The 72,089-nt window shown below is 43.9% G+C and overlaps 1 long non-coding RNA gene across 2 annotated transcripts; it reads right to left on the reverse strand.

Moving 5' to 3' along the window:
- Nucleotides 1-15,929: 15,929 nt before the first annotated feature.
- Nucleotides 15,930-39,547, reverse strand: LOC128352901 (uncharacterized). Of its 2 annotated transcripts, none has more exons than XR_008320694.1 (4): nt 39,491-39,547; nt 28,587-28,723; nt 17,996-18,138; nt 15,930-17,032 (listed from the first exon to the last, which is right to left on the reverse strand). It is a non-coding gene; the product is annotated as an uncharacterized LOC128352901 (long non-coding RNA). The 2 variants fall into 2 exon arrangements; XR_008320695.1 differs by having other exon boundaries at nt 39,399-39,547.
- Nucleotides 39,548-72,089: the final 32,542 nt, after the last annotated feature.

Consider the following 72,089-nt stretch of genomic DNA (forward strand, 5'->3'; position numbering starts at 1 on the left):
GGGCTGAGAGAGAGAGAGACTCCTGCCTGTAAACTTGAAGAAGCTGCTGCCAGTCTGCAGACAATACTGAGCTAGATGGACCAGAAGGGATGGGCCCGGACATTGAAAAGGCCTCCAGACCGGTCCGGACCTGGGTGGTTTGGATTGTGGGTGGGGGGGACGCTTTAAGAGCGGCGGGAGGGTTTACTTACCCCTCCCACCGCTTTCCCACTTGCCGCCGTAAACATACGAGTAATTGGGGCAGCAGGATACCTCCCTGCCACCCCTTCCCTGACGTTACTTGCAAAACCTCCCAGGAGTGCATTGCGCGCACACACGTCACAGAGATGAGCGCGCGCTTCACGTCGCTGTGACATGCGCGCAGGCACGCAATGCACTCCTGGGAGGTTTTGCAAGTAACGTTGGGGAAGGGGCAGCAGGGAGGTATCCTGCCACCCCAATTACTCATATGTTTACGGCGGCAAGCAGCGGGAGGGGTAAGTAAACCCTCCTGCTGCTCTTAAAGCGGCCCCACCACCCCAGTGCTGGACCGCAGTTGGCGGTTCCGTGCACACCCCTATGGACCAGTGGTCTGACTCAGTATATGGCTCTTCTATGTTCCTATGTTCCTACATGTACAATCTGTATACCATATTCACATGTACAGATTTGTATGCTTGTGCAGTTATTCACACGTTGAATGCAGTGCTTGTTCAGTAGTATACTTCCTATCTGCACCCTGCACTTGAGGAAGTCTGTACCCAGATTCATTTTTTAAATGAACACGTGTACTGTTGTTTACACAAAAAGTGTACCAACAAATGTATCAACACTTGTACACACATAAAATAACATGTCTGAAGAGGGCTAAAGGTTGACATCCAGAGCAATGGATGGAGGATGGGGCAGGAACTGTGTTGTCACAGCCAAAGGCTTTCTGAGAAGCAGAGTGTGTGCATATGGAGAAGAGGGGAGCCATTTTTGCTGATCAAATCTGCCTCCAGAAGGACTCTGTGCTCTAGAAATATGATCCTGAGGGACATTTTGGGAAGGCACCGTGTAGTGCCCTTCTGGAGATAGAACAGGAAAAAAAAACATTTTCCCCTCCTTGTGTTCAGGAAGCCTCTGGCTGTCTTAAGAGCAGCCTCCAGCAAATGCTGCGTCCTCAGTCCATTGCTCTGGATATATTACATATATACATATGTATGTATGCTAACTGAGCAAAGGGGTACCTTTTAAAAGTGGTGATTCTCTTTATTTAGCAGGGAGAGAGCAACTGGCTCTATCCATCCCCAGCACAGCATTCCTCCAATGGCTATTGCTGGTGTCTATCTTATGTTTCTTTTTTAGATTGTGAGCCCTTTGGGGAGAGGGGATCTATCTATCTTTATGTAAACCACTTTGGAAACATTTGTTGAAAAGAGGTATATAAATATTTGTCATATCGAATCATACATACAGCTAGTTCACATGATTAGAATTATGATAGGACAAGTATCCCGCCCTAGTTCAGGAGCTGTGTGTGCTTCTGTTTTGTGATAGGGTGTGAGGGAAACAGCAAGGTTGGAGGGGGAGGAAGTGATAATCTGGGATAGAAGTGGTGGTGGGTTGGGTGGCAATTTCTCCTACCTTGGTAAAGTGCTGGTTACGAGAGCTGGGTAGGACAGCACCATCCAACCCAGCTCCTCTCTCCCAGACAATCACTCCCCCAACTCCTACCTTGTATGACTAAAGCACACAGTCATAAAATGGGAGCATGCACAACTCCCAAACACTATTCCCTCTAACAGGGATTTCCGGATGTTACTGACACAACTCCCAGAAACCCCAGCTGAGGCTTTTGGCTGAGGTTTGTTTGTTTGTTTAGCAAATGTATTGATCACCTGTCTCCCTTAGACTTGCGGTGGTTTACATAAATTAAAACAACAACAAAGACAAGAGAAGAAGAGGGGAAAGCGGTGGGGGTGGGGAGAAAGAAAAGCGGGGGGAACCCCCACACACGTTAAAAACTAAAAGCCTGGCAAAATGGATAGGTTTTGGGAGTTGTAGTCAACAACATCTGGGAATCCCTGTTAGAGGGAACACTGCTCCCAACTAGGACAAGACACTTGTCCTGCCCTAATTCTAATAATGTGAACTGCCTTATACAGTTCTTGGATTGGTTATTTAGCCTCAGTTGCTGCATTTAATCTTAAGAGTCTCCAGCTGTTTGAGGTAGAACATTGACAATGACATTTTAACACTGAAACATGTTTGCTTGAGTTTATAAGATCTTTGTTTTTATTTGTTTTATCTATGCATTAAAAGAGGCCTTAAATAATGTCTGGAGTAGGGGACTGTGCGTATATCATTGCCACTATATTGTCTTATTTTTCCTTATACAATACTATTGTGATTGTTTTTAATGAAAGACTGTATATAAACTTAACAATAAATAAATAAATAAAATCACTTTCCAGTGAGAAGGTTTCAAGGCAATTTACATATAAAGAAGAAAGAAGAAAGAAGAAAGAAGATGGTTCATGGATGTCAGCCAGTAACTCTGCTGCTGAGTCTCAGAGCATTTCATTCCTGATTATACCGTTATCACTGCACTCCTTCCAACCAATTTTGTCTCATGTGCCTCTATGCCACATTTCTGGCTTCCTTCCTATCACTTTAAGGAGAGTTCTGAGATGGAACTTAAATTGCTCAAGGTTACCCTGAGGTCACTTTCAAAAGCACCCATCCAAGATCCCTTTGCTTATTCTCCTCTGCGCTTCCCTTTTCTTTGCCTTTCCAGCAACATCTTGCTACTTCTCTGGCAGAGGGCACCAGCACATCAGCTAAGCCACCAGCAGACTAACACTGGGCTTCTCAATTTTCAGCTGCTTAGGCTTTCATGGATTGCCGCTTTTGCTATCAAAGTCCTTTGAGGCCTTTGTTGTATCTGGCAGGAGAAAGCAGATGTTGCAATCAGCAGGCAACCATACTCTGAAATTATGCATTTAATAGTCAAGTCACTGAAATGTGTCCCAGTTGAGATATGATTGCATTTCCCTGCAACCTTCCAGAGAATTAAGACTCTGAGCTGGGGTGTAGCAAGCTGGGCAGCAGTGTAGAATCCAAGCGAAAGAATTGTGGTATGCAAGATCAAGGCAGTGGAATGGAATCAGGAAGATTAATAGTTTAATGAAGGAGATATTGTGTACAGACCGCTTTTTCAATGCTCTTGCTGCTGACAGTTTGTTAGCCCCACCTCTCCTCCAGGACTGGAATACAAGTAACTAAGGCCCCATTCAAAAGCTGGCCTGGATCAAGGAATGGATTAACCAAAAACACCACAGGCAGCAGCCCAGGGGACAGGCTGCTGCTGGTACCTCATTTCTCTCCCTGCCGCCCCAGCCACCGGGGCAATGTTCCTCCCATTGCTGCCACTATGTTCCTCCCTCCAGTCACAGAGGCTGGTGCAGAGGTCCACACTGGTCACACTCCACCCCACTTCGTCTTCATGGCCAGTGCTGGGGAGGAAAACCTGGCAGCCCCGTCATACTCTTCAGCCTGCGAAGCACTTGCTTCACACTGGCTGGATGAAAGGAAGCATCCACACCAGCACGAAGCAAGCCCTCCACAGGTTGGAGAGGGCGAGGGGGCTGCTGGGCTTTCCTTCCCTGCACGCCCAGCCTCTGCAATGGGAGGGAAGTGTGGTAGGGGAGGAACAAGGCAGCAGCCTGGGGGGGGATATATTGCCACGGCTGCAGCAGGGGGGCAAGAGAAATGAGGTCAATGGAGCGGGGTGGCGAGGGCCACTTGTGGGTTGAGGGCATCCCTTGGTGCCCTCCCCAGCTCCCCAGCCCAGGGACACTCATCCCCCCTTGTTCCATTGTCCCTATGCATCTGTTCTGAGTCATGAGAGAACATTGGTGGATTTTGCTGATAATGCATACATATCTAAAGAATACTGCAGGCGGGGGGTTTGTTTAAATTGCCCCTCCCTAAGAGACCCAATTAAATCATTGATTTAAGTAAAAACATTTCTGTATTGGGTATATGTTTATTACTATCATTTATATCTCAGCTTTCTACAATAGAATTGTATCTCAATATCTACATGTAGTGTGGTGCTTCCTGAAGACACATGCATTATAACGAGTTGCTATAACCATCAGAACATGTTGATTTAAACTCACGGCTCTAGGCAGTTGACAACAAGATAAAAAGAGAAAGTAACACAGTTAAAAACACAAACAAGAAATTTAAAACACAACAATTTTAAAATTTTAAAACAATATTCTAAAACAGCATTAAAACAATTAAAACCATATTAATTAAAAGCCTGGGTGAATAGATGCGCCCCACATAGAGCGCATTGCAGTAGTCAAGTCTGGAGATGACTACTGTTCTGAGGTCATTTATCTCAAGAAATGGACGCAACTGGCGTATCGGATGAAGCTGATCGAATGCACCTCTGGTCACTGCCTCAGCCTCGGATACCTGGGAGAGGCTTGGATCCAGAAGCAACCCTAGACTGCGTATCTGTTCCTTCTGGGGAAGTGTGACCCCATCCAGAACAGGCAGATCAAAATTGTCTCTTGAGTTTCGACCCCACACAATGAATACCTCCATCTTATCTGGATTCAGTCTCAGTTTGTTATCCCTCACTCAGCCCATCACTGACTCCAGGCAGGCATTTAGGGAGGTTATGCCCTCTCCTGATGATGCTGACATGGAGAAATAGATTTGGGTGTCTTTGCTTACTGATAGCACCCTGCACCAAATCTCCTGATTATCTCTCCCAGTGGTTTCATGTAGATGTTAAACAACACCGGAGATAATACGGAGCCTTGAAGGACACCATACAAAAGTTCAGATTTTGAAGAAAAGCAGTCTTGAAGGGACACCATCTGGAACCTGCCCAAGAGGTAGGAGTGCAACCACCACAATGCAGTGCCCCCCACTCCCAACCCCCTCAGACACTCCAGAAGGATGATAGTATTGAAAGCCGCTAAGAGGTCCAAAAGGACCAACAGAGTCACACTTCATTCCCAATTGGAGATCATCCATGAGGCTGACCAAGGCAGTCTCCACCCCATAGCCAGCCCTAAAGCCAGTTTGAAATGGGTCAAGATAATCAGTTTCTTCCAATACTGTCTGGAGCTGGGAGGCCACCACCCTCTCAATTACCTTGCCCAGCCATGGAAGGTTGGAGACAGGCCTGCAGTTATTCAGCTCTGAGGGATCCAAGGTAGGCTTCTTCAGAAGCGGTCTAATAATCACCTCCTTAAGGTGCGGAGGCATCCTACCTTCCCTCAGAGAAGCATTTATAATCTCTACCAGGCCTTCTACAACAACCCCCCTGCCAGATAGTATAAGCCATGTTGGGCAAGGGTCAAGAGAACAGGTGGTAGGCTGCACCATTCCATTCAGCTTGTCCACATCCTCAGGAGTCACAAACTGGAACTGATCCAACCTAACCACACAAGAGGAGTCGCTGGACACCTCCACATTAGACACTGAAGTAATTGTGGAGATGGAATCTAAGTCAGCCCGAATATGAGAGATTTCTCCCACAAAGAATTTGTTAAACACATCACAGCGGGTAATCGATGGTTCCAGATTCTGATTCAAGGGAGGAGGGGCACATACTAGCCCTCTCACAACCCTGGACAACTCCACCGGACGTGAACTTGCGGAAGCAATATGGGCAGAAAAGAACTGCTTCTTTGCTGCACATATTGCAGCATAGGTCTTCAAATGAGCTCTATGTTGCAATCTGTCAGATTCAAGCTGAGTCTTTCTCCACTTCCGCTCCAGTTGTCTACCTCATTGCTTCAGCTCCTGTAGTTCTTCCGTATACCAATGGGCCAGTTTTGAAGCGGGTCGGAGAGGACTCTTAGGAGCAATCATGTCTACTGCCCTGGTGAGTTTGCTGTTAGAAGGGGAAAAATGTTTCTTATCTTGTATTTGTATTGTTTTTAATTCGTCCTTACTATAAATTGTCTTGGAATGTCCTTTTACAGAAGATTGATCTATGCACTTTACATATAAACATTATTGCCTTAAAATTAATCAGCAGTAGTAAGTTGTTGGCCGCATGCCCTGGCATCCATCTGAAAGATGAATAAACAAAACTTAGAAAAGTACAGGGCAAGTCCTTAAACAGGTATGGCTAAGATTTCCAGCAAATAACAATTCTCTGTCTATATAACCATTTGAAGCACTTCTGCACAATCAGAGTAAAAATATGGAGACAGACCTCAACCAGGGAAACCTGGATTCATAGTCATGCTCAGACTTTAACCTCACTAGATAGACATGAACCACTCAGTGTCCCTTAATGTAACTTATCCTAAAGGGCTTTTGTTATGATAAAATAGAATTGCTTGGTCTTGTGTGCCAGCTTTCATTCTTAGAGTGAATTAATTGTGATATGACATATTTTCAGACATCACCACCCTGCCCCCACAGCTGCTTTCAGACAATCACCATTTCCCACTCCCCCCGCCAGCTGCTGTGACTCTACTTATGTGTAGGTAAAGCATTTCCACATCACCTGTAGTTGCTATAGTCTTTGCCAGACTACACACACACACACACACACACACACACCAGCATATGCAATGACCCTCAGACAGAGTATGTGCTTTGCATGCAGAAGGTCCCCGGTTCACCTCCTGGCATGATTGGGAAAGACTTCTGCTTGAAACATTGGCAAGCCACTGTAATTCAGTGTAGACAATACTGAGCTAGATGAATCAATGGTCTGACTCGGTAGATGGCAGATTCCTCTGTTCCTGTATTTCTGCTGTGTTAGAGATCAGCAACTGGAGGGATCTTTGCCAAATATGATGCTCTAAAGCAGGCCTGCTCAACTTGGGCCCTCCTGCAGATGTTGGCCTACAATTCCCATAATCCCTGGCTATTGGCTGCTGTGGCTGAGAATTATGGGAGTTGTAGTCCAAAAACAGCTGGGGGGCCTAAGTTGAGCAGGCCTGCTCTAAAGGTACTGTCTGGCCCCTCCAGTTGCCAATCCAAAGGTCAGAGAGGGTGTGAAGGGAGAGGCATCTGCATCAACAGGGGTTTCCAGCAGACTAATTTGAGATATGGAAGTTGGTCCTTGGTCCTCTGCCACTAACTCCAACCATAAAACATTCCTCCAAGAAACTGAGTTACTGATCAGGATACAATGTATTTATTAGCACAACACTCACAGATTGCATAGTTAGGATCACTTTTCACATCACTGCATTTCATGCAGTTTTGACCTTTGAAGAGAACTGGTCTTGTGGTAGCAAGCATGACTTGTCCCCTTAGCTAAGCATGGTCCACCCTGGCTGCATATGAATGGGAGACTAGAAGTGTGAGCACTGCAAGATATTCCCCTCAGGGGATGGAGCCACTCTGGGAAGAGCATCTGAAGGTTCCCAGTTCCCTCTCTGGCATCTCCAAGATAGGGCTGAGAGAGATTCCTGCCTGCAACCTTGGAGAAGCCACTGTGTGTATGTGAAAACAATACTGAGCTAGATAGACCAATGGTCTGACTTAGTATATGGTACCTTCCTATGTTCCTAACTCTTGCTGCTCAGGCGTGCTGCAATGTGCATACAGTTCAAGCTGAGGTCTTTGCCAAGGCAGGGATCTAGGGAAGGAAACAGAACTTGGACAGCTCCAAGGGGGAAAGGAGTCCAGGACCTCAGATAGCTCCATGTAGGAACATATGAGAGCTGGATATTGTTGGAAATTCTCTGTGGTGAGAGAATCCCTTTCTCATTATAGCAGAGTGCACAGAGGCACAACACAGCGGATTTAGTTAGGCATGCGTGTATGCTGAGAGTAAAGTAACTTGGAGCCAATTCATAGTTTCAAATCAATATATAAGGCATTTATTAAGGAACTCCATTCTAGATAGGAAAGTGAGGAGTTAGGATCTCTAATCTATCTATCTAGCTGGATGCAGATGGATTCTGCATCTTCTCTGCACACATGGTGCAGGGAGAGAGGCTTGCCATGTTGCAAGGTAGAAGGGCAGGTAGGGAAGAGAGAGAGAGAGGAAGGAAGTTAATCCCTGAGAATAGCAATCTACATCTCCAAAGGGATAGTGTCAGAGCAGTGGAGAAGGGGTGACCAATGTCTTGACCCTCTAACCCTCTGACCCACTAGTCTGTCCTCCACTGTCTGAGACAAGAGACAGCACAAAGTCCTTTAACTTCAAACAGATATAACAGCCTATGAGAGAGAGTGGTCCAGGTGCTGCTTGCTGCAGAATTCCAGTCTTTATTGCTGCTGCATCGGGAGAAGGAATTTGTCCTTTTCTTTCCTGGGGGAGGCTGTTGTTTAAAGGGACCTTGCTCAGCTTGCCACCTGAAGAGCTCCACAGCAGGGAAACACATTGTAAGACCTTAATAAAATGACATATTACATGTGTCATAATATTAACAGAAGTTTATTAGAATTGGTTGATTGATTGATTGAATTTTTATACCACCTTTGTGCCTTGACCAAGGTGCCCAAAGTAGTTTTACAATATTACAAATACACAAAGTGCATAAAATGGTTACTTCAAGCCGTTGAAGGTCTTTTCAGGAGCAGAGGACACAAGTCTCCTGGCCTGGGCACTTCCTTTCTTGCTCTCCTATAAGGGCACGCAGGTCTTGCAGTACCTCTGGAACGATGGGAGAGGGGGGTGCCCCAAATACTGTAATGTATTACATTTATTTATGTGATATATTTGTATGCCACATTTCTTAGCAAGTTGTTTCTAGAATTCATGGGTAGCATCGAGACTAAGTTAGTCATCACTAAGTCTCATTGAAATTAAGTTAGTCATGATTAATTACCAACTTGTCTCATTGATTCCCGAGGTGTTTCTTGGGAATAACTTAGTCTTAATGCTGCCCCCATAATAACCAACAAAAACAGTGTTGTCTGCTGACAAAGACTGCTTTCTAGACGCCTTCAAAGTGATGCCATCTTCCTGTCATTGGGCATGCTGTCCAGTGCAGTCAGTGGCCCTGGCCTAACTCCAAGGCCAAAAAAAAGAGAACAAACTGTGCTTCTTATTAACTGGAAATAGAACACGATTTGCTGATGACACCCAAATCTATTTCTCCATGTCAACATCATTGGGAGAAGGCATGACTTCCCTAAATGCCTGCCTGGAGGCAGTGATGGGCTGGATGAGAGGTAACAAGCTGAGACTGAATCCAGATAAGATGGAGGTATTTATTGTGCGGGGTCGGAACTCGGGAGATGATTTTGATCTGTCTATTCTGGATGGGGTCACACTTCCCCAGAAGGAACAGGTACACAGTCTGGGGATGCTTCTGGACACCAAATTCTCCCTGGTGTCCCAGGTTGAGGCAGTGGCCAGAGGTGCCTTTTATCAGCTTCGGCTGATATGCCAGCTGCGTCCATTTCTTGAGAGAAATGACCGGCACTGTATGTGGGGCTGCCTTTGTACGTAGTCCAGAAACGGCAGTTAGTTCAGAATGCAGCAGCCAGGTTGGTCTCTGGGTCATTTAGGAGAGACCATATCACTCCTATCTTAAAAGATCTACACTGGCTGCCGACACGTTTCTGGGCAAAGTACAAGGTTTTGGTTATAACCTATAAAGCCCTAAACAGCTTGGGACCTGGATATTTAAGAGAACATCTTCTTTGCTATGAATCACACCGCCCATTGAGATAATCTATAGAGGTTTGTCTGCAGTTGCCACCGGCTCATCCGGTGGCTACTCAGGGTTGGGCCTTCTCCATTGCTGCTCCCCAACCCTGCCCCGAGGCTTTGGAACACACTTCCTGCTGAAATAAGAGCTTCCCCATCTCTTACAACTTTTAAAAAGTCAGTCAAGATGCATTTGTTCACCCAGGCTTTTAATTAGATACTGTTTTAATTGTGTTTTAATCGTTTTAACTTTTTAAATTGTAATTGTTGAAGTGTTCTAATCTTTTTATTGGTTGTTTTCTCGCCCAGAGAACTTGCATTTTGGGCGGTATAAAATATGTTAAATAAATAAATAAATAAATAAATAACAAACACTAGATTTTAATCCTAGATAAAGAACAGTTCTTTGAAGCAGAGAACAGGTGGCAAGCCTAGACCTTGCCCAGTTTTCTAAGCACTGGCTCCAGTGGTGCTGGGGGACTTCTATTAGGGCTGGCAGGCCCTCCGGGGACTGCTCCAAGTCAGAGGATGAAGGCAGGGTTGTGTCCTCATATTGTGGTGAAACTGTTGGCTCAGGTTCCTCTGGTTCTTCTGGTGTGGGTCTCCCAGTGGTGCAGAGTCACTCGTCTAGATCATAGGGTCTTCCTACCCTGTCTTGTCTCCTGAACTAACTGCCTCATTCCGCAACTGGGGTGATCTCAGATTCAGGGCCATGACAGTGTGCTCCTGAGTGCCCCCCCCCATATGGTAGGTACCGTTAAAAACTGGCTGCGACTTCAGAGTATTTCATCAAGGGTTTTGTCCTGGTGGAACCAGATGAAGCCATTCACTGAACTCTGTTTCATCTGCTCCTTCTGTGCATGATTCACGTCCTCCTTGCAATGCATTCATGGGGCATGTTGAAAGTATCTGTGCAACAGGCTGGCACAGTGAAAGTGAGATCAATGAGCTCCTTGAGAATGAAAATTCAAAAGCTGGCTCTTGAAGCATATTACTCAAGTGGCTCCTGCAAATCCATCTTTATCCTTCATTATTTTGAAGAATATATCGAAAAAAAACCTCTCGAGAATAATGACTTTGATACTATACAGGCGCTTCCCTTCCTTTGTTGCGCTCAGTGAAGTCGTTCATATCACAGGGCGGGTGGGGAGGATGGCTGGAAAATTCACCTCCCCCCCCAGAAAAGTGTTTCACTCTTTCTGGGAGCATGGGCCACGCTCCCAGACAATCCATGCTGCATGGTGCAGCGCAGAGATCTGGAGGCCAGGACACATCTTCCTGGCCTCCGGATATCCCACAATGAACCTGCAACATGCATGATTCCCCCAAAAGACAGGCACTCTCGAAGCCCATCTCTGTGTCTGCTGCAGTTAAACGTAGCCTGAGTGAACACACAATCCCGGAGCCTGGGTTAAGGGCTTGCTCGATCCCTTAACCCGGGCTAAGAGCCGGGTTTCAACACCAGGCTAGGCAGTGCTGCCCTACTGGGATCAGGCCCGATCCCGGCAGTTTTCACATGCAGCTTAACCAACGTGAGAACAGCCTCAGTGGTTCCCTGCCTCTACTCCACTTCAGGGGCTTCTGTTTGCAGGAGGAAGGGAAATGTAGAACAGAATAATGTCATCACACTTTTAAACTAAATATTACAAAGGAGATGTGAGAGGAAAAACAGGCTGGCAGCAGCCAGCCATCCCTTATAACACAGCTGTACAACTTTGCTCCCCGCCCCAGCTCTTGTTGGACTACAGCTCCCATAATTTCTAGCTGCAGTGGCCAATAGCCAGGGATGATGGGAGTTGTAGTCCAACACGTGCAGGAGGGTTGAAGCTGTGTAGCCGTGCCTAATAAGGTATAGTTTGGGCCCCGGCAATTGTGAAATGGGCTAGCATGTGTAAAATCAGATAAAAGACATAAAACCAAAAATATGTCTTTGTTAGTAAGGATTGGCCAATAAGCACATGTATGCATGATGAGACTGAAAAAAGACTTACAAATTGGCAAAGGTTGGATGAAAAGATGGTAGGGCAGTGACTATGGAATGTTGAAATATGTATCTGAGTGACCATTGGTGTAAGGAAAACTGGAGCCTTGAAATAAAAGATCAAGGTCAACATCCAGACTAATAAAGAGCATGTGCAGCAAAAGAAGCATGCTGCATTACTGACTAAACAGCACAAGAACTTGCATGGAGGGGAGGCAGTTTTCACTGCTCTCTCCTTCCTTCTGAAGCCCACTGTGCCACCTAAAGAATGCATCCCTTTGGGTCATGCAGCTTTAAAGGGAAGGGGAGAGCAGCAGAAATCACCCCCCCACACCCATGCTGCCTGAGTCTGTAACACAGCACACTGCATGTACACTCCCTATGCTGCATGTGTGCTTTGGAGGTCAGCCATTATAATGGAAGTGGCATCAAGAATAAAGAAGCATGAATTAAGGCACACATTGGTTTTCCTCAAAAGAAGGCCCTTTGTTCTCTGCCAAGAAGCAATTTGGGGTAACAAGAGTCCATTTATCCTTATCCATTGTATGGCTTTGCATATTATTTATTTCTTTATTATTTATTATTTATTTTATAAATGTAATAAATAAATAATAAATAATAAAGAAATAGATAATATGCAAAGCCATACAGCCCTATCCAGAGGGATAGGATACAGCCCTATCCAGAGGCTCTAGGCAGTGTACAACAACTTTTAAAAAGACATACAAACACACAATTCAAAACAAAGTGCTAAAAACAATATAAAAACAATTCAAAAACAATTAAAACCATTCAAAACCAATTAAAATACTTTTTAAAAACAACAACACTTTACAAGCCTTGTAAGGCCAGGCTAAACAAATAAGTTTTTAGGGCTCTCTTAAAGGCTGACAGCAAGTCTATGTGGGAAATATGTGGGAAATGGTAAGGCATCAACACTCAGCCCTGACTATATCCTAATGAATAGCCTAGGTATCAACTCTTCCCTTCCCTTCTACTCATTTCCACTTCCTGTATGTCTACTCACCCTCATCCATCCTGCCTCCTCTATCGGGGTGTGCTAGCCCAAGCAGTTTCCTGTGGTCCTTCTTGGTGCTGTTTTCCCCAAAGACCACTCCATGTGCCTTCAAAGAGATGGCTACTTAAGAGAAGTAGCATTCTAGCAAAATACAATCAATAGCTTTGTATCATGCTCCACCAACATTGTCTTGAGATACACTGGCTGATATGCTCAAGGCTCCATCAGCTTCAAAATGGAGCATTTGCACAGTTGTGCAAGACAACACAATGGCAAAAAATGCAGTTGTGCAATAGAGGGTCTTTGGAACTGATAGTCCTCTGTTGTGCAGCTGCATTTGTGAAATTGCATGGTCTTGTGCAAGAACACTTTGTGCAACTGTGCAAATGGTTGATTTCTAGGCTGACAGAGGCTTGTGCATTATGCTGGAATTTTTTGCCTTAATCCTGCTCTCCAGTAACTCATTATAATCATGAAAGGATCTCTCTCTCTCTCTCTCTCTCTCTCTCTCTCTCTCTCTCCATCCAGCCTGATAAAGTATTCTGGGAAAATCTAGCTGCACCCAACTTTCAGTCAGTTTGGTGAGTCCTAATAAAAGCATTACTGGTCTGTGGCTTTCCCCACAAGGCATGATTTGTGAACCCACATGGCCAGCTATGAGTTTTCTATTGTAGGAAATCATACATAGGAACGGAAGGAGAACCCTCCTGAATCCGACCCACTGTTGCCACTGTAGAATGGGGAAGAGAAGAAAGGCATATCAAGCAGGGTGTGCTCCCATTTTGCAATCATATGTTGGATTTTTTTAAAAGTAGGAGGTGGAGAGCTTGATTGTCTATTAGGCCCTGGCTGGGTAGGAAGATTTCCCCACTGACTCATTCAGAAGCAAGGGATGGAAGCCAAGTGGGGCACGCTCATCCTACCCAGCTGGGGTTTGACAGACGATCAATCTCCCCAGTTGTTTTTATCTAACACACAATAGTGAAAGAGGGAGGCTGTTCTCACATGCAGCCTAACCAAGGCTAGGGAAGCCCAGCCTGGGCTAGGCTGCAGGTGAGAACTGCCAGGATCAGGCCCAATCCCAGTGGGGCAGCACAGCCTAGCCTGGCTTTTGAGTCCAGCTGTTACCTGAAGTTAAGGGTGTGAGCACTCCCTTAATCCGGGCTACTGGATCGTGTGTTCGTTGGGGCTATGTTTAGCTCCAGCAGACACAGATACTGGGGCCTAGAGCGCCAGTCTTCTGAGGGAATATCCCAATGTATTGCACATGTTGCACAGTGCATTGTGGGATTCCCAGAGGCCAGGATGCATCATCCTGGCCTTCGGAGCTGCGCACTGCACCAGGCAGCTCCCAGAGACCTGTAGTCACTTGACTGGGGAGAAATTGAGTGTAACCAGCCCCCGCCCCCATCATGTGAACAATCTCAGGAACGTGTCCAGCTCCCAAAACTGAGTTTATGGTTGTGTAAACTGCCCTGGTATGTTAAACTAAATGTTATGGAGCAGGGGTAGAAGCCAGGCACTGGGTAGATTCTGGCAGCAATCTTCTGTTCCATGCAGTGTCTACTCCCACCTTTAACTATCTTCTTAATGCCTCCCCAAGTGCCAATGACAACTAGCCTCATTTGTTTGTATGTCCAATGTTCAAACAGATGCTCCTTTTACTGGCAGTGATCTAGGTTAATAACATTGAGTGTAACTGCACAGGAAACTAGAAAGCTCTGTCCATATGGTTTGGCGCTTTCATTTTTAGTTATCCTAATTAAGGAGCTGTTAGCAATCCCCACTGGAACTGTCCCTGCCAAATGCTCTCTATTTGTCTGCCATCCTCTGTGCCACTTTCCTCCATGGAGGGGGAAAAAAAGCCTTAACAAGTTATCTGTGGAATCTGCATCAGTTGTGGGCAGGGGTGGGTGGGTGGTGGTGGTATCCCAAGCTGGTATTCCCAGGTGCAGGTTGTCAGAGTTAGTTATATTGAACAGGAACTTGGGAATAATACATTACATTGAATGTAACATCAGTTGCCAGAGCTATAGTCAAAGGCAGCACAGTACAGGAAATAATCCGAACCTTGTTAAAAAATAAAATAAAAATAATATCTTTACCCGAATAGAAGATGGCTCTGAATTTAAGATGACCCCCTTAAAAAAATACAGGTTAAATACAGGTTATACTGTATTAACCTGAAAGGAAGAGGGCTCTGAATTTAAGACAACCCGCTGATTTCTAACAGCAAAGAACTGGTGGGGGGAACTTTTTCATAAGTTATTTGTATTTTGCTAAGGAAGGAGTTTCCCACAAGCCCCACCCCCTTGGCCCCCCTACTTTAGCCAAACCATGATAAGTGCTTAAGGGGGGATGTCACTAAAAATGCAGGGGCTTGGCCCCCTCTGCCCGCTTCCCCAATAATTTGAGCACAGACTGCTATGCAGAGCACTGGAGTTCTGTGACACCCTCTGCCTCCCAGAATGCTTCTTCATTAAGTCTTCCAGTATCTGAAATTTTATCAGGTTCATGATGTGGCAACTTTGCTGAAGTTATGCAGATGTGGGTCTGATCGGGGCCTGGATGGGAGCATGGCCATAATCCCTCAGTTTATATAGAGGAAAGAAAGTAGAGGAAAAATTGAGGAAAGTTGAGGAAAGAAAGTAGAATGCAGCTGTACTCAACAAGCACCTGCGAATCCCTGGAGTTACATCAAGTAAGTGGAAGGCTATGGAATGGGCAGATCTTGACTGGTTGTGAGGAACACAACCCCCAGCCTTTAACAGGGTCTTACCATGGGATTAAGAGGGGTGAAATACTGTGAGTTATGGGGCGTATTGGATATTCAAATTTACAAAACAATAACAACAAAATGACACAATTCCTTTTACCCCGGACATAAATTGGGCTAAGCTCCAATGCGCAATGAAAAACCCAAATCGTGTACAGAGTGCTCCCCAATAGCTTGCAGGGACTTCGACGTAAATCTGGATGATATGTGAACACACACCTGCCCTTCCTGCGGTGAAGCAAAATAAAATTGTCTTCAGGGAACAGCCCAGGCCCTCCAGAAGAAAAAGGGGGCTGTCTCCTGCAATGCTGTGGCTGACAAAGGATGCCAGAGAAGGAGAAGCCCAAGTCCCCCGGAAGGGAGGCTTAAGGGAGGCTTGCCATAGAAAATAAAATTGTATCAGCCTGGAAGGGAAAAGGCAGAAGAAAGAAGGGAGAGAAGGACATGCAGAGTGGAATTATCTGAGCACACTATATTGCCTCTGCAGGGAGAATTGATACACCAGCGATGTAATGCACTAATCGTAACACTCTTCAGAAGACCCTTTATTGCGCAAAAATAAAAGTTGGTACACATCAATAAAAGCATTTCGGCACACACACCATCATCAGTTAAATAAACAAGCACAGAAAAAGACTTCTTCTGTTCCCCAGCTGTTAAATTCTTTAACCAGATAACACTCTGTTCCGTGACTGGAGGAGAGATAATGAGGGAGGGAGGGAGGAGAAGGGAATCACCTGGTTATTCTCACAAGCTAATGCAGGGAGAGGTTGGTGTGAGGAAATGATAACCTCCTGAAGTTGAGGGAGAAGTAACCACTCAAGTGGGAAGAGATACAGAAAGAAGGGTGTCTTGCTTGCTACAATAAAGTTACAGACTTATGGCAGTGAGTAGTAAGTTGGTAATTCTTGCCACATGGCACCCAGCTAGGTTCCCAGCCTCTAGGACGTGGAGTTGCCACAGGGGGCAGGGGAGGCAAACACGATAGGGAGGCTCCACATGGGAGGCGCTCTCTGCCAGCCTGGAGTGCCATCATGGAAAAAAGATTGCCAGAAACATCCTTGAAATAAATTCTGGATTGGCTAGACCAGCTATAAATATTCTGGAATCCTGGCCCTCTCTGTATGGTATATCAACAGAAATGCATTTTTTATTTATTGCGGGGTGTTGGGGGGGGGGGATGAGACCATTGATTGATTGATTGATTTCTATACCACCCTTCCAAAAATGGCTCCGGGCGGTTTACACAGAGGAATAAGCAAACAAACAAACAAGATGGATCCCTGTCCCAAAAGGGCTCACAATTTAAAAAGAAACATAAGATAGACACCAGCAACAGTCACTGGAGGTACTGTCCTGGGGGTGGATAGGGCCAGTTACTCTCCCCCTGCTAAATAAAGAGATTATTTCACAAAAAAAGTGAAATTCACTTTTCACAGAAAAGTGAAATTTACTTTCATAAAAAAGTGAAATTCACCATTCTTCCACAAAAAAAGTCCCAGGGCAGCACATACCACATTTTTAAAAATAATAATACAATTTTCTTTCTTTCTTTCTTTCTTTCTTTCTTTCTTTCTTTCTTTCTTTCTTTCTTTCTTTCTTTCTTTCTTTCTATATCACCCAAAACTTGCATCTCTGGGTGGTTTACAATTAAAATCATTTAAAACATCAAGTCAATTAATAATTAAAAATCATTGAAAACATTAAAACATTTAAAACTAAAAATCTAATTAAAAGCCTGGGTGAATAAATGTGTCTTCTGTGCCTTTTAAGAAGTTGTCAGAGATGAGGAAGCTCTTATTTCAATAGGGAGAGCATTCCAAAGTCCAGGGACAGCAACCGAGAAGGCACGGTCCTGGGCAGCCACCAAATGAGTTGGTGGCAACTGGAGACGAACCTCTCCAGATGATCTTAACTGGAGATGGGACTCATGGTGAAAAAGATGTTCTCTTAAATATCCAGGGTCTAAGCTGTTTAGGGCTTTATATGTAATAATAACCAGCACCTTGGAACAACATCAAAAAATTATTAAAATCCTGAAAGGACTGGCCAACCTCTGGATAGCACAGTGCATGGCCCCTCAGGAACCTAATTTGGTGATGCACAGCGGGCTTTAGAGGGAAGGGGGAGATCAACTAAAATTGCCCCTACCCCACTCAAGTAACCACACAGTGATAGTTTGAAACTCGCACTATTGCACATGCAGAGTGCTGGCCCAGGTGTTGGCCAGTGATCAAAAACACAAAGACATAATCTCAAAAAAAAATTGAGTCTGAAGATAAAACCCAAACAGTCAAGCCACCATGTTTTGTCTGATTAATACCATTTCCACAAGTCAGCTAAAACAAAGAAGGGAGGGGGCCAACCTCCTTAAGTAGGGTGTTGCATCCAGAAAGGATCACCACTGGGGTGCGGCAGATACCCTACCGCAAGTGGCCACCAAACAAACCTAACCTATAGGTGGCACATTCGGGAGGCCCTCTCTGTTTGATCTTACAGGTCTGGCAAATTCATGTGGAAGAAGACAGTTTCTGAGGTTTTTTACTTGTGGCTGATATCCAGTCTAATGCTTTACTAGTGCAATGCACAAAGATGCACCTGTGCATGAAGGGGGGTTTCTCCAGCCCCCTGCTCCAGAATCTTAGGACCCTGAGCTGGAGAACATAGCCTCTAAGTCTGGGTTCAAGTCCAGTCACTCACACTCCAGCCTCACCCGGACAATTACGCTTCTTCCTGGTACTCTGGAAAGAAAAAAGGGAAGCTGTTTGGTCATTTAAAAGTGCCAACATGTTGGATGTTAGCTATTTATTTATTTGTTTGTTTACTATTAAATTTTTTATACCGCCCTTCCAAAAGGCTCAGGGCAGTTTACATTAAAACACCATTAAAATCAATTAACAATTAAAACAGAAATTATAAAACTGCATAAAATAATAATTAACAATTAAAACATCATAAAACACCAATTAAATAACCAAAACAATTTAAAAACAAGTTTTAAAAAGCTGAGAAAGCTTGGTTGAAGAGATGTGTTTTCTATTTAGAAAAGTTAAACAGTAAACTAATTAGAAGGATGTATTTTTATTCAGCAGCATTAATTTTGTTACATCTCACACTCTTGTGAGACACTTTAAAAGGACTCTTAGTTGGTAAGCAGACAAGGCAGACAGACAGACATAGACAATAAGCAATCAGAGCCAGACCGACTCAGCCTGGTACGGGGCATGCTCCATCATCTCAATGGCTTTCCAATTCAATAGATCCTGTGACTCAGATCCATTAATAAAGAATGGGCAGTTTGTGTCATCCTAATGAATAAACACAGAGATGTATTACTGCTTGCTTATTGTTCTGTCCCTGGAGTCAGGGAGCTCTTTCGATTAATGTACTAGGGCACAATAGTAAAGTCATTAACCATCAGCTTTGTAAAGTAGGTGCAAGATTTCCTCTTCAGAAAATGGTCAGAGAGCATGCAGGGTTGTTGGAGTCTTCAAGCTAAGCAGGGCAGAGCTCAGTCAATGCTTTAGAGCCTCATGTAAGCCATGCGGAGCATACTTACATGTGCGTGTGCACGGAGGGGAAGTGGTATATGAGGGCACTAAAATAAGAATTCAAATGTCCCTTATTGGACCTAATTCACAGTGCAACAGGGCATTCATTAGGTACCTGTAGTAATTTGCACAGATAGCCACTTGCTTGTGCATATAGAACATGGGACAATTTCTTTCAGGAAGGACAAATATGAGTCTGTGTAATGGAAAATTATCTTACCCAAATATTATGTTAATATTTTCAGGATATTTATTAAAATTATTTAAGACAATGCAGATATTACAACAGCAAATTCTTTTCTAAATTTACGTCTTTACAGTTTTTGTGCCAAGAGATGAAGAGCATCCACTTCTCAACTGAAGTTACTACCAGTGAATTCTGATTGTCATAAGTGTCCATTTTGGCCACATCTAATGCTCTGTCTAAGCAATGACCAGGATTGTTGGTGATTTCCAATGTCTGGAAGGGATTTTGTTTTTTAAGGATAATTCAGAAGTACACAATGTTACAGTATGTGGGTGTGTGTAGGGCCCACTTACTAGCTAGTCTCTGGCTTGCTTCCTTCTCCCCTCTCAGCCCACTCTGCCCTAACCCCTTCACTGCACTCTGTTACTGCTGAATCTGCTCAGGCGGGAGCCTCCATACGGCTTTTCAAGTGCCCAAACGCAAAACAGGAAGTAAGTGATTCATGCGGCAATTGGCTTGGTTTGGCTTGGCTTGGCTGTGGATGGGCCTGGTTGGTCCTCATAGCTTTTAAAAGCTGTCTCTCAGGGAGACAGAGCAGTTTCTTGGCCCTGAGGACTGCAGGTCCTGCCCTGCAGATGAGAGGGAGGCAGAACCAATAGAGAAGGGTGGGTGTTGGGTAAGCTTCAAGCTCCTCATCTCTTTTCCCTCTCCCAGTGAATCCCCAAACTAGCACAGGCGAGTCATTTGCTGGTCATCTGCATGGGCTGGCCATTCAACCCAGAGAATGAGCAGTCTGTATGACTCACATTAAAGCCAGGGCTCCACTCTTCTTGGCTGGGGTGGGGTGCTAACAAAGCCTAGATCACTCATTTTACATTACTCAATTTTATAAATCACTTTTTACACCATCTGACATGATACAACTTTTGCATGACTTGTTTTTTGAACTGCACAAAACTTCTTTTAAAACTGCACTTGCATCTATCTATCGATCTATCTAGGAACGACACATTTTCTGTCTGGTTATACATTTTTAAAAGCCCTGATGTCTGGCACAGACAATCCTTGTGGCTATTAATAAGTTTGAAATGAGCAACTTTCTTTGAATTAACTCTTAAACAAGATAACTTGCCACAAGTGACTCTTAAATGGATATTCTTAACCTTGCTATATGGAGCAAAATTATCTTCATCCACTGCCAGAAAATCCTTCTGATACAAAGGAATTCTCAAGTAACGCAGTCAGTGACTGGCATCCAGACTAACACTGCACCAGTATAAACATGTTGCACTAATGCAAGGATGTCACACTAGTTAGTTCCACTAAGTCACCTTGTGCAGTGCATTGATTTGTTTCCCTGGCCTCCAGATGGCCATGCCACCCGCTACAGCACAAATCATGTGGGCGTGAGAGTGGTGCGGCTGCAGGGAAACTGCACTTGTGTGTGTGGAAAGTAAAACCAATCCTGCCTTTCCCCTACCCCTTGGTCCTGGGACCAACAGTCGTGTGAATGATCTTATAGTATTTTTTTCCAGGTATTGCAAGAGAGCATGTCTCTTTGGAGGCCCAGATGTTGTCATGGTTCACACAAATGCACCATGACCCTGTCTTCTGCATTGAAACTTGCAACCTTGGTATTCTGCACTTGCTTTACCTCTTGTCTGCTGGACCCTTCAAAAGCTTTGATTGTCAATAGGGATTTGCAAATTTCTCTGATTGGCTTTGGTACTTATTGAAACTTGTTTCCCCCAAGCAAGTGTGTTGAAACTTACCAAGACTTTTCCCATGAGCAGCCAAGACTGGTCTAGGGCAGCCAAGCCAGAGTTTGGCTGCCCATGAGAACTGCCCAGTGGCACCTCAGCAGCAAACCCGCCTAGGGAGTCTGCCTCTTAAATGAGGTTAAGGAGCAGTGCTCCCTTAACACCATTTACCTGACTGTGTGTGGCTCTGGCTGTTTTCAGCCAGCATTGCAACACTGATGGGCACCTGCCCGTCACTGGGGGGATCCCCACAATGCATTGTGCACTGGTGAAGTGTATTGTGGGATTTCCAGGAGCCGGGATGATGCATCCCATGTTGCTTCAGCACGTGCAATCCATGTTCCACCACCAACAGAATGATTATCTGCAGGATAGAGAAGCTTTCCAAGGCTTCCTCCCTGCTAGCCCCACCCCCGCTCCCTCATGCTTGATTGTGAGAAATGCCCCACCTTGTGAAACTCACTGGCAGCCTCAGTGGTCCAATCTTCCCTGAGAAATGTCACTAGTCTTATTTTTCACTTATCTCAAAAAAAATATTTGGATGCTTCACCCAAACAGGGACCGCCAATTTTGTCTTAAGATTTCACAAGGTGAAATTCTGTAGCAACCCTAGATGTCTGCCATCTTCAGCTTCTGGTTAATGTTAGCTCTTCTGGGGTTGCTGAGCTGTGTGTGCTCCAGGCCACCCATCCCCCATGCCACCCTTGAGAAGGGCTCTGGATACTACACACACGCACACACACACACACAGTAACCAGATCATCTGAATTCTATTAAATACCAGAGCCGACATAAATTATTCAAATTGTGAGAATTTGCATGATTTGTCTTATTTTGTATATTGCGCCTGCAGTATTTGTCACTGTATTCAGTGTCCAGAATCATAGCATGGAAACTGAAGTCCTACACCCCAGCCACTGAAATCTTATTCTTTCCATTCTCTGGCTTCTGAGATATCAGCAGCTGTTGCCCATGAACTTTCAAGCATATTTTCAGAGCTAAAAACTTGCTTCTCAGAAAGAAAAGAAAAGAAAAGAAAAAAGAAAAGAAAAGAAAAGAAAGAAAGGGAGAGGGAGAATCATGAATTATGTGTCAGATGTGACATTCTGAGTTATTTCTACATTCTTGAGGAACTGAAGCATACATATGGTGCAGCCTATGAGTTTCACTGTGAGTCTTTTTCTGGAGCAGATCTGAGCTATGACAATTTCCCAGCTGCCCTCTCTCAGCCTCAAATCCCCATCTGAGAATAATATCAGTCCTCCTCTTAGGCATATGATGAGAACAAACACATTATCGATTTTAAAACAGACCCCCTCACATTCTAAATCCTAGGAGCTGCTACACATCATGTGCATCATGCTACGCATTAGTCCTTCCACAGAGCCATGTGTATAGTTTCTGCTTACCCTTGCTCATATTAGCTCTCATGTTTATACCAACTTTCTGCAGCCTAAAAAGGGAGAGCTTAGAATAGGAATAAATTACACACAATAAATAGTCTTGAAGTTTGTGCAGAGAGGAAACATTTATATTTGACTTAGCACATTCCATACTTTCAAAACATCCTTCTAGCCAGTGGCTGACATGCAGAACAAGGAACCATTGGTACAGCAAGGAAGCATTGGTGTAGCATCACAGCAGGCCAGTGGCTGCAGCGATGGTTGGAGGCAGTGAAATGGATGGGTGGGATTGGGAGCACCTGCTTGATCTCCCACTCACCCACTCACTCTGACAATGGGAGGTACACCTATCCGCAGGGACAGGGGGTGACAGCACTGGCAGCACACGACCCAGACCATTGGCACCCCCCACCACTTGGCACCCTAGGTAACCACTTAGTTTGCCTAGTGGGTGGTCCAGTCCTGTCTGAATGTATTTTGCTTTGCCTAGTCTTGCTGCTCAGTCCTTATGGACAGTTAATATAATTTACTATTTTTTTCTTCTACGCCATGGTAAAAGTAAAGACAATCTGTTTTTGAATTCATAAATGTAAAGCAGTAATGATTCTGCTTTTAACACTTAATGAACCATCTGTGATTAGTTATGAAGTGAACACTTAACAAATCACCTACACAGTGCAGTCATGCTGCCTGAAAGCATCTGTGAAAAATCCAATTCCCATTTGATCTAAAAAAAACCCTCAGCAAATAACAACTGAGACAAATGGCCAGTTGTATCTAGAAGACAAATTTCTCAGCAACAGCTTGATAACTTCTACCAGGGGAGAAACAGGAAATTTAATGTGTCAGTCACTCCATAGGCTGATGTCTCAGAGGTTTAAAGGCCAGTCAAAACCAAGATTTCAATTGTATAAACTATGTTTAAAATTTAATCTCAGCATTCAAAAACTAACAAAAGTTCTGTATGTTTTGACTCTGTGATTATGAATGGTCAACATATCCAGTTTTATTGTTGACACATCCATTTTTATTAAAATGATGCTGTTAACAATGAAGAATGTTGAGCCTGATTGGTTTTTTTTTTTTTTAGAAACTATGCATGTATATGTTATTTTTTAAAACAGACCATAATAAGTTGTCAAGTGAAACCTACATTTGCTCTGAAGGATCCTTCTAGCATTTGTAGTTAAAAGTCTGCATTTCCTTATGAGGTTGATGATTATTACAATAATTTGAGGCATATTTGTGATTCACAGAATCAGTAATGCAACAATGTGGGCACTGCCCGCAGCTAGATTTTTTGGTAGCTCCTGCTCCCCCTCTGCTGCTGTTGGCCTCCACAGCCTCCATTCTTTAGCAGTGCCAGCAAAGAACTGGAATGCATAGGGCCAGGGCCAGGTGGAGGGGAGTTGCCACCCATCTTTCGCTCACTCACCAGCCTGCCTCTTTTCCTTGCACATGGGCTAATGGATTCATCACATTACCATCTGATGTGTGTCTTCGGTTGGTAATATCATTAGCCTATGTACAAAGGCAGAGGGAGAGGGACCAGAGGACAGGTGAGCAAGGGGCCGGTGAACTAATGAGTGACTACCCTGACCCTGGCCCCATATGTGCCAGCTATTTGCCGGCACTGTTGAGAGAGGGAAGCAGGTGGATGAATGGCTGTGGAGGTCAGTGCTGGCAGCCTTGACCCCATTGGGTGGCCTGTGTTCACTGAATACAGTTGCCCAATGGTAGTTCAGCTGCTGCATAGAATCAAAGAATCATAGAGTGGGAATCATAGAGTTGGGACCTTGCAGGCCATTTAGTACAAGCCCCTACTTGATGCAGGAACTCCAGAGCTAGAGCTTACTCAACAGATGGGTGTCCAGACTGCCTGAAAACCTCCAGTAAGGTAGAGCTCACTATCCTCCTAGGCTATCAGTTCCTTTGTTGATTCCTTTGCAATAGGCCTGTGCATTTCGATTCAGCCACAAAACATTTTGTGCCCGAAAATGGCATTTTCAGACATTTTGTACACAAATCAAAATGAGAAAATTAAAACCAATTTTTTTGGTAATCGAATCGAAATGACCCTATTTCGGACCCAAATGTTTTGTTCTTCGGAAAACCTTGGACATCCGTTTCAGCATTGCATGAAAATTGTCCTTTTGGTCTCTCCACTCCAGCAACTGAGGGTTTGTAAAAAGGATTAGCAGAAGATAAGATATGCAAAAAGCGCACACAGCTTCCCTGAGGCCAGTTTCCTTTGGCATGAATGATTTAGTTAAGAATGTGTTGTATTGTAATGCAATTGACTCTGTGCTGCTTGTTCTGATAATGTCGAAGAAGTTGCAAGGGTTGGGGGGGGTTGAAGGAAGGAGTTTGGTTCAATTCATTCAACAAGTTAGTTAGTTACTCAGTCGCCATTCTCTGCCTTTCTGCCTCATTCAAGAGAGGGAGAGAAAGAACTAGTTTGCATTGCATGTCTCAACTAAAGATTCCATAATGCCATGATGCCTTGTTGCCAGGCTGAGCCCAGCCTCCTATGGCTGGCTATGCCAGCCTGGGAAAATGGATTCATCTGCAGCATTGCATTGATTGATTGATTGATTGATTGTTGAATTTCTATACCACCTTTCATTAAAAACAACCCCAAGGCGGTTTACAAAAGTTAAAAACATACAATAAAAATGACAATTAAAATATTAAACTAAAAAATAAAACAAATCTAATTTAAAAACTATAAAATACAAGCATAAAAACTATAAATGAGTAAAAACACATCGAAGCAGCAGTAGAAACAGTCATATAAAAGCCTGGGTAAAAAGCCAAGATTTAAGAAGCTTTCTAAAAACTGTGATGGAGTCTGAGGAGCGAATGGCCACTGGGAGAGCATTCCAAAGTCTGGGGGCAGCAACAGAGAAGGCCCTGTCCTGAGTGCACAACAGATGAGCCTCCTTCATCATAGGCACCCAGAGCAGAGCCCCCTCAGATGACCTTGTCAAGCGGACAGCAACCCTTGGGAGCAGGCAATCCCTCAGATACCCCGGGCCCAAACCGTTAAGGGCTTTAAAGGTCAAAACCAGCACCTTGAATTGGACCCTGAAACACACTGGCAGCCAGTGCAGCTCTTTCAGGATGGGTGTGATCCTGTGCAACCCCATCCAGAACCGGTAAAATCTCCTCATCCCGATTGGCTCTCCTATTGACCAACAGTACCTTCATCTTGTCCAGATTCAATTTCAGTTTATTAGCCCACATCCAACCCATCACGGCCTCCAGCCCCCGATTCAGGAAATCCACCACCTCCCTAGGATCAGATGACAAGGAGAGATAGAGCTGAGTGTCATCCACATATTGCTGACAACTCAGTCCAAGTCCCCAGATGACCTCTCCCAGCGGTTTCATGTAGATGTTAAACAGCATGGGGGACAAGACCAAACCCTGTGGGACCCCACAGACCAGCGGCCATGGAGCCAAGCAGTAGTCCCCCAGCTCCACCTTCTGGGCCCTCCCTCCAAGAAAGGACTGGAACCACTGCAACGCAGTACCTCCGATTCCCATACTTGAGAGGCGGCCCAGAAGGATACCATGGTCGATGGTATCGAAAGCCGCCGAGAGGTCCAGCAGAACCAACAGGGATGCACTCCCCCTGTCTAGTTCCTGGCGTAGGTCATCCACTAGAGCGACCAAGGCAGTCTCAGTCCCATACCCGGGGCAGAAGCCAGATTGAAAAGGGTCCAGATAATTCGTATCATCCAAGACCCTCTGCAGCTGGGACTCCACCACACGCTCTATCACCTTGCCCAAAAGGGGCAGGTTAGAGACCAGTCTATAATTGTCCAGGTTGGCGGGATCAAGGGAGGGCTTTTTTAGTAGTGGTCTTACCACCGCCTCCTTGAGGCACGGTGGCATCCTGCCCTCCCTTAATGAGGCATTAATAGTCACCTCCAATCATCTACCTGTACCGTCCCTGGCAGCTTTTATTAGCCATGAAGGGCAAGGGTCAAGAGCACACGATGCCCAGGATCTTGCCCACACTGCATACTGCCCAGGATCTTGTCCACAGGCCACACCAACTGAAAAGAATCCAAAACAATGAGACCAGATGGGACCAGAGGCACGTCTGCCGGAACTGCCAAAACTCTGGAGTCCAAATTGGCATGGATGCAAGCAACTTTATCTGCAAAGTGGCAAGCAAACTGATCGCAGCGAACTCTGGATGATTCCTCCCACATTACCTGGGGGGATGTGTGGAGCACATGAAACAGCTCTGTTTGTCTGCACTGAGCAGGTGCAATGGAGGTGGAGAAAAAATGTTTCTTCACCGCCCCCACTGCCATGGCATAGTCCCTAAAATGGGCTCTAGCCTGTTTCTTTTATGTTCCAGAAAGATTTTTTTTTAACCCCCTTGCTGCCTGACTGTGCCTGCTGTGTGTCTGTGCCAGCCACCAGTGCCCTAGACTGACTGAGTGGGGAGGTTTGGGGTTGCAATTGAATTTAAAAAGTTGTGTGTTGTTGTTTAGTTTAGAAGAAGTTCAAACAGGGGTTCTGTGGGGAGGAATCCCCTTCCCCATACTAGTAGGTGGTTAAGGGTAGCCTTGTGATTTTAGGTGGCTAAGGGTAGGTGGTTAATGCATTCATTCATGCCAAAATGATTTTAAAAAAACATTTCTGTCTTTCCACCTAGTTAATTGTATCTATTCTGTTCAATTCATACCGTAGTTATATTGTGTCTCTCTGCTGCTCCCTATTTAGTATCTATCTATCTATCTATCTATCTATCTATCCAAATGCCTGCCTATGATGGTTTGCTGTTGTGCTGAATTTTGGGACCTCATGGATGGACATCCTGGTGTGTGTGTGTAGACTTCTTCTTTGCAATGAAGATTGGGTCATATTGTAACTTCTAGCATCATCATCATTTTTATTCCAACTAGATTGAATAGGTTGTGTGGTGGCACAGGCTCCACTTATTTGCAGAAAAGTCAAAGAATGCACCAAAAGAATGTGTGCAATTGTTGTCAGGATCATCACTCTTCTACTTGGGTAGGTGGGAGGCGGGCCAAACCTGGCTGTTCCACTGGCAGAATGTTGCTGTTGTTTTCACCCTTCCTTACTTAACCCACTTTTATGGCCGGGTGCCACAGATGTAGCTGTGTCTCTGTTGCTTGTGGACAAAAAATGCTTGTGGGAGGGACGGCAGGGCACTGTTGTTGGCCCTAGGGCCTAGTCCACTGCATCTGTGTGATCTTGCTTCGGAAACCTGGTTTCCAGCAAAGCTCTGCTGCTGTTGTTGATGATGTGTGCTGTTATGTTCTTTGGGGCAGATTTGAGGCAGAAAGGGGGCTCTGGGGGTGGAAGAGTGGGTCAGGTGGTAGTACCCCCATGGGTTCCTGCCACCACTGATTTCAAAGGCATTGGGTAAAGGGCTGATTTTTTTGTGATTTGTTGAAGTTTGAGGGTCTTTAAGCTTTTCCCCTATAGGGAATAATGGTGGTTTCAGCAGCCCCATAACTGCACTTGGGGGGCACTGGAGTGGCCCAGAGCAAGTGGTGGTGTAGTGCACAGAGGGTGCCAATCACCCCCGTGGGTTGCTAACCCATTGGGGTACTGGGTATTGTTGTTTCTGAGGTGTTGAGTGTAGATTCTCTGGTAGCATATGAGATTTTCAATGACAAACCATGAATCCACTCTCATATGCTACCAGAGAATCTACACCCAGAACACCTCCAGAACAAAACCCTGTACTTCATGGGTTGGCACCCCATGTGCACTACACTACCACTCGCTCTGGGCCACCCCAGTGCCCCCCCCCCCGTGCAGTTATGAGGCTGCTGAAACCTCCATTATTCCCTAAGGGAAAAATCTTAAACTTCAAAAATTCACTCAAAATCAGCCCTTTGCCCAATTCCTCTGAAATTTGGGTGGTAGCTTCCACCAATTGGGCACTACTGCCCCCACCCACTAGTTTCATACTGGGGCTGTTTTTTTAAAATCCAAAAAATTTTGGATTCAGATTTTGCAATTTCAAACAAAGAACAAAATTGGGGTGTTTCAGTTTGGCTGATTTTGAACAAAGAATGAAATGTGGGTGTTTCAGATTTGGGCCACAAACAAACAAACAAAACACCAAAATGCACAACCCTACTTTGCAATATGTGGATACTGGAGCTTTTGTATAAAACTTCATGATGTGTAAAGCTGCCCCCCAAAGTTACCAGTTTCCAATTTTGAGTCAAGCCTGGTGATTTTAACAAACTATATTTTTTTCTTGAAAAATACTTTTGTGTGAATATTCACTTTTTCTCAGTGATTGCATCGTGATTTTTTCTCGACTGCTTTTGTTTCCCCCTTCTTGGATTAGTCCAATGGGTGATCCCTTCTGACCAGGAATGATGCCACAATGCTGCTTCTGATGTGAAGGTATCACCAGACTTCTGTAAATAAAATCATGTAGGTCAACACAAACAATCAGATTTGGTGACATGATGATGGCTCTGGGGGCAAGTGAGGGCAAATGAAAGTGAGGGCAACCAAGAATGAAGGCAAGTAAAAGCAATTGAGATGAATAAATGGACTTGTTCACAGGGAGTGCCAAAATCACTTGAACAGACAGGTACTGTTACACATGTTTTTCTTTTTTTAAAAAAACTCCAAAACTCTATAAGTTGTTTTGGCTCAGCAGTACTTATGGGAATGGGCTCTCAGAAAGGATATTTTTCCTTCAGGGTAGAAAAGCACTCAGGGAGAAAAATAAAGCTGATGAGTTTATACTAATTAGATTGCTCCAAGCAACAGAAGAAGGATCCCATTAGGTACATTTGCTGTGAATTTATATTTGAGCTACATACACGAGCTATGACTACTGCTACTATTATTATTTATATACCACTTTTCGACAAAGTTTCAAAAGTGGTTTACATAGAAAAATAAAGGATAAACCAACAAACCTTTTGGGTTCCCTGTCCCCAAAGGATTCACAATTTTAAAAAGAAGTATTATATAGCAGCATGATGACTGAAACAATCTCTCCCCCCCCACAAAAAAAATATGAATTCAACATTGTTGTTTTTTTCATGGCAAGTGACTGAACCGAAAAAGATCCCAGGATGGATTGAAACTGACAGTTTATATAAATTTGGCAAGGGTTGAAACACAGCCCTGAGTTTCAGCACAAGAAAACCCCCAAAACAAACCTAATTGAAATGTCAGTCAATGCTTTAGCTGAGCCCAGCTGTATCATCATGCCACAGGGCTTCACCCTTCCACTGCCATCCTAAAGTGGATGGAGAGCCTAAAGTGGATGGAGAGAGAGAGCTACAGTGAAAATCTTCCACTACCAGGAGAGTGCTCTCATATTAGACGATGGAGTAGGTAATGCACAGCAGGAATGCAATGTGGGACTGACCTTCTGCAACTACTACTCCCCACCTACTCTTATCACCCTGGCCTTTCCCTTCAGCTGCCAAGCTTTATATATTTACTTTGATTTTGATTCCAGTGCTATGGGTGCCAAAACAGGGAAGTCCTATGACTTATTTGGAAGATACTCAAGCTTGAGCTTTGATGAACCAGAGCCAGCATGGCATAATGGTTAGAGTACTGGGGTACTACTGAGAAGAGTTGAGTTCAGAACCCATTCAGCCATGAAACTCACTGGGTGACTCTGGGCCAGACACTTATCCCTCCGTCTAACCTACCTCATAAGAACATAAGAACAGGCCTACTGGATTGGGCTCAAGGCCCATCTAGTCCGTTTCACACAGTGGCCCACCATATGCCTTCAAGAAGCCCACAGGTAGGGGGGTGAGGGCTTGCCCCCACTCCTGCCGTTGCTCCCCTGAACTGGTATTTAGCGGCATCTTGCCTCTGAGGCTGGAGGTGGCAGGGTTGTTGTGAGGATAAACATCATAATGTACACTAGGGCTGTGCATGATCGCAGATTCTGCATTGGATCCATATCCAATCCAGAACCATAGATAATAGTTTCAGATCCCTTGGAGTCTTCAGAATTCTGGTCTCGAAACTGGTATCAGATTTCCTTCCATAAATCCAATAATTTTTAGAGAAAATCTCCATAGAGGTCTATGGGGGGCGGGGTGTTGTCAAAAAATTGGTTAAACATGGAGCTCTGAAGGCTTGCACACAAGTAGGTGAGGATGGCAGGACTCTGTGCATTTAATTACAAGTAAGTCTGACCATGTTGTTTTTAAATTATTATTTTTTAAGTAACCCAGGAATTGTACTTGTATCAGAGAATCGTGGAAGAAAAGTGATGCCACATTCTAGAATCACAGCGGGGGATGTGATGTAACTTCTGAGAATATACTGCTTCATTTTACATTGGTAAGCAAATAATTGGATAAATAAAGAAATAAATGCATGGGTGGGCAGGCAGGCAGGCAGATAGATGACAGAAGATGGCTTTTCCCCCTCCAGCTTTTTTCTCGAGGGGAAAATATGCAGACTTCATTTTGTGTTTCTGCCACCATTTAGGACTCTGGAATGCGGATAATTTCCCCAAAATCCTCTGAAAATCCCCAAGACCATATTGGATAATCCCAGAATGAAATAGGCTCCCCTAGTTTGGATCAGAATAATCAACTATATCCTCCAAAAAGACTGATATCGGGCCATTTCTAGAATTCCGGATCCAATATTGTCCAGCCCTAACTTACACTGCTCTGAGGTCTTTGGAGGAAGAGCAATATAAATAAAACAAATATATAAAGCAAAACAGCCACAAGGAATGTGAGTGCATCCATATGGCACCATCCTGCATTCCTGTTTTGCATTCTAGCACACAGCAAAGCATTTCTATCAGGAAGAAAATTAAATAGTCATTATCTAACAGGGTGACAATCATAGTCAAATACTATTGAACATCTGTAACAGACATTTTGGATTCAAATACTGTTTGAATCAGATACTATTTGAATTCTGTACAGGATTATTTGGAATATTCTGAGTAAGGAGTTGGATTGGAAGACCTCCAAAGTCCCAACTCTAAAATTCTAAGATGCTATTATCCGGACATGTTGTAAAGCATGCAACAAAGGAACTAGATAACTTGCACACATTTAAAAAATGAGATACATTCAAAGCAACTAATTATCTAGCCCAGAGGGAAAAGGATACAGCTTGAAGCACACGGCTTTGAAAATAAGTGACAATTAATTTAACAGAGTAACATGAGGAGGGCATGATGAAAAACAAATCCAATTAGTACTCTTTTAGTACCCTCACAAATGAATGCTGCTCAAGTCACACAGCTGGAACAAGAAATGCAGTAACAGCAGCTGCCATAGGACCTCAGGAACAGATTAAGGAGTCAAAGGACACTCTGCTTTGTTTCTAGCTCTCTCGAATCTCCTTCTCCCTTGGATTCATCCTAATAACCCTAGAAGGACTAGAAACAGCTTTTTGCTTGTTTGCTTATTGATGATTTAGACCTATAGCTTACCCTGTAGCTCGCTCTAGCCCTTTCCAGACAACAAGATCATTCTCACAACCAAACAGGGTGGGGGAGCAGAAGGGAAGGCAGGCTCTTATCTTCCTGCTCCCACACGACATGAGCCTCTTCTGGGCTCTGCCACTTGTGTGTCCACATGAGCAACATGGCAGTGAGCTCCAGAACTTTTGATAGGAGGGGACAATTTCACACTGGGTTCTCCAGGATCCCACAGTACAATGCATGAGCACTGGGGCTGCTACTTTCAGCATTGCAGCCTCTCCACTCTGCCTGGCCCCATCCCCTCCTCCCCCCACCCCTGCCGACTCTTTCATAAGCATGGTCACCAGCCACCGGAAAGCAGGGCTGGAAGAGGCAGCGGTACAGCCAACCTGGAAGTGAGGTAAAAGGCGTTTGTTCTCCTCCTACCTTACTTTTAACCTGGGTAGCCAATCTGAGTTACCCAGGGATGGAGCTTCCGCTGGCTGCAGACAAGAGCTACCTGGGTAGAAGAGGGTTAACTCGGGTAGTTCTGGTTATGAGAATGACCTTATTGTGCTGTACAAATGTACAGATGGCCAGTTACTTCCCCCCTGCTAAATAAAGAGAATCACCACGTTAAAAGGTGCCTCTTTGCCAAGTTAACAAGTTAGCACTGCACACTCCTCAATGAGTGTGCAGTGGGGGCAGACACAGCACAGAGCTGGGCAGCAGTGCAGGCTGGCAGACAGCAGTGCAGTGGTCTTACGGATTAAAGGGCCTTCCCTTTCACCGCACTGTACTCAGCTATAGCAGGGCAATTTTATAATGTCTGAATGAGGCTAATGTGTGAATAGGGCTCCTATCTCAAAGCTCAAAGTGGGTAACAAAAGCAAAAAATAAACAAAAAGCCTTCCAGAGGGGCAGAATAATAATTAATCACATTCAGTGACATGTCCTCACCCTTTCCCAAATCAACTCTGTGCCCCAAATAGATCCTGCCATGCTCAGGCATACAGCCTAGCAAGACTCTAATGGGATGGAGTTCAGTAATTCTGGGGCACCCACCAATACTGCCTTCCCATACATCCTTGCTCTCTGAAGCAGACACTTGGAGGGTTAGGGGTGTGCGGAACTGGTTCAAATGGAAACTGGTTCCATTTGAACTAGCCTGGTTCAACCAGTTCGAGCCTGAACCAGACTAGCCCCCAAAAGAGTGGGCTGGTCCGAGTTTGAACAAAACTGGGCCCAGTTCAGATTGAACTGGTTCAGCCTGATTTGACCAGTTCACGTGCTCTGCTTGTAAAGGGGAATTGGGTAAGGATTCCCCTTTACAAGCAGAGGGTGGGATGCCCTAAGTATCTAAACGGGTTCGGGGGGCAGGCATGAGGGGACCTTACCCTTTTTGGTGGCGGCGGCGGCAGCTCCCCAGCGGCCCCTCTCAGCCCTGCAGGCACTCCCCCCTGCCTCCACGCACCCAGCCTCCGCACATGTGCAAATCACGTGGTTCCATGCAATGGTCAAATTTGGTTTGAATTTGAACCAAAGAGATGGGTTCATAAGAACATAAGAACAGCCCTGCTGAATCAGGCCCAAGACCCATCTAGTCAGCATCTTGTTTCACAAGTGGCCCACCAGGTGCCAGTGGGAAGCCCACAGGCAGGAGCTGAGAGCATGCCCTCTCTCCTGCTGTTACTCCCCTGCAACTGGTATTCAGAGTCATCATGCCTTTGAGGCCGGAGGTGGTCTATAGCCCTCAGACAAATAGCTGTTGATAGACCTCTCCTCCATGACTTTATCCAGTCCCCTATTAAAGCCATCCAGGTTGTTGAACCGGTTCTAAAACCCAAAGTCCAGTTCAAATCAGAACTAAATTGCAGAAACGAGTTCCATGCACACCACTACTTTGTGATGAGTTTTATGAAAGACGGTATATAAATTGAACCCCCTGGTTTGGTTCAAATTAGAACCCAACTTGAATCAGTTCTAAAAGGCAAAAAGCATCCACAAACAGTTCACAGGTCACAGCAAGTTCACAGTGTGTGGATGCTTCGTCTCAATGGGATCCATTCATTGAGAGAAGAGAAAACTGTCAAACAGGAAAAAACTAAAAAATTCCTTTAAAAACATGAACCCCACTGGCTTGGGGCTTGAGGGGGGAGTTGTGGCCCAACATTTCTTGCCCCCAAACCCACTTTGGGGTGCCTAGGCACCCTAAAGGGGGCAGATGAGGCCAGCTCAACGAACCAGTCAATCAATTTTATGACAGCCATAGGCCATACAGAAAACATACAAGAAAGCTTAAACAAGATTAAAAACACAATGTACCAACAGTTATATAACACATAAAAACAGGATAAAACTGTAAGCTCCTATGAATTAAACCTTAGACAAGATCTTAATCTAATAGCAACATAAAAGAATTTCACCACACCTTTGTAACCTCATTATTTTGATCCTTTAGACAGAAATTATTGTAACCTCATTATTTTGATCCTTTAGACAGAAATTCAAATAAAAACAGTCGGCTCTTCCTGGAAATTGCTCTAGCAGAGGGAATATAAATTCTTTCCTAGTATCATAGTAAAAAGAGCAATATAACAACATATGTGAAACAGTTTCAGGGAGGCCTGCACCACAAGGGCATAAGTCAGAGTCTGACAATCCCTTATCAAATATTTTTTCCAAAAGGGCTGAGGGCAACACATTCATACAGGCCCTAGTAAATGCTATCCTAAACTTTAAAAAGTGTAGGGAAGCTAGATATTTAGCACCTCTATTCCCCAAAGGGGGTGTGATACCAAAGAATAGAGGAGAGCAGGTCCTATTTCCCCTAGAAACTAGATCCTGATGCTCAGTGTCATGAAGACATTGTATGAGTATACCCTTCGCCTTCTCAGTTCCCATGAATAAAATTTCAGAAGGAAATAGACTCATTTGCAGCATTTTACTGTTGACATATGACAGCCAAGGGCTAGGAAAAGAATCCCTCCATAAATACCAAAAATAGGAGGGCTCCCGAATTTCCAAGCAAAGTTTGATCCATCTGATAAAAGTAAGCTCCCATGCTTTAAAGAAAATAGTAAGGGATCCAGATTCCAAACATAACGCTGAATAAGGTACACATCTGGGTACCCCCCAAATAGCCCTAAGGAATATTGATTGAACCCTTTCCATCTCAGATGTTACTCCCTGAATCCAAAGTGGGACCCCATAAAGTAATTGAGCTACAATCTTTGCTGGAAAAACCTGGAGAGCCATAGGTATATACTGGCATCCTTTGGAGTAGTAAAATCGCAAGAGAGCATTGAGAGTTTTACGTGCAATGGAGATAGAATACAATCTTTGAGATTTCCAGTTAAGATTATATTGGAAATGTATACCAAGATATAGATGGGGCTACCTCAAATCCCCATTATTTCCTATGGGGGAAATGCAAAAATTGGAAAAATCTTCAGAAAATCATTAAAAATTGCAGGAGTGTCTGATTGCTTTGGGGGTTGGGTGGGTGGTAGACACCCATGGGTGCCTACCACCCACCCTAGTTTTGCACTTCAGCAGGCCACAATCACAGGCCACAATCACAGGCAGTGACACAACTAAAAAAACCAACCAGCTCCAAACCCCAAAACGACCACAGAGACAGACCTGCCTGCACAACTGCAAAACCAAGAACACCAAACCAAACACCTCTACAGCCACAAACAAACACATAGCAAGATACTACAATGCAAGGCAGCAAAACCAACCCGGCATCAAACTGCAAAGAATGAAGGCGAGGCAAAAACACACCACATTGAATGAGCTCTGCTCTTCATGCATGCACATACAATAAAGGAAAACCACCTCAGACTGGCAGGTCCACCACATCTTTGCTAGAGGCCACACAGGCCCTAGACACGTGGTGGCACCAGACCACTCACTCATCATTGGCGGTACATGGGAAATACCTATATCAGCAGCAGTGGGAAATACCTATATCAGCAGCAGTGATATAGGAAGGTGCTGAATGGCATCATCTCACTCTGCATAGGAGGAGGCAATGGTAAACCCCTCCTGTATTCGACCAAATAAAACCACAGGGTTCTGTGGTCGCCAGGAGTTAACACCGACTCCACGGCACAACGTTATTTTATATACACATACTCATCTATACAGCTGTAGTATTTACACACCAACTATCTACACAAACCAAAGCTTCCAAAACACTATCTACACAAAAGAAAAAACCTCTGGTCTTCACTACACCCACCCACACAAAGATGACAAAAGATGATGTGGCCATCACCTCCCCTATGAGGCGGGTGAGGAGACGTGGGGCCACATGACCAGGATGCTTCTTGCCCGCAGTTCGCCCTGCTTCAGCGTTGGAGCCTTCGCATGGCCCTTGTCAGCGTGAGTCGCAGGCACTCTGGACGCACTAGTGCTATCAGTGCAGGCAACGAGATCTGGGTGATGCCACCTCATGTGTCGCCACATGGAGGTCACCCCCAGATGTTTGGCATCCTTCCTCTGACTGACCTGTGCCTTGCAGTGAACACAGCAAGCAGTGGCTGCGGCATTTTGACAGATTTCAAAATGCCACCAAACTTTGCTGCTCTGGCTTGCCTCCAAAGTCCTGCATGCTGTCTTGGGCCATTTTGGGAAAGGCAGCTCTACTGGGGCTGCTGGTGGTCGCCCACCCCATCACCCACCCCCTTCCACCCTGCGTGTCAGAAGAAGGGCCCGGATTTGGCTGAGGGGGCGCCTCTGCCTCAGCAGCAGACCCTCCCTTCTCAGAGTCAGACTGGGCCCCAGAACTGGACTTTGCCACGACCTGGGCATCTCCCCACTGAGTGGTGAGAGGAGCATTGGGGGGGCACAAGAGAGAGGGACAGTCTGGCTGCACTCCCAGCAATCAAGCCCCTCTTCTCCACCCTGCCATGGAAGCAGTTTCCCTGGCAGGAGAGTCCCCCACACTCACAGGCTCCACACAGGGCGGCAGCACTGGTAGTGTACCTGAAACTGGCTCAGTGGCAGCAGGGTAGTCTGGATAGGAGAGCCTTCGTGCCACCTCACCAGGGGCAAAGAATTCACCAATGGGGACCTGTGAGACCCCGTGCTGTCCTCTTCCCCCCCCCCCCGCCCTTCCACACCAGCTGGGAGACTCCTCCCACCTCTGCCTGCCACCCTGCTACAAGCCTTGCTTGCAAGACAGCGTTCAGACATCTTCCCAATCCCCAGAGGCTTTTAGAAATATTTTTTTTAAATGCCCCCCCCCCAAACCCTAACCAAAAAAAACCTTAACCCAAACACTTCTGGTTGGACTGCCAGCGTAGCTGTTTGCTTCTCTGCAAAAAGAAGACCGAGCAGGAGAAATAAGAGGGTTTTGAGGCTTCAAAACCCTCCTACGTCATCCTGGATTAAAGGATTGACTCAAGATAAACCACGACTTCTCATATGCCAGTCACTTGATACAGGGATTGGGCTGAAGAGCCCGGTTTTTGTCTTTTGTTTTAATAATTATGTTAAAATGGGAACTCAGTGAAAAATGATTTGCAAAGATGGTCTAAAATGAATCTATCTTTAATGGGAAGAATCTCAGTGGTGAAGAGGAATGTTTTATCTAAAATGTTACTTCTCTTTCAGACTATTCCTATAATTAATAATTTGACTTGGGCAAATGGCAGAAGGATATAACTAAGTTTGTTTGGCAGGGGAAAAGACCAAGAATAAACTTTAAGAATTTAATAGATGTAAAGGAAAGAGGTGGTCTTACCTTGCCAGAGCTAAGGCTGTATTTTGATGCTGTTTGTTTGATATGGTTAAAGGAATGGATAACATTGAGAAACCCCAGAGTTCTTGATCTGGAGAGAGTTGACAGAAGGTTTGGAAGAAAGACTTTAAAGTTGGATTTGAGGATTAGATTTTGAATTTTGAGAAGGAATTATGCCAAGATGATGAAAAATTAATTTCTAAAATGTATAAAATGTTACTTTTGGAGGAGACAAGAGAGGAAGTAGTTAAAATAACTATGATGGGGTGGGCTCAGGATGTTGGACATAATATAGAAATGGCAGCCTGGGAAAAGTTATGGAAGAGTGATTTAAAATTTACTGCTTGTTATGCTTTGAAGGAAAATTATTACAAAATGATGTACAGATGGTATCTGACATCAAAAAACTGACATTAATGTATAAAAATGTTTCAAACAAATGTTGGAAGTGTGGGCATACTGAAGGTACTTTTTTTTTTTCTTATGTGGTGGACATGTGGGAAGGCTAAGGCCTATTGGGACATGATATATAATGAATTAAAGAAAATATTTAAAGTGACATTTCCTAAGAAGCCAGAAACATTCCTGCTAGGAATAACTTTGGAATATGCAGAGATGGCAAAACTTACAACATTGATAAGAGACTAAAGCTTAGAGCGTTTCAAGGAAGATTGGAGATCTTTTTTGTTGTATTTAAAGAATTATTTTCCTACTATTGATCTTACAGCAGGATTTGAAATTTGAAATGCAGGTTAGGTAGATTAGTGGTTCTTTTTTTTATTTTAAAGGTTTAAATTTGTGTTTTTAATTAATATTATAATAAGGGTAAACTTTATAGTTGTTATTTCACAAAAGGAGGTGCGCGGGAAGTCCATTTGTGTTTATTATGATTGTTAATGGTTATTATTGTTAAAAATTAATAAAATTTGAATTAATAAAATTAATAAAAATTAATTGAATTTGAAAAAAAAATGCCCCCCCCTAAAAAACCCTAACCAAAAAAACCTTAACCCAAACACCTACTCATCCACTCCACCCACAACAACAATGCAATAAAATGGGGGGGGCAACTAAGGGGAATCTGCAAAAACAAGAAACAAACTGTTAAAAAAAAGAGCACAGAAAAAATACCTCCCCCAAACTCAACCAAGGAGGACCTCTTTAATTTAAAAAAACCTAAGGACAAAGGGGGCAGCAAAAAGCAATAACTTACTCCCTCATTGTCCTAATGTTTTCTGCCCCAGCTGCAGCACACACACAGAGGCCGGGGAGGGGGGGAAACCTGGCCAGTGGCAGCAGCATAATCACCTGCGGGGGCGGGGGGGGGGGCAGATGGCCACTCAAACAAACAAACAAACAAACAGATTAAAATAAATACTGAGTGAAATAAAATAAAATAAAACATTGAGGGAAAAACTTGGGAAACTGCTGGGGAAAAGGTGAGAGAGAGAAAAGTGGGTGGGAGGAGGCTAGGCCTGTGGTTCAGGCAGAGGCAGCCGCTGGCCACTGCTGGAGCAAGCGATAGGGTTGGTGTGGGGGAGGAGCACCTGTTCCAAAGAGAAACAGCAAAAAGACACCACCCCCCATCCTCAAAATCCAAAATAGCACGAAGGGAAGGGACTGAGGCTGGGGACAGAGTCAACCCAGCCCCCCCCAAACAAAAGCCAGTCAGTCAGCAAAAAGGAAGGGAGGATGATAAAAAAAAATAAAATGAGGCAGAGGCCTGTATCCACCCCACCAGCAGTGAGAAGCTGGGCAGAGCAGGAGGAGACACTCACTCACTGCAGAAAGAAAACTCCAAAAGGGAAAGCAGACAGCAGCCACACACAGCCAGGAAAAATTATTTTAAAAAAAGAAGGGGAGTGAAGCAAAAACAACAACAACAACAACAAAGACCAAGCAGCAGTGCAGGCAGGAAAGACCTCACCAACACAGAAGCAGCAAAGACCAGACCAGAGAGACAGAACCTCCACAGCCAAAAAAGCAGCAGCAGCTGCTAGGCTGCTCTCTCTCACACACCTCAGCAATACAGAGTGATTTCAAGGCCACAGGGCTTGCCTTTATACAGAAGTTGAATCTCCCTCCTTGGAGCCCACCCACCCTTGCCCTCCCCCAGGGCCAATAGGGTACCAGTTCTCCAGGACTGGCACCACTTAAAAGCCTACCAGAGGGCCAGACACATCTGGCCAATCAGGGAAGCAGGAGCTCAGCAAATCAAAGCAAGTGTCACAAAATGGCCACCAGAACCTAAAATGGAGGGTCAAGTTTTCGAGCCTCTTCGAACCGGTTCAAATAGAACTAGGCTCTGCTTGGTTCAAACTCGGACCGGCATTGACAATTCAATGCCTTGCTTGGTCCATGTTTGAACCTTCAAATCAGTTCAAATTCAAGCCGGTTTGAATTCAAACTAATTTGCACATCCCTTAGGCATGCTATCACTAATGAAGTCCCATACCAAAATTTTGGAGTTTGGAGTATAGATTTTGCCTCCATTCAGCACACCTGGCTCATCTAGTTTGCAGATTATTCTCACCATAAATAGCTGAAGAAGAAAAAATGTGCTAAATAACTGCAAATGGTCAAGCAGTAGCATATCATGCAAATTTATTTGTAGATTTTCCAAAATATTTTCATCAAACCAACAATTTTCTGTGGTCACGTCCTGCATAAAAAGTATCCATAGCTGATTTTGCTCCTCTTCTATGGAAGGAGAAGATCCTAAAAATAGAAAAGAGGATTAGATAGGGAGAGGAGAGGTGTATGGAACATGTCATTTCAAAACATAAAGTCCATTTATATTTGACTGCTTGCTCACTTCTGCAAATCATAGCTCATCAGGGGAGTCTTTTTGCTTCAGCAGTAGAAATGTGCTTTTTTTCATGGGGGGGCATCCCCACCCCCCTCCATCCCCACCCCCCTCCATCCCCATCCCCACCCTGCCCAGGTATTCACATCTCTACATGGAAACCAACATGCAGAGTCTGGAATAGATAACATTTTCTCTAGGGTGATCCAAACCATAACATAGGCCAAGAGTGCACATCTTCGGCCCTCCAGCTATTGATAGACTAGAGCTCCCATAACCCCCAGGCACAGAGCCAATAGTCAGGTATGATGGGAGTTGCAGTCTAACACAGCTGGAGAGCCAAAGTGGTGCATCCCTGGCATAGGCCTCCGGTTACAACTTTCAGCTTCAGTCAGGCTTGAGAACCGACCCCTACACTGGTGGGAATGTCACCCCGGATCTCTTTTTAGTGCTTTCCCTACATGAATATCCTATGAAATGTCTTCTAGATTTTCCTGGATATTCCTCAAGTGAATGAATACTATTTTCAAAGCAGTGTATATATTCTGCTGTTCCATATGGCCAAAGGAGAATCACAGGATGATGCTGTTCCTGGAGAATCCAGGCTAGTTCCAGAGGGTTGGCAGGCCTAAAACAAACTTTCCATTGGTCAGGAGGCTGCAGTGCCCTGCATAGACCATGACTGACTGTCTCAGTGACTGAAAGATGGAAACTAAATTACGCAAGATAAAAGAAATAGAGGGAGCAGATCCAGCTCTTATTGATGCAGGACGTAAGTTATTGATTAATGCCCAGTACAACCACAGCTCAGTTATTTCCATGCGTGGCCCCTGGATCACTGGCAGATTGCCTTGAATAACCATTGAAGACAACAAGCGGCATTCAAGTACCTTAGCGTGGATCCACAAAGCACAGGGCGCACTTAGAGAAGCAGCACTTCTTTGTCCCTTTGCAATGAGAATCATTGTTACACTCATTTTGTCCAGTCTTTTGACATTTTGTAAGGTCTCTAGGGCAGCTCTTCGGTTTTTCTGTGGAAATGAAAGTTAGTCATATAATCACAATGCATTTTAATGAAAGGGCCCATCAATGGTCTTGTGTTTCTGAATATGCATTATGAAGATTCTCACACAGGGATCACATCGTCAGGGTCATAGCCTAGTGAGGTTCCTCGGACAGTGTCCGCATAAGCCTCAGAGCTATGTATGTATGCAAAACAAAATAGGGGTATGTACAAGTGGGCCCTGCAATTGCTGGTAGCATGAAGCATCTGAAAACACTCTGAAGAAAACACTCAGCCCACTTGGTTGTCTGCTGGGAAATGAACTGAGGAGAACCACACGGGTTCAGAATTCTGGTGTGTATGTTAGCCAGACTGCATACATGTAACATTATCATGTTTTGTATTTCAATGGAAAGTGAGTATAAGTGCCATACAGGAATGTTTAGTAAAGTATCTGGCTCTGGTGTCAGACATTCCTTCCCACAAGTACCCCGGCAACATTTTTCTGCCATTGGACGGTTCCCATAATTTTGGAAAACATCTGGGGAATCGAGCATTCGGCACTCAAACTCAGGTGTGGGACAGGCGCTGTGTTTTGCTACAAAAGCAAGATGGACATTGGTTAAATAGAGATGTGTTGCAAAGATGCAGTCTGGTTGGAATTTGGCCACCTTGTGGCTGGCAAGGAAAAGCTAAAGCTGCCTTCTGTGAGAGGAAACTATAAACCACCCTCCACGGCTGCCTAAGAATTTTGCTGTCTTTGGAGGTGATCACTGGATACGTGGCAGGCCTGGAGTGGAGTCAGCTGTTCCAAGATGACAGTCACACTACCCTTAAAATGCTGAGAAGTACAGCAGAGTCTAGAATACAACTGGTGGTATACTGTAAATTAAGAGGATCTGGTTCTACAATAAGCCCTGCGGGATCAGGCCAAGCATCCTGTTTCACACAGTGGCCAACCAGATGCCTCTAGGATGCCCACAGGCAAGAGCTGAGGGCATGCCCTCTCTCCTGCTGTTGCTCCCCCGCAACTGGTATTTAGAGGCACCTTGCCTCTGAGGCTGAAGGTGACCTATAGCCCTCAGTCTAGTAGCCATTGATGGGCATGTCCTCCATGAATTTATCTTAGCCCTTCTTAAAGCCATCCAGGCTGATAGCTGTCACCACATCCTGTGGCAGAGAATTCCATAGGTTAATTATGTGTTGTGTGAAATAATACTTCCTTTTGTTGGTCCTAAACTTTATGGCAAGCAGTTTCATGAGATGACCCCTCATTCTAGTGTTATGCGAGAAGGAGAAAAATTTATCTCTTTCCACTGTCTCTACTCCATGCATAGTTTTATACAGCTTCTCCAGTTCTGTAATGCCCTTTTTGAGGTCTAGTGACCAAAACTGTACAGAGATGGCCTTACCATAGATTTGTATAATGGCATTATAATATTAACAGGTTTATTTTCAACCCCCTTCCTAATGAGTCCAAGCAAGGAACTGACATTTTTCACAGCTGCCACACATTGAGTTGACACTTGCAATGAGCTGTCCAACATGACTCCAAGATCTCTCTCCTGGTCAGTCAATGACACCTCAGACTCCATCAGCATATATGTGAAGTTGGGGTGTTTTTTTCTGCCCTGCTTTATACTTGTTTTCATGGAATCACATTTGCCATTTTGTTACCTATTCCCCCAGTTTGGAGTGATCCTTTTGGAGCTCCTCACAATCTGTTTTGGATTTCACTTCCCTAAATAGTTTGGTGTCATCTGCAAATTTAGCCACCTCACTATTTACCCCAACTTCTAGATCATTTATGAACAAGTTAAAGAGCACTGGTTCCAGTACAGATCCCTTGGGGACCCCACTTCTTACTTCCCTCCATTGTGCAAACTTTCCATTTATATCTGTCCTCTGTTTCCTGTCCTTCAACCAGTTACCAGTCTGCACTCTAACCTGTCTCCTTATCTAAGGACTGCTAAGTTTTCTCAAGAGTCTTTGATCTGGAACTTTGTTGAAAGCTTTTTGAAAGTCCTACTATTTTGACTGGATCACTCATATCCACATGCCTGTTGACACTCTCAAAGAACTCCAAAAGGTTGGTGAGGCAAGATTTACCTTTGCAGAAGCCATGCTGGTTCTCTTTCAGCAGAGCCAGTTCTATATTCTTAAAAATTTTATCATTGAGAATGCTTTCCCTCAGTTTGTGTGGCACAGAAGTTAAGATAACTTTCCTGTAATTTCCCAGATACCCCTTGAATCTCTTTTTGAAAATCAGTGTTACATTGGCGACTTTCCAGTCCTCTGGAACAGGGCCTGATTGTATGGATAAGTTACACATTTTTTGCAAGGAGGTCGGCAATTTCACATTTAAGTTCTTTAAGGACTCTTGTGTAGATGCCATCTGGCCATAGCGATGTGTTAACTTTTAATTTTTTCAGACAGTTTAGAATGTCATCTCTCGTCATCTCTATCTGACTCAGTTCTTTAGCTTCTGTCCCTGAGAAACCCGGTTCAGGGTAGGCACTCGTATATAAATACACTCCGCCATGAAGACATATGCATATCAACTTTAATAATTCCTTTCACTTCATCATCTAATGGTCCAACCGCTTCTCTGGCAGGTTTCCTGCTTATGATGCCTCCGCATCTCTGGAAACTTTTAAAAAGGCACTGAAGATATATTTATTCACCCAGGCTTTTAATTAGATTTGTATTTTTAATACTATTAATGTTGGCTTTTAAATGACTTTAAAGTTAATGGTTTTAATCTTTAAATGATTGTAATTGTTTAATTGATTTTAATGTTTAAATGATTTTAATAGTAAACCACCCAGAGATGTAGGTTTGGGGCCGTATAGGACTATGTTAAATAAACAAATAACTAAAATGCCCTTCAAATGCCCTTTGTTTCAAGCTCAAAACAAAATGATCCCATTTTGAGACAAAATGTTTTGAGTGTTTCAAGTGCTATTTTCGGGGGTTGGGGGGGAAAAGTGTTTGCCCACCTCATGTGGTGGGCAGATCAGGCCTCCGCCCAGGACTTAGCATGTCGGTGCACTTTGGTGGACTGACTGGTCTATCTGCCAACCGCAATTGGTGGACGAGCTCTCCCCAGCTGTTCTACCAGCTCACCCTGAAAAATGGTACCTGAAACACTTGAAACACTCAAAACGTTTTGAGTTTGTTTCACTGAAACAGCCAGCTTGGCTGTTTTGAGCACGTTGCATTTCTTTTTGAGCCCAAAATGAAATGGAAAACCAGCGTGGTGTAGTGGTTAGAGTGCTGGACTAGGACCAGGGAGACCTGAGTTCAAATCCCCATTCAGCCATGATACTTGCTGGGTGACTCTGGGCCAGTCACTTCTCTCTCAGCCTAGCCTACTTGGCAGGGTTGTTGTGAGGAGAAACTTAAGTATGTAATACACTACTCTGAGCTCCTTGGAGGAAGAGTGGGATATAAAATGTAAAATAATAATAATAATAAATAATTATTATTTAAGCACTTAAAATGGTCAATAATGAGAAATTATTCAACACCAATGAAACAAAGCAGGCCTACAAGAAAGAACAAGTCAAGAACCGAGCAGAAAAATGGAAAAATAAGAAAGAACAAGTCAAGAACCGAGCAGAAAAATGAAAAAAAAACCCACTGCATGGTCAATATTTGCACCATATAAGTGGAAAATCAGACATCACCAAGACCTGGCAATGGCTTAAGAATGGCAACTTGAAGAAAGAAACAGAGGGTTTAATACTGGCTGCACAAGAACAGCCACTAAGAACAAATGCAATAAGAGCAAAAGTCGAAAAATCCACAATAAACAGCAAGTGCCACCTTTGTAAAGAAGCAGATGAAACCATGGACCACCTAATCAGCTGTTGTAAAAAGATCGCACAGATTGACTACAAACAAAGGCATGACAAAGTAGCAGGGATGATACACTGGAACATCTGCAAAAATGCAAGCTACCTGTAGCCAAATATTGGTGGGACCATAAAACTGAAAAAGTTGAAGAAAATGAAGATGTAAAAATATTATGGGACTTCCGACTACAAACAGACAAACATTGGTCACACAATACACCAGATATAACTGTAGTCGAGAAGAAAGAAAAACAAGTCAAAATAATCGACATAGCAATACCAGGGGATAGCAGAACAGAAGAAAAAGAAATAGAAAAAACAACAAAATACAAAGACCTACAAACTGAAATTGAAAGGCTGTGGCAGAAAAAGACCAAAATAATCCCAGTGGTAACTGGCGCCCTAGGTGCAATTCCAAAACAACTTGAAGAGCCCTTCAACACCATAGGGGCCACAGAAATCACCATCAGCCAATTACAAAAAGCAACTTTATTGGGAACAACCTATATGCTACGACAATATCTATCTATAATAACATCAACAACATTGATAATAAAATTCAGCCATCCCAGTTCCTTGGGAAGGACTCGCTGTCTGTATAAAACAAACCAGTCAATAACACCTGTCTGACTGTGTAAATAAATTAATAATAATAATAATAATAATAATAATATGGTGAGACGTAACTTTAATAAATCTATACCGGATCGGTCGTTGCCTGGGTCAACAAGGACCACGCCAGGTGCTGGAGTCCCTGGACATCTGGTGGCAAGTGGGCAACAGGACTCAGGATCTTCAGTTGAGCAGCCAGGGCTAAAGACAGCAAAGTCACTGGAAGAAACGTCACTTAAACAAAAATTCAAATTATTAACTGGAATAATAGCAGATGAAGTGATGCAACACTTATTAACTAACAAACAGCTTCCAGTTGAACAGAAAGGAAATTGCCCGAACACCAGAGGAACAAAAGACCAGCTGCTGATTGACAAAATGATTTTAGAAAATTGCAAGAGAAGAAAAACCAATCTAAGTGTTGCATGGATTGACTACAAGAAAACCTTCGATTCATTGCCTCACACATGGATACTAAAATGTTTAGAAACAACTGGTGTCAGCAAAAACATTCAGATATTTATAAAAAAAGCAATGAGCATGTGGAGTACACAGTTAACAATCAATGGCGAGACACTTGGACAGGTTAGCATTAGAAGAGGCATTTTCCAAGAGGACTCACTATCCCCTCTGTAGTTTGTAATCGCCATGACCCCACATTCACAAACACTCAAGAAAACAGGCCTCGGATACCAAACATCTAAAACATCAAGTCAAATAAACCATCTGCTGTACATGGACGATCTGAAGTTGTATGGAAAGTCCCAGTCAGAAATCGAATCACTGCCAAACACTGTCCGTATATTCAGTAGCGATATAGCAATGGAGTTTGGACTAGACAAGTGTGCTGCATTAATAATGGACAGAGGGAAAATAAGAAAAACAGAAGGAATAGAACTGCCCAATGGAAGCAAGATCAAGAACCTGGAAGAGAAAGAACCTTACAAATACTTGGGCATTCTCCAAGCTGATAACATTGCACACACTGAAGTTAAAAGAAAAATTGGAAGTGAATACATCAGGAGAGTTAGAAAAATCCTCAAGTCCAAACTCAATGGTGGGAACACCATACAAGCCATAAACACCTGGGCTAAACCTATTATCAGATACAGTGCAGGAATAATAGACTGGATCCAGGCAGAGCTAGAGACGCTAGATCGTAAGACCAGGAAAATAATGACCATCAATCATGCTCTGCACCCCCGCTGTGATGTAGATAGGCTCTACCTTCCTCGCAGCTCAGGTGGAAGAGGAATGCTGCAAGTCCATCAAACAGTAGAGGAGGAGAAAAGAGGCCTTGAAGAATATATCAAGGACAGTGAAGAAGATGCACTTCAAATGGTCAGTAATGCGAAACTATTCAACACCAATGAAACAAAGCAGGCCTACAAGAAAGAACAAGTCAAGAACCGAGCAGAACAATGGAAAAATAAGCCACTGCATGGTCAATATTTACACAATATAAGTGGAAAATCAGACATCACCAAGACCTGGCAATGGCTTAAGAATGGCAACTTGAAGAAAGAAAGAGAGGGTTTAATACTGGCTGCACAAGAACAGGCACTAAGAACAAATACAATAAGAGCAAAAGTCGAAAAATCCACAACAAACAGCAAGTGCCGCCTTTGTAAAGAAGCAGATGAAACCATGGACCACCTAATCAGCTGTTGTAAAAAGATCGCACAGATTGACTACAAACAAAGGCATGACAAGGTAGCAGGGATGATACACTGGAACATCTGCAAAAAAAACCCCACAAGCTTCCTGTAGCCAAAAATTGATGGGACCATAACATTGAAAAAGTTGAAGAAAATGAAGATGTAAAAATATTATGGGACTTCCTACTACAAACAGACAAACATCTGCCACACAATACACCAGATATAACTGTAGTCGAGAAGAAAGAAAAACAAGTCAAAATAATCGACATAGCAATACCAGGGTATAGCATAGAAATAACAAAATACAAAGACCTACAAATTGAAATTGAAAGGCTGTGGCAGAAAAAGACCCAAATAATCCCAGTAGTAATTGGCACCCTGGGTGCAGTTCCAAAAGACCTTGAAGAGCACCTCAACACCATAGGGGCCACAGAAATCACCATCAGCCAATTACAAAAAGCAGCTTTACTGGGAACAGCCTATATATCTATAACAATTGACAATAAAATTCAGCCATCCCAGGTCCTTGGGAAGGACTCGGTGTCTGTATAAAACAAACCAGTCAATAACATCTGTCTGACTGTGTAAACAAGAAATAATATTTCATGCACATCCCTATTAAGAATCCCTGGTGTAGCTGGCTGTGTCAATAATTAATGCTGTATGATTACTGTATTTACTTGAATCCAAGACTAGTTTTTTTCCAAGTTCTCCGATGCTAGAAATCAGGGGGTTGTCTTAAATTCAAAGTCCTCTTCCTTTCAGATTAATACCATTATAACCTGTATTTTACTTGTACATTTTAAGGTGGGGGGGGTCATCTTAAATTTAGAGTCCTGTTCAGGTATGTGGCAGTTTGAGTGCCCAGATCTCCCACCCCTGATTGAGGAATTTGATTAGGAAGGGTTTTTTTGTTTGTTTGTTTTTAAGGAAGAAATATGCACATATAATCTTTGGTATTGGTTCACTAAGCTGCTGTTCTAGCTGTCTGCTGGAGGGAGCCAGGGTGTTACTGCAGCTGCTATTTACTGTATAGGTGGTGGTGGGGGGAATGGTAGAGGTTTCTACCTCTTACACCTTTTCTGGAAAAAAAGTCTAGTTCCCGCTCCCCTGCTGCAATGTCTAGTAACATTTATGAGAAGCTATTAAAAGTGTGACATTCTTGCTGTCATGTAAAAGACATTATTTATTATTAATATTAATTACTAATAATTAGGACTTATTTATATAACAATTGGAACAAATGTATCATTTTCTAATGTCTGCTAGAACATAAGACTTGTGGAAATATACCTTATTTTAATTCAAACCCATTATTAATCCCAATTAATAATTAAAAATTATTGATCATTACTAATAATTACTTATTATTGGCCCACATGTCCCACAGCACTATGGGGGTGAGAAAGGGCTGTGCACTCGCAGAGAGGCTGGAGAATGGTTGCGGTGTAGGTTTCTTCCACAGACAAGCACATACGAAAGGGCAGGAGGACACTATTTATGTGTTTCTCCCCTTCCTCTAAAAGCATTTTTTGCTTCCAGAAAGAGGCCCAAGAAGGTCACACAGCCCTCAGCTTTCTGGACTTCCCTCTCCAGAGCCATAGCATTTATGTCCTAATTAGCCTCTGACACTTGTCCACATGGCTGATAGGGTGGCATGACCCTGATCATAGACGAACATGGCTGGCTACATGATTTGTCACATTAGGAAAGGGAGATCTAGGGTTGTGTTTTGCATAGGAACATGGGAATTTGCCTTCTACTGAGTTAGACCATTGATCCAACTAGCTCAGCATTGTCCACAGACTGGCAGCAGCTTCTTCAAGGTTGCAGGCAGGAGTCCCTCTCAGCCCTATCTGGAGGGGCCAGGGAGGGAACTTGGAACCTAGAGCAGGCCCTTAGTGTTCACATGTAGTCTCCCATTCAAATGTCAACCAGGGCAGATCCTGCTTAGCAAAGGGGAGAATTCATACTTGCTACCTCAAGACCAGCTTTTCTCTTCCCTTTGCTTTCAGGAAAGCAATAAACCAAGATCACGGGAAGCAACTGAGAAGTTGCACACTAGGAGGCAGTAGCTGAATACATCACCTTTGTCAGGTATGAGACATCCCTTCTCACAGGCTCCGGTGCAGCACTTCCTGGAATTTGGGCACTAGTTGTCTCCCTGGCATGCAGTCCCAAGAGGTTGCCCCATACAGATGGCACCAGTAGATGGACAATTCCCAGTGTTCACTTAAAGACTAGAAGGGGAGGATTTAATGACTCCAGAAATGATCATGGAGCAGTCTGAAAGGCTGTTTTGAGAAGTGGCTACAACACAGCTTCCTCTGAACGTGATTTAAGAGACTTAGCATGGTTTCAGATATAAGCTGTCCCAGGGCTTTAAGAGTCTGTGTTTAAACAATAAACCTTGTTCTTATCGTTTCACCAAGGAGTGATGTTATATTTTCCTTTTCACATCACCAAAAGAGAGACCCCACACAGACAAGGTAGCGGGGGGAATGGATTTCTGATCTCAGATCCTGCCATATTAGATCTGAGGGAGAACTCTTACATGGCCTAAGAGTCCTATTGTTTCTGAATGGACTGTAGCGGCTAACATATTATAAGAAGATGTAATATTAATGCATAGAAATAAAGGGTATGCATACTGTGAATTTTTTGAAGTATAACTCATCTATCTATCTATCTATCTATCTATCTACTGCCCAAACTCTGGGAGGTGTACAACAAAGCAATACAAATTAAACAAAATAAAAAATGATTGAAACATTAACATCATTTAAAACCCAACATTAAAAACTATTAACACTTCAAGTCTAATTAAAAGCCTGGGTGAACAAATGTGTCTTCAGTGCCTTTTAAAAAGTTGCCAGAGATGGGGAGGCTCTTATTTCAACAGGAAACACATTCGAAAGCCCAGGGGCAGCAGCAGAGAAGGCCCGTCCCTGAATAGTTATCAGACAAGCCAGTGGCAACCGTAGCTGAATACCCAGGGCCTCAGAGGAACTTTTTATAAACAAAGTGTCACGCTTCTCCAACAGGCCTACGGCTCCTGCTCCCTTGGCCAGGGGTTCCCAGGCACAGACTAGCCTCAGAGGGATGTTGGCAGCTGGCTCTGCCCTTTTTGGCTGGGGCTTGTCTGGTCACAAGTCCCCCATCCGGCCTTGTACTGCCCACCAGCTCCAACAGGAATCAAAGGACTCTGTCGGCTCCAAGCCCTCCTCCTTGTCTGGCCCTTCATCATGGGCCAGCTGATTCTGACAAGCCTGTTGACAATTGGGGCAATACTTGAAAGTTCTCAGCCTGGGCCAAGATCTCAACCCGAAGTCTCGCGAGATCCCTCTGTGCTCTTGCAAGACTCTCAGACAATCCCGCAGAACCTTGTCAGGAGCCGCAATGGTCTCCTTCATCCCTCGTTTGGGCCGGTTAGCAAGGGTTAGCAACCCGTGGGTGGGGGTGACGCAATTACTGCTCAAGGCTGGGGTAAGTGGCTGCTCTTGGGAGCCTCCTTTGCCCCAGACAGCCAACCACTCCTCCCCTTTGCCTCCGTTCCCTTGGATCCCTCACTCAAAGTTCAAGGAAATATAGATTCTAGAGCAGCACCACACTGTTGTCCTTGCTGTTATACTGGAGTCATGAATATGCTCTATTTTTAGCAGACAGTGGGTCATTCTAGACGGCAATAAAGCTTGGGACAGTCAAAACCTTTGCACAAATTCCTAGTGCATTCTTACTCCCTGCAAACACTCTGTGGCAGCCTTCCATGCTTCCATGCTACTAAAGAAAGGAAAGATGGTGCCCTCAAGACGGTATTGACTCCTGAAGATGACAAAGCCATGTGTTTTTCTTGGTTAAATACTGGAGTGGTTTACCAATGCCTCCTTCCTGCACAATGTGAGATTATACCTTTGCTGTTGTCACTGAAGTGAGCATCCACCTCCAGCACCTTCCTATATCGCTGCTGCCCGATATAGGTGACTACAAATTTATATTTACTAGGCATATTCGGGAAGCACACTGGTGGGGATTTGAACTCTCCCATATATCTTATCCTCTGAACATTACGCCAAAAAAGGAGCCTACATGATTTCCACAGTACCTCCCAAACTTGCATTCCAGTAAGATCCCATCCCTTTCCCTTACTAAAGGTAAAGTGTGCTGTTGAGCTGGTGTCGACTCCTGGTGACCACAGAGTCCTGTGGTTGTCTTTGGTAGATTCGAAGTGGCGGGGATTCGAACTGGCAACCTCTGGCTTGCTAGTCAAGACATTTCCCCACTGTGCCACTAGGTACTACTTTTGTGATAACTGAGGGAGAGAGTGGGTTCTCCTTCTCAGAATGCAAGAGGTGGCTGGCAGGTGGTGCTTCAAAGGTCCTTGCTCTGCTTCACATAAGTCAAAGCTTCAGTGTCAGAGACCAAGCCTCATCTTCTGTAGAATCCGAGCCTGCCCAGGACTACAGATGCCACACAATTAAGAACACAAAAAATTGTCCTCAGGAAACTCAATGCAACATTTTCAATATTTTTGTTAAAACTCATGATCCAGATTTGGACCACACAAGAGCTGAGCAATGAGAAATATAGTAGCATTGACAATGACAAGTGTAAGAGAGAATTCTACTTGAAACATCCTCTTCAAGCCATCAGATGGAGCCAGAGCACTGGTTTCCAAGGCACCAGCTACTTAGGAGAGAATCAGAAAGATACTTTGGAATTAAAAAGGAAAAGGAAATAACTGTGAGTAATGAACTGTCTTTGAAAAATCTTGTACAAATTCTCGATTCAGTTCACATCCAGCCTTTGTGGCACTGTCAGTTTTGCACCAAGCTCAAAGCTTAATTCTAATATGCAACTGAACACATTTTGCAAATGTGCAGTGGAAACAGATTTTTGTGCAGTTGTACCTATAGAGTTTAATCATTAAGTAATTTGCTTCATTAAAAGAAATAGATGAGAAAAAGAAAGAAAAGAAAGAGGAATACTGTTTTCTTTCAGTCTTTATAACCTTACTAGTATTTTTAAGCCCGTTATAATAACGGGCGCTAGGTTTGTTGTTGTTTTTTTAGTTTTTTTTGTGTTGTCCTTTATTCCTTCTCGCTATCGCTTCAGTAGGGCTCGGGATAGGGAACTGCGCCCCCCCCCGTGGCTTCTTAAATCAGGCAGCCGCAGCTAAGCTGAGCAAGCCCACCAGGGCAGCAGAGGAGCAGCGAGGCTGGCTGGCGTCAGACCCCAAGGAGTGCTAAGAACTCTGGCTTGGCCTGGCTGCCTCCCCGCGGGGCGAGCTTGGCTGCCTCCCGCGCTGTGTGCTGGCGGTGCGCGAGCGGCCGAGTCTGCCCCCCCCGAGAGAACCCATTTCGCCCTCAAGGAAGCGCCTGCGTGAGGAGGAGGAGGCGGTGCTGCTGCCCCTCCTCCTTCCCCCAACCCCTGCCCCCCCCCCAGCGCGACCCTTTCAAGGCGGCTTCCCCAGAAAGGCTCCAGGTTTTGCCTGTGTTGTCCAGCGAGGTGGCGGGGGTTTTTCCTCCCACCCAGTCCCGGAGCCTGTTTAGAGAAGGAGAGAGGAGCTCGCATGCAGAGCTCCTCTCTCTTTAAGGCCTCTTCCCGAACTGGCGCTTTGGGCGCAAAGGACGCCTATTGCGTTCAGAGTCAGAGACCACTTGGGATATAGGCCAATAGTTGGCATGGCCGCTATGAACTCCTGAGCTGCCCTGGACAGATTGGTCCCGAAATGAACATTGAAGTCCCCCAGCACCAAGAGTCTGAGAGACTCTAATGCAAGTTCCGCGACCAAGTCCGTGAGCTCAGTAAGGGATTCCGCTGGGCAGTGGGACGATCGGTACACCAACAGTGTTGGCAGTGTTCCCCGAGGTCAAAGAGCTGGCAGGACAGCTGGAAGCAGAGTCAGCTATTAAGCTTCTGACTACCCTTCCCCTTGAACAGCCTGCTGACCTGCCAACATTACTTCTTCTATTCCCAACCACCACCAGGATAGCTGCCCCATAGTCAACAAAGGCGCCCCCATCCCCCCAATCTCCAGACGAGCCCAAACACATTACAGTAACTTCAACCCAAGTCCAAAACAGCTTAAAACTGATTAAACAGAAGCCCTCTAGCCCTCGCCCACATTCTCCCCTGACGTGGCTCCCCCACAGGGGCTTTGGTGTATTTTACTTTGCCACAGGCAGCATTCCTATAAAGGCCAAAACTGAGCAGGTGACCCGAGGAACTGCTGAGTCACTCAGGAGCTGGTCCCAATCCTGCCCACACTTCTCACAGATGTTAACCTGAGGCTGCAGCCCTACAGGGGAAGCAGAAGGAGGCAGGCAACAGCAGAAGGGACCCCAGCACCCACCTGGTCTCTCACTCCAGGCAGCACTGGGTGGGAAGCAGATGGAATCTTACTAGAACAACTTGTTTATCAAAATAGGAGAAACAATGAATTAGGCTGACAGAGGAAAGAGCGCAGGCAGGCATAAAGAGAACAATATAATAGTTAAGCTAATTCCTAACAATTTCAGCCAAAGGCGTCCCTCTGCCTTTGCAAGCAGGAAGAGGCCAAAGTTTACTAGCAAATGAGGCACGTGGCCCCCAGTGATGTAATGGAGCAGGAGAGGTCAGGAGCTGAGCTCTGGCACCACACCAGCCGTAAGAGCGGAGCTCCAGCACTTATCGTGGCACCCCCATGCTCTTTCCTCTCCACCAAGTAGAACATCCGGGATCCCAGACAGCATGATTCGGCGCACCTCATGGCTTTCTTGAGCTGCTGCTCCATAACCTTGGGACTATGGGACTTGAACAGGGATTTGAACTCTGGTCTGCCTGGTCCTAGCCCAACACAGTATTTGCATTGTGCGTGGCACTTCCAAGCTCAGGTACATAGGTTTCCAGCTGTACTATTTCTAAATAATAGCTTGTAGCTTTAAATGATAGCAGAACTAACAGACTGTATGATTTGTACCTTTTTCTACCATTGAACTTTTCCAGTCTTGCCCTTCACTTTTCCTTGGCATATTTATTTTTACAAAAACTCTGGGAAGTAAGGTTAAAACTTTCCCTGTCTTCTTTGGTCCATGTTAAGCTAAAATACCCCTTTCTTGCTAAATGTGCCTTTTAATAGAAGGCAGATATGCACCCCTGGTGTAGACTTGGGGGAGGGTGGAGAAGAGCCTTTGCCTAACCCCAAATGTGTGTGTGTGTATATATATATTTATCCATAATTGTCTTGTGACAGAAATCACAAAAATTATTGCATTTATCTAGTAAGTAAAACTTTATTTTGGTCATAGACCAGCAACACAACAATATATATAAAAAATAAAAATAAAAATAAGATAATCATATAAAATCAGACTACATTTATATGCATTTGGCACATTATATAAGAATATTTGGCGACAATATGAATAACATCCGAATTAAGGATAGTGAGCAAATAGTTTAAATAAAAATCATCTCCACAACCCGGAAAATTAATCAAAAGTGGGGCAATTAGTTGGCGTCTTATGTCTCTGTAATAATCACAATACAGAAGAACATGAGAAGTTGTTTCAATGTTACCAGATCCACAAGGGCATTTTATTGCAACGGGGATGTATGAAGCTCCCCGTGAGAAATGAAATGATTTAATTAGATTAATTGATAGTTGGGCGCTCTGAATAATATGTTTTTGATGCGGAATACGGGAGCCTGATGAATGGAATACACAGGGGCGTAATGATGGGGGGGCAGGCAGGGGGCACCAAAATGGTGCCCCCGCCGATCCCCTGCCTTTGCCGAAAATTCTTTTTATAATTTTTTTTGGTGATTTTGTGTGTGTGTGTGTGTGCAGCAGTCTGCAAGGAGCAGTCCCCCTCCCCCCTCCCCTGGTCCTGGCGGGCCCCCCCCATTGCTCATCTCAGGCACTGGGCAGTGGCGTCGGCATGCACCCTGCGCGCCAGCCAGCGAGCGGGGCTTGCTCCGCCTCCGGGGGGCTGGCCTTGCGCGCTGCCTGGCTGCTTCCTGAAGGAGGAAGGGAAGGAAGGAGGGGGAAGGCAGGACGCGCCGCTTGCCTCACCGCCCCAGCCCCGAGAAGCGGCGGCGTGGGGAGCCCGTGGGCGAGAGGCAGCCGAGGCGCGGCGCGGGGTGCACGGCCCAAGCTGGCCGCCTCGCTGCTGAGGATGGCCCGGAAGGTGCTGCGGGCGGAGGTGTGTGCCGACTGCAGCACCCCAGGTGAGCCGGGAAGGCAGGGTCGCGTCGGGCCTGGTCCGCAGCGGCGGCCGCCAGGTAGGGCGAGAGCGGGCCGGGCGCCTTCGGGGGCTGTGCTGCGCGCTGGGCCTGCCTCAGGCAGGTGGCAGGGATGCCTCCAGCCGCACCTGGCTCCGCCGGAGAGCCTCCCTTTGGGCGGGCTGGCACCAGGCACGGAGCTCAGGGGCGTCCTGCTGCACAGCACCCCGCCCTTGGCTTCCTTGCTCCCACCTCTGTTTCCTTCCTCTTCCCCCATCAGGAATAGAACCCAGGGGTCCTGGTTCTCATTCTCCCCCCCCCGCGCCCTTCCCACAGCCAGAAATAGAACCCAGGTGTTCTCCATTCGACGCATTCTGTTTCTCTGAGTTGGTCCTCTCTTATGGGGAGGGCAGAGACACCTCCCCCCCACAGGCTTCCTGGCAGACCCGGGCACTCCCACCGCCCCTTTCTAACGTCCCCTGCTTCCCGGGCATCCTGGTTCCCCTCGCACAGACAGGGCGAATGACAGAACCCAGGTGGCTTGCCGCAGATGTTTGTGGGGGGGGGCGCAATTTCAGTGCTTGCCCTAGGCGCTATTTTCCCTAGATATGCCTCTGGGAATACAAAGCCTAAGTATTTATAAGATTTAACTTGTTCAGTTGTGTTCCCGTTCATGTGCCAAGTATATCTCTTCAGCCGTTTAGCAAACACCAAAACTTTTGTCTTTTGGTGGTTTACCTCTATCATCTCTCTGTTACAAAATTAACTTAATTGTGCCAATGATCGATGTAGTCCTATAGGTGTCTGGAATAAAAGGATCATATCGTCTGCATACAGCAGGACTGCAATATGTTTCTGTGCCAATCTTGGTGGGTGCACAGACATGTCGGATAAACAGCTCACCACTGAGTTGATATAGATGTTAAATAAAGTAGGTGCCAAAATGCAGCCCTGCCTTACTCCTCTACTAGTTGGACCATCTGACGATAAATAACCATACTGATTACAATGGACCCGCAATCGAGTCTTCTCATATAGCTTATAATTTAATAGTAATAATGTCTTATCAATTTCCAAATCTATTAGTTTTTGTCAGAGCCTGTCTCTTGAGATGGAATCAAACGCCGATTTCAGATCTATGAATGCAGTGTAAAGCTCAGCACCTGGATTAGCCATATAGTTTTCAACAATATAATGGAGGGTCAGAGCATGTTCCGTAGTAGAGCGACCTGCTTGAAAGCCAGCCTGTTCAACTGCAAGCATGTTCTTATCCTCAATCCAGTCCACCAGCTTAATCGCTAAGTGTTTAGCATATATTTTACTAATCACACTCAGGAGACGTATAGGTCTATAATTTGCGGGATCACTCCATCTACCTTTTTTAATATATTGGGACTATTATCGCCACTCCCCAAAGGGGTGGAATTTTTGCCGTATTATCGGTATTATCGATATACATGAACAGTTAAAACTGGAACCCACCAGTCTAAGTTAGACAGAATCACTATTGTAATATAATCGATTCCAGGGGCTCTACCCTTTTAAAATTGTCTCACAAGACCTTCTACTTCCGAGCAGGAGACCGGGCCACATCTCAGGGGGTCAGTTGTATATGCCTCAACATTCACCATTGTGGCATTATTTTGTCTGTACATCTCATAAAAGTGATGTTCCCATTGATCAGCCGGAATTATACAATCAGGTAAAAAGGGAGCTCTTCCTAATGAAGGTGCTACCAAGCACCAAAAGGTGCTTCAATGTGGCTGCTTCTATTAACTCCTTCCCTCTCTGTATCATCCATTGAGATTTCTTTTGTTTTAATAGCCCCTTAACTGCATTTATCAGTTCCCATCATTATTGCATTTATCTCCCTGGCATCTCCAAGATAGGGCTATGACACTGACAATGAGATCCTTATGTGAAAATCTTCATCATGAATATTCAGACACACAAGACCATTGGTGGACCCTTTCATAATAATGTATCATGATCATATGATCAACTTTCATTTCCACAGAAAAACCAAACAGCTGCCCTAGAGACCTTACAAAATGTTCAAAAACTGGACAAAATGAGCGTAACAACAATTCTCATTGCAAAGGGACAAAGAAGTGCTGCTTCTCTAAGTGTGCCTTGCGCTGTGTGGATCCAAGCTAAGGTAACTGAATGCCGCTTGTTCTCCTCATGATTATTCAAGGCAATCTGCCAGTGATCCAGGGGCCACTCATGGAAATAAATGAGCTGTGGTTGTACTGTGAAGGCCTGAAGACAGAAAAAAAAACACATTTTCCCCAGCAAAAACGGCGAAAAGCCTGTACGTTTCTGGATTTCCCCCCCAGGGTCTTCACATCTCTATTCCATAGAGATGTGCACAAAATGAATTTTTAAAATCATTTTGAATTCAAATCAAATTCCGAGGATTGGTTTCAAATTTGAATCAAAGTTGAATCTGGTATGAAAGTACAATTCAAATTTGAATTGAATTCTAATCAGTTCAACCCTATTTTGGTGTGTTTTTATCCAATCAGGTAGGCTGAATGGTTTAAAAAAGGTGCCCAACGATTCTCGAATTGAACTTGAATCGAATTTCAAAAATCCTATTTGAATTCAAATAGAATTACTCTTTTAAGGGTTGATTCCATTCAAATTCAAATCACTCAAATCACACAGATTTGAGTCAAATCTTTTTCAATTGATTTGCACATCACTACAAATTCCCATGTTTGACCACCAACTCATTTTTGCTATTCTGACCAACGGTTGTGATTTTCCCAGTCTATAGAAGAGGAGCCAGTATCTAACTGGCACCAGTTCACAACTCTGAATGCTACAGCAAATGCAAAGGGACTCTGCAAATGCAAAGAGACTCCCCTCATGAGCAGAGGCGCTCTTACCTCTGGACTTCCAGGCCGAAGTCTAGTGCCTCCATGGCTCCAAAAGGGCCCCCAAGTCCTCTTTAGCCTGTCCTGGATGGTGTAGTCACCCAGCCAAGCATGATGATGCTTAATTTGCAGGAGATGGGGGCCTCCAAAGGCCTCTAGATCCAGGCTCCAAAATTACTTAGGTGCACCTCTGCTCATGAGCTGTGATTTACAGAAGTGAGCCAGCAGCCAAATGTAATAGACTTTTTGTTTTGTAATGACATGTTTCATATACCTCTTATCTAAACCTCTTTCCTCTTTTTAGGATCTTCTCCATCCATAGAAGAGGAGCAGAATCAGCTAAGGATACTTTTTATGCAGGACATGACCACATAAAACTTTTGGTTTGAAAAGATAACGAAAAATCCACAAAAAAATTTGTGTATGCTACTGCTTGACCATTTGCAATTATTTTGCACATTTTTTTCTTCTTTAGCCATTTATGGTAAGAATGATTTGGTGAAATATAAGAGCCAGTTGTGAGGAATGGAGATGAAAGCTATACCCCAAAATTTGGGTATGGGACTTCATTAGTGACTTAATCACCATGATACTTTTAATAATCTCTTAAAAGTTTGTTTGTTCTTTGTTCAGTTTATATACTGCCTTTCCTCATCACAAAAAGTTGTTTGATTGATTGGTTTACAAAAGTTGATTGATTGATTGATTGAGAGCCGTCAAGTTGGTGTCGACTCTTAGCGACCACATAGATAGATTCTCTCCAGAATGATCTGTCTTCAACTTGGCCTTTAAGGTCTCTCAGTGGTGCATTCATTACTGTTGTAATCGAGTCCATTCATCTTGCTGCTGGCCATCCTCCTCTTCTCTTTCCTTCAACTTTCCCAGCATTGTGACTACTCAAGGGAGCTGGGTTTTTGCATAATGTGTCTGAAGTATGATAGTTTGAGCCTGGTCATTTCTCCCTCAAATGAAAATTCTGGATTGATTTGTCCTATGATCTATTTGTTCACTTTCCTGGCTGTCCATGGTATCCTCAGAAGTCTTCTCCAGCACCAAAGTTCAAAAGCATCAATGCTTTTTAAAAAACTTGCTTCTTCAAAGTTAAGCTTTTGCATCCATAGAGTTTGCTGGTCGAATGACCGTGACAATAAAGATGATGATGATGATGAGCATCCATAGCGTGTTATGGGGAAAACCATTGTCCAAACGATTACAAAAGTTAATACCATAAAATTTCATAAAATCATAAAAATATTAAAATCAATTAAAATGATTGAATAAAGTGTGATGAGCAGCAGGAAGGTGGAAAGTAGGCATCAGAGGCCAGTGAGCACTGCTTGATGGGGCTGGACAGTGAGGGAGAGAAAATACAGTTTTAAACAGCAGCAAACTTACTTGGCACCCATACCAAAATGCTCTGCAGGTCAGAGGTGTTCAACTCAGCATCCCTCAGGCAGCTGCATGTGTGGAAGCCAAATGAGCAGCAGGGGTGGGGCAGCCTGCCTGTGTGATGCTGGGTCAGGCACCTCCATCCTGTAAAGCATTTTGGTTATGGGCAGCAGGTAAGGTTGCTGATGTTTAAAGCAGTATTTTTCTGCCCCAGCTGGTCCCTCAAGCAATGATCACCAGCTGCTACTAAATGTACGGTTGGGAGGGTCTCTTAGCAACGTTCTTTGTTTTCTTGCTTGGTAAAGTATACTCGGTTGCTTTTCTTTTTTGTAAGGTTTGTTTCCTTTTGCTTTTAGGATATCCTCTCTTTATTTTTGCCTTTGGGATTTTCTCTATCCTTTTTTCTTTATATCGCTTGCATCGTGTGTAACTACTAACATCAGCTGTCAATGGTTTGCCTCCCCCCCACCCCAATTATTTCTCTCAACCTTATCTCCACAGACTTGCAATGTTATTGGCTATCCCCTCATTTTTAAAATTTTATTGAAACATCAGGTGCATAAAAATCATCAAGGAACATAGGAGTAGTGAAAAATCAAACAAAACATTCACATGACTTTAGAAGCATAACAAAGGGGGTGTTATATGAACCTCTCTCTTTTTATAAAAAAGCAGTTACATGCATTTAATGATAAAATATCCCATATTTCTTATGATTCATTTGCACAACCAGAATTATTTTTAAAAGTTTGTTCCTTAGTTAGTTAGTTAATGTCTACCATCCCAAACTTATGTCTCTGGGTGGTTTACAACAACAAAAAACTATTTAAGACAAACATTAATACATTAAAACAATTAAAATGACAATTCTACTTAAAAAGCTTGGGTGAACAAATGAGGCTTTAAAGACTTTTAAAAAGCTGTCAGAGATGGAGAGGCTCTAACCTCAGCAGGGAGTGAATTCTTAAGACTCAGGGTGATAAAAGAGAAGCCCCGTCCCTGAGAAGCCGCTAGATGAGCTGGTGGCAACTGCAGCTGGACCTCCAGGTAATTGCAATGGGCAATGGGGCTAATAGTGAAGAAGATGTTCTCTTAAATGCCCTGGACTTAAGCTGCTGAGGGCTTTAGTTGTAAGTAGACTTAAAAGGCCAAGTTGAAGACAGATCATCCTGGGTGGTCACTAAGAGTGGACACTGACTTGATGGCACTTAATCAATCAACCACTCAGACTTAATTCAGAGAGCCATTGTTCAAATACTGGTGCTTCTGACACTCCATGTTTGCAATGCCAGACACTTAGCTGCTAAAAATGTTCCTGATATCATGCCAACAGTTCAACAGTTAATTTGCAGTCTTTTAGTGGAGGAAAAAGTAATGCCAATAGTGAGTTGTCACATAGATAAGATATAGAAGTTGATAAGATATATTTATTCAATTATTTATTTATTTATTCAATTTTTATAAAAACAAAATTCCAAAACTGGCTCAGGGCGGTTTACGAATAAAACAAAGAAATTTAAAATCAATCAACAATTAAAAATATAAAAGTTGTTGTCTGCGCCTGGTATCCTACACCTTCACCCTTGATCATCTGAGGACATATGTCAGTGGACAGGGTGTTCAATATGCTGACAGGGTGTTCAAAATGCTTTCTTAATTATCTTTTGTTGGCTACGATGAAGTCTGAAATCCATCAATGGCTTAGTAAAATAATTTCGAATTTATGACCATTCTTCTCTTTGAAATACTGAAATTCCTGGCTCCACCTCTCTCTTTTCCCCTTCCCCTGCCTCTCCCTCCCCTCTCTCTCCATTCACACGTAATGCTTCTCTCCCCATTGAAGAGCAGTGTGAACTTCCTTTGAACTCTGAGTTCACAGAGTTCACAGCAGTTAAGGTCACATGCTGTTCTTTTTCCGAATGGGGAGAGGGCTTCATATTCATTACATTGGCAACTCTGTCAAACAGGCTAAAATCTTTTAAAAATATTTTTAAAAACCCATGAATCCCACTGGTTTAGGGTTTCCAGGGAGAATTGTGGGACAATGTGCCCTGCCCCCAAACTCACTTTGGGGTACCCAGGCACCCCCCAAAAGGTGCGGATGGGGCAGCCTCACATCCCCATTACTCCCTTTGGGAAAAAAAAAAAAAAATCAAAACATCTTCAGAAATTCATTAAAATTCACAGGAGTGTTCGATTGCTTTGGAGTTTTGATAGTGGGCCTACCACTCACCTCAGTTTTGTGCCCCTAGGTGCTCTTCATAGGGAATAATAGACTCGTTCAAGTCCCTGGTCTTGTGATAGCAAGCATGACTTGTCCCCTTAGCTAAGCAGGGTCTGCCCTGGTTGCAAATGAATGGGAGACGATGTCTGAGCACTGTAAGATATTCCCCTTAGGGGATGGAGCTGCTCTGGGAAGAGCATCTAGGTTCCAAGTTCTCTCCCTGGCATCTCCAAGATAGGGCTGAGAGAGATTCCTGCCTGCAACCTTGAAGAAGCCGCTGCTAGTCTGTGTAGATAATACTGAGCTAGATGGACCAATGGTCTGACTCAATATATGGCAGCTTTCTATGCTCCTATGTTCCCATTATACCCTATGTAGAAACTTTTAGAACTGATTCAAGTTGCCATATGGTTCCTGTGGTAGTTGGCAGCCAAGGGTGCCTACCACCCCCCCAGTTTTGTGGCACTAGCAGGCCACAATCCAATAGGCAGTGACACAACTAAAAAGCCACCAAGCTGCAAAGTGGGAAAAAGTGCTCTGCCTGCATAGTGCACAACCACAAAGCTAAGAAAGCCAAACCAGATAGACATCAAAGGCTACTGCTACAGCCACAAACACCTAGCAAGACACACGACTGCGGCACAAGGCAGAAAAACCAACCTGGCACACAAATGGCAAAGAAAGAGGGCACATACACCACACTGAATGAGAAATTAAAATAACGCACCTCTCTTTGTACATACAGTGTGCCTACAAGGAAAATCCGCCTCAGATTGGCAGGTCCACACACATCTTTGCTGGAAGCCACACAGACCCTAGACACGTGTGGGCACCAAACACCACTTACTCATGATTGGCGGTGCATGCATGTTTGGTGAGTGTGTGTGAAGACCATGGATCACGATCTAGCCACACAGGGGCCCACTGCACATGCACGGCAGACTCCAAAATGGCCACCACGAGGGGGGAAAGGCCCAGAACAGGCGGGTGCTTTTTGGCATCAGGAAGGCTGGCGGGGGGAGGGGAAACCTCTGTGGACCCCGCCTCATGGCCTTGGAGAAGCCCCCAAGAGAGGGTAAGTACTAGAAAATCTGGGGGTGGTCCGGCTCAACCCCCGACTGAACTGGTTTGATGTCAAACCCATTTGAGGGCAAACCGGTTTGCATATCCCTAGTTAGCCAGCCATTATAGGGGAAGGGAAAACAAAAAGGTAATAGCTGTTTCCTCTTCCAGCTGCTCTGTCAGCTTTTGGACCACCCTCCCCTCTTGCAAGATGGCACTGAATCCAGCTATTTGGTTTGTGAGCTCTCTGCTAAAGGTTTCCTTTTTGGATTTTTAACAATTTTTAATTGACTGCCAACTCTAATCTTAGTTTAAATAATGTGCTGAAGATAAAGACAAGAAATATTTTTACATTTTTATTTTTCCTCTTACTGTTTTAATACGGCTGCTGTTGCGTAGCATGGGAGAATGACCTTGAAGAAATTGCTTTGCACATAAACATCAGCATTCCCTCTTTTTTTGGAGGGTGTGGTTGTTTTTGGTTGCATTAGTTTGACTTTTAAATGACTTGGGAGAAGTTAAATGACTTAAGGTGGTTCTAACTAGAACAGCATATCAGGAACTGGGTCTGTCGCCAGTTTCTGGTGATTTAAAACCTCCAGGGAGATGGAAGACTCAAACTAGTATTACTGATCCCCCCCGCCCCGCCACTCCTAAATCTTCTTCTAACTCTCCTAAAGGAAAATACAAAGTGATAGAGGACATTTTAGCTATTGATAGATCGCTTGGTCCTCACTGTTTATTTTCCCCAGAGGCCGAGGTGTCGAGTCCAAATTTGGCGTTCAAGCTTGCTTGCACTGAGAAAGCCGAAACTGCTGAATCTCCTGAGTTGTTACTCCCTTCTGTATCTAAACTGCCATCTGATTGATTTTCTGCCCCTGCTACGTCTGCTACATCTGCTTATTGTGGGAGTAATGCTGGGAATGGCAGGATACAAGCTTCTCCCTCCTCAGTGTTTGAAGCTTCTTTGTTTGATTCTCAACAACTCTGTCTACAACTGTTGAATTGTTAATTCAGCAACAGGATCAGATTAGTAAATTAGTTACAACGTGGTCAACAGAGATTCCTCTGGTCAAAGCTTTCTTGGAGGAATGTAAGAATTTATTAAGCACACTCACAGAGCTAGCCTTGAAACTATCTTTTTTTAAAGGGGAAAGACCAATAAATGCTGCTCAGCTCTTGCTCGACCAGAATTCTGACTCAGCGCCTTTTCTCCCAGGAACAGTGAAACTAATTAAATCTGTGAAGTCTTCATATAAATTGAGGAGGGCGACCACTCAAAGGAAGAAAAGTAAAAATATAAAGAATGCTACTTTTTCAAAACGTGGCACTACATTGAATTCTAACAAGCTTTTTAATGTATTTGCTAAGGAGAACCAGAACAAAAGCAGTCAGCATAACAAATATTTTGTAATACATAAAGCGGGGACAAATAGTGCAGCAACTATCTGAAATATCGAAAATTAAGGATGAGTCACATGTACAGCTTCCATCTCCTGTTTTATGATCTGACAAGTTAGACAGGTCATCTAAACCATGAAATTTAATAAATTTTGGAGGAAAGAGCCTGTGGCATTTGCAACTTGATCCTTTTAAATTGGCTTTTATAAATTACCCTAAACCTAAGGGTTTGTTTTAGCCCAGACCGTAAATTGACCGTAAATTTCATTTTATCCATTTAATGCATCCGCTTTCCCCAATGGTGATTACCCTTAAGGATATTATTGAAGTGTAGTACATGTATGTATGTATGTATGTAACCTCCCGCCACGGGAACGTGATCTATAACATATCTGCATGCTAAACGAACCATGCCAGCACAGCGGCTGACCACGCCAGGAACTCCTGCTGACAGGAACTCCTCCCTAGAGGACCCCCTGGACCTGGAGAAGACCCTCCGCCATCAAGGACCCATGCCCAGAGGCTGCAATTGGCAGAAGAAGACTGGCACGGCCCTGCCGGCCACACGCAAGGTGAGGCTGGGATCTGCCCCTCCCTTGGACCTTTTGGACATTCCTCTCGCTGAACTCTTTTAACTGGACTCTACCCAAACCCGTAGGAACTCGCGTACAGTGCTATATTCTTTCTACCATTGCAACCACACAGTCGCTAGTACGCGGCCGTGTTTTATCGGGAAATTCTATTCACTGTTGCTTTTGTAAACCATATGTTAAACATTCTCTAATAAAAGTCAATCTGTTCTATAATTATTATAATGCTAGAGCTATTATAACCTTTGCTTCGAAAGAATTGGTTTCTAAGATTCTCAGTTTTCAGAGGATGTTTTATAGTGGAGGCATTGGAGTGACCAGAGTCTTTCAAGATAAACCTTCAGTACACACTAACTGATTGCATGTTCAGACCACTGAAGTGTTGAACACCAAAGCTGGTTGCAAATTTAAGAATTTTTTTTTGCCGGAAAAGGAAGCTTTAATTGCAACTTTTGACAGACTTCCAGATGTTGAACAAGATAACATCCTAATCAAGCTTGCATGTTTAGAAGCTGCCTTTGCTGATACGTGTTCTAAATCTGGGAGGTTTCTATCCAACTCTTCTGAAACAGCTTGAATCGCCAATAAACAACTTTTGGACAACCTGGGTTCTTGCCTGACTAAAGTTTCAGCTGAAATTCATTGTTCAGATAAAAATGAAATTAAGATGGATGGAAATGCTGTTTGTACTGTCCCGGTTGGGCCGGCCATGGATCAGTTGCTCTGTTCTGACTCTAACAACTTGGTCTCGTCACTCAACAAGTCAAAGTGTGAGAGGTCCGGTGTGATTGACTCTATTGCATCCAAGAGTTTGGTTGTCACCTCGGATGATTTAATGAATCTATGCTCCCCAAGTGCTCTTGTTCCCAAGAACAAGATTGGGGTTGATTGGGGAATTTCAGAAAATATTGTTTTAGGAAATTGACTAAAGGCTAGGAAAGGAAGGTTCCCTCAGACTTTAAATACTATTTCATGGAATAGAACTAGGTGGCCTAAAAGAAGACTTGATACCCCTGCTAACTGGGCAAAGAGGCACCTTTTACCATGCTGATTCTCTTTATTTAGTAGGGGGAGAGTAACTGGCCCTATCCAACCCCAGCACAGTACTTCCAGTGACTGTTGCTGGTGTGTGTCTTATGTTTCTTTTTAGAATGTGAGCCCTTTGGGGACAGGGAGCCATCTTATTTGTTACTTCTCTTTGTAAACCGCTCTGAGCCATTTTTGGAAGGGCGGTATAGAAATCAAATTATTATTATTATTATTATTATTATTATTATTATTAAACAGTTTATAAATTATTTGAATTCTGTTGATATAGTTTTATTGCAAGAAACCTGGGCTCAAGATGAGATCTATCTTGATGGGTTTACCTCCTTCTCACAAAGCTTTTCGTTCCTCAAATCGTGGGTGTTTTAACTCTGGTTTGACAGTCTTTAGTTCTACATCTTTGAAGGCTGAGCTTTTTGACCTTGGGAACAGTACCAACTACCCACAGAACTATTCCTTGCTCGTTTGCAATGACAGATTGTTAATTGTTTTAAAATGTTATTGTTGTAAACCACCTAGAGACTTTGGTATACAAAATTATTGAATATATAGATCATGACCAATTGTGGCCACTCCACTGACATGGTGACACGATGCCCAACAATCTGGCTGTAGAGCTTGCTGGGGCCAGTATCAGGAGCTGGCAGCAGAGGGAGCAGCTCCCCTCTCCTGCAACTGGACTTTGGTGGGGTGTGATTTGATGAACATCTGCAGCATAGTTTACAGTGCAAAACTGAGACTGCGGCTTTGCCTACCTCCGGATTCACATTACCTGCGAACCATTCCCCGCCCCACTCACTCTGAGTGGCATCATCTGTGTGAAGAAAATCATATAGAAATGTGTGTGGACTATTGAGATAGGCTATGTCCTATTGATTGACAGAGGAACCTCCTTTCAGAATTCCAGATTGAGCATTCCACCTGCAAAGCATATGTGTTTGTTGGGGAATGGTTCTGGGTTCTAGGGGGAGGTCCAGGCTTCCAACAAAAACTAATAGTTCTAGAGGTGCCTTGTGGTCCCTTCTTATACCCCAAATTGCCCCTTTAATTGCAACACAATGAATTCTCTGAGCCTTTAATCTCCAACACAATGAATTCTCTGAGCACTAGGAAATGGAAGTAAGGGCATATAACCAAGAGTGGTCCAAACCAGTAGAGCTGACATTGGGAAACCTAAGGCTCAGAATGAGCCAAAGTTTACAAGGGATCCTGTTCGAGACACATCTAAGAAAACAAACAAACCCCAAAAGACCCCCCCAACAAAATGTCCAATAAAGAAGAAAAGAACATACACAATATGACAGAGTATCACTATTACAGAAAATGTATTCAGTACAGATAAGTTAATGAATATACCAATTATATTTTCAATAATAAACAATGGAACCTCGGTCTTGTGAATTGACATTGGTCAGCATACTCCAATGTCCTGATCTTCTGAGTAATGAAACTCAGTCATTATGTAAGCCTAACATATTTTTAAAAGCATACCTCCCCAATATATCCCCACAAGGGATACTTTAGACCCATTATATTGATAAATTAAACAGGAAGTTTAAGCAAAAATTATAATTGACTGGTTACATTGCCGAATGTGGTAGAAACATGTTCCTGTCTAAATCCCAAAGGTAAAGAGATATATGAGCCGGTGAAGGATATAAAGATAGAACAACATAAAAACTCTTAGTCAAAAACCATATTACAACATAAGTCAGCAGCTTGTATGGTACTTACTGATATGCTCCATCTTCTGTTTCTTCCATCAAATTCTCTATCAAAATAAGTGCAAGGCTTGCTCATACACCAGTCTTTTGAAACTTGGCTTATATACCTATAGACAATCAACTGTAATCCAAGATTTAAGGTGTGCTATGATAGGTGATTGATTGATTTGATTGATTGATTGATTGAGAGCTGTCAAGTTGGTGCCAACTCTTAGTGACCATGTAGATAGATTCTCTCCAGGATGATCTGTCTTCAACTTGGTCTTTCAGGTCTCTCAAGTGGTCCATTCACCGCTGTCGTAATCGAGTCCATCCACCTTGCTGCTGGTCATTGTCTTCTTTTTCCTTCAACTTTCCCCAGCATTCCAAGGACTTCTTAAGGGAGCTGGGTCTTCAATTCTGAGGTTGGTTGCTGTACCCATTGTCATTAGTTTAGTCTTCTTTACATTTAGTTGTTGTCCCATTTTTTCACTGTGCTCCTTGACTTTCATTACTAGAGTTTGCAGATCAACCAACTGTTTTTAATTGTAAACCTCACTGAGCCATTTCGGAAGGGCAGTATAAAAATTGAATGAATGAATGAATAACCACATTCTCAGCTATCAGAGTAGTGTCATCAGTGTAGTGCAGATTATTGCTGTTTCTTCCTCCAATGTTAAAACCATGCTCATCTTCTTCCAATGCAGCTTCTTTTAGTATACGTTCTGCATAGAATTTGAATAAAGAAGGAGAACGTATACAGGCTTGTCTTACTCCTTTGCCAATCTGGAACCAGTCTGTTTCAACATGTTTTGCCCAGACTGTGGCTTCCTGTCCTGTGTATAGGTTTCTCATGAGAACAATGAGATGTTCTGAGATGCCCATTTTCCTAAGGATATTCCACAACTTGATATGATTGATGCAACTGAAGGCTGTTCTGTAGCAATAGCAATAGCACTTCCATTTATATACCGCTCCATAGCTGGAAGCTCTCTAAGCGGTTTACAATGATTTAGCATATTGCCCCCCAACATTCTGGGTACTCATTTTACCAACCTCGGAAGGATGGAAGGCTGAGTCAACCTTGAGCCCCTGGTCAGGATCGAACTTGTAACCTTCTGGTTACAGGGCGGCAGTTTTACCACTGCGCCACCAGGGGCACAATTTGGCTAAAAAAGCACATATGTGCTATAAAGCACATATTGACTTCTTTCTGGTATTCCTTGGCTTTCTCAATTATCCAGTGAACATCTGCAATGATGTCTCTTGTTCCTTGACCTTTTCTGAAACCAGCTTGAACATCTGGCATTTTCCTTTCCACGTAGGGCTCTAATCTGCGCTGGATGATCCTGAGCATTATTTCGCTAGCATATGAAATTAAGGATATTGTGCGATGGTTTGCGCAATCTGTTCAGTCTCCTTTCTTTGGTATGGGTATGTAGACTGACCTCTTCCAATCTGTTGGCCACTGAGTCGTTCTCCCAATTTGCTGGCATAGTTTGGTTGGAGCCTTGACTGATTCTTCTTCTATTGCCTGCCATATTTCTGTAGCTATTCCATCAATTCCTGTAGCCTTTTGACTTACTAATGACTGGAGTGATGATCTAACTTCATCTTCCCGTACTAGAGGTTCTTGCAAGTAGAGAATATCTTCTAGAGTATCTTGGATGTTGACATCCCTGCTGTACAGATTTTCAGTATACTTCTTCCATCTCTGTTTAATCTTCTCAGAATTGCTTACTATCTGTCCTTTGACATCTCTTAACATACCAATTCAAGGTTGGAACTTCCTTCTGAGTTCAGAGATCTTTTGGAAAAATTTCCTTGTTTTTCAGTGTCTATTTCCATCCTCAGGGTCTTTACAGATGTCCTTGTAGACTGCTCCTTGTCTCTTCTAACAGCTTTCTGAAATTCCCTATTAAGTTCTGTCTCTGTCTTTGGCTTCTCTTCTCTTCTTGGCAATTTCTACTGTCTGTTCTGACATCCATTTTGCTTTCTTCTGTTTCTTGGTCTTGGGCAGTCTCTTTTCACATTCGACCTAAACAACTTCTTTGATTTCATTCCACACTTCTTCTGGTTCCCTATCAATGAGGTTCAGAACTTCAAAGCGGTTTCTTGATGTTCTCCTTGGAAATGCTGGGTACATTCTCAAGATTTTCTCCGAATCAGTTACTATCTGTGGAAACTGGGTAGCTTTGCTATTCCACTTTAGCTTGACTTGGAACTTGCACATGAGCAGTTTGTGATCTGTTCCACAATTGCCCCCAAGCCATGTTTTTCTATTCCGTCTGGTGATGTCCATGTGTATAGGCACTGCTTTGGTTGTTCGAAGAATGTGTTAGCAATGAAGAGATCATTGGCTTGGCAGAAACTACTAAGTCGTTCTCCTGCTTCATTCCTGTTTCCTAGGCCATACAGTTTTCCAACTTTGGCATTCCACCAACAGCACATTTGCTTGCATGTTCTGTCAATTTCAGACTAAATTTGAGCATAAAATTCATCAACTTCCTCTTCTTCTGCATCAGTTGTTGGGGCATAAACTTGAAAAACTGTCATGTCAAAGCATTATCCACTAAATCTAATTGATATTACTCAGTCACTGACTGCATTGTACCCAAGTACTATCATTTCTATATCCTTCCTGACTATGAAAGCAACACTGTTCATTCTTCATTTTTCATGTCCTGAGTAGTAAATGGTATGATTTTCTGACTGATAGTGTGTTATTCCTGTCACTGATGCCCAAGATGTCAATCTGTAGTTGACACTGTGTCGAGGGTTCTCATATCCATGCTTCTTACGTTCCACGTAACCATTGTAATTCTGTCTTTGCAGCTTTGGATTTTCTTTTCTCGCATGGCAACCTCAGGTGCTAGACATCCAAAAGGCTTTAATCTAACTGTGTCATAAACACCATCGTTACTCTGAGAGATACTCAGCTCTTCCTCAGCAGCATGTTGAGCACCATCTGACCTGAGGGGCCCATCATCCGGCACTACATTGACAATCATTCTATTTTGTCTATCCATGTAGTTTTCTTGGTAAAATACAGGAGTGGTTTACCATTTCCTTCTCCCGCACAGTACGAAATGATGCTTTTGTCGTTGTCCACCTCCAGCACCATCTCCAGCACTGAAGTGATTGTCCACCTCCAGCACCTTCCTATATCGCCACTGCCCAATATAGGTGCCTGCTTGCTTTAGCTGGGCAGCTGGGATCACCTTCACGCTTTGGGTGACCCTATTGGGAGTATACCTCCCAGTGTATTTTGCTCATCCCCCCCCAGGAACACCCCCCCCGCCACGATGAAACAGCATAGCAGGACTGAGGGGGGCTGCGGCTCTATGATAGGTACTAATCCCAAAATAACTTACAACAATTGTTGAAAGCATCGGTTTTGCCATGCTGGACATAAGCCAGAACCCAGGTAATCAGCAGTATAGTGAACAATTTTCCGAAAGATCCATTTGGGACTGAAATGTATAAATTTAAAAGATATAGAATATGATGCTTATGTCATCTGTAATGAGCTAGAACACACTAACCTGGCTGTGAGAGACACACTTAAGAACATAAGATCAGGCCCAAGGCCCATCTAGTCCAGCATCCTGTTGCACACAGTGGCCCACCAGATGCCACTGGAAGCCACAGGTAGGAGTTGAGGGCATGCCCTCTCTCCTGCTGTTACTCCCTTACAACTGGTACTCAGAGGCATCCTGCCTTTGAGGCTGGAGGTGGCCTATAGCCATTGATAGACCTCTCCTCCATGATGTTATCCATAAGAACATAAGAGCACTTGAAAAATGTTACCCAAAATTAAATGTTCAGTGGCAAAGAACTTTGGCTCATCCACTCCATGACTGAACTCCAAAAAAAGTGCAGTTAATGGGGCCCCAAAATTGCCTGTCCTGATTTTGCTTTTATATTCAATTATACAGGTTTTTAATGGTCTACTGTTTTGACTCACATAAATGAGTGAACAAGGGCAAATAATGATGTAGACCACTTGTGATGTAAGGCCATTTGTAAAAGATTTTAATCTAATCAAATTGCCCTTGTTGGGATTAATGATTTGCTTAATCTGTACAGAATTGACACAACAGGAACAATGGATACGTCTATAATGTCCTAAATGTCTGGTACTGGGATACTGCACTGTAACATAATTGATGTCAGAAT

The sequence above is a fragment of the Hemicordylus capensis genome, chromosome 4 (genome assembly GCF_027244095.1).
Source record: "Hemicordylus capensis ecotype Gifberg chromosome 4, rHemCap1.1.pri, whole genome shotgun sequence".
Lineage (NCBI taxonomy): Eukaryota > Metazoa > Chordata > Lepidosauria > Squamata > Cordylidae > Hemicordylus > Hemicordylus capensis.